This window comes from Opisthocomus hoazin, chromosome 18 (genome assembly GCF_030867145.1).
Source record: "Opisthocomus hoazin isolate bOpiHoa1 chromosome 18, bOpiHoa1.hap1, whole genome shotgun sequence".
Taxonomy (NCBI): domain Eukaryota; kingdom Metazoa; phylum Chordata; class Aves; order Opisthocomiformes; family Opisthocomidae; genus Opisthocomus; species Opisthocomus hoazin.
The window spans coordinates 18927328-18983658 of record NC_134431.1 but is presented as its reverse complement, the minus strand read 5'-3'; the positions used below and the strand labels follow the sequence as shown (position 1 = coordinate 18983658).

The 56331-nt window shown below is 55.3% G+C and overlaps 4 protein-coding genes across 7 annotated transcripts; 1 reads left to right on the top strand and 3 right to left on the bottom strand.

The window, feature by feature from the left end:
* Positions 1-436: 436 nt before the first annotated feature.
* On the bottom strand, positions 437-21090 carry ASXL1 (ASXL transcriptional regulator 1). 2 transcript variants are annotated; one of them, XM_075438334.1, is made up of 12 exons: positions 20969-21090; positions 13670-13752; positions 10737-10845; positions 9508-9628; positions 9336-9433; positions 8888-8981; positions 8448-8600; positions 7756-7919; positions 7566-7662; positions 6977-7082; positions 5905-6520; positions 437-5176 (listed from the first exon to the last, which is right to left on the bottom strand). In XM_075438334.1, the coding sequence occupies exons 1-12, from the start codon at positions 21026-21028 to the stop codon at positions 2243-2245; spliced, it is 4635 nt and encodes a 1544-aa protein (XP_075294449.1). In that variant the 5' UTR covers positions 21029-21090; the 3' UTR covers positions 437-2242. The 2 variants fall into 2 exon arrangements, with proteins under 2 accessions (XP_075294449.1, XP_075294450.1); XM_075438335.1 differs by having other exon boundaries at positions 8469-8600.
* A 920-nt stretch (positions 21091-22010) lies between these two features.
* KIF3B (kinesin family member 3B) lies at positions 22011-35197 on the bottom strand. Of its 2 annotated transcripts, none has more exons than XM_075438344.1 (9): positions 35151-35197; positions 29136-30574; positions 28446-28547; positions 27655-27777; positions 27425-27543; positions 27082-27195; positions 26301-26406; positions 25913-26091; positions 22011-25658 (listed from the first exon to the last, which is right to left on the bottom strand). In XM_075438344.1, the coding sequence occupies exons 2-9, from the start codon at positions 30516-30518 to the stop codon at positions 25565-25567; spliced, it is 2220 nt and encodes a 739-aa protein (XP_075294459.1). In that variant the 5' UTR covers positions 30519-30574; positions 35151-35197; the 3' UTR covers positions 22011-25564. The 2 variants fall into 2 exon arrangements, with proteins under 2 accessions (XP_075294459.1, XP_075294460.1); XM_075438345.1 differs by lacking the exon at positions 35151-35197 and adding an exon at positions 34682-34740.
* A 671-nt stretch (positions 35198-35868) lies between these two features.
* Positions 35869-40567, bottom strand: POFUT1 (protein O-fucosyltransferase 1). Its single transcript, XM_075438367.1, has 7 exons — positions 40366-40567; positions 40122-40243; positions 39359-39541; positions 38640-38752; positions 37748-37940; positions 37270-37512; positions 35869-36846 (listed from the first exon to the last, which is right to left on the bottom strand). Exons 1-7 carry the CDS (start codon positions 40529-40531, stop codon positions 36658-36660), a joined length of 1209 nt encoding a protein of 402 aa, XP_075294482.1. The 5' UTR covers positions 40532-40567; the 3' UTR covers positions 35869-36657.
* A 56-nt stretch (positions 40568-40623) lies between these two features.
* On the top strand, positions 40624-50829 carry PLAGL2 (PLAG1 like zinc finger 2). Of its 2 annotated transcripts, none has more exons than XM_075438354.1 (4): positions 40624-40687; positions 44194-44303; positions 45762-46157; positions 47040-50829. In XM_075438354.1, exons 3-4 carry the CDS (start codon positions 45895-45897, stop codon positions 48259-48261), a joined length of 1485 nt encoding a protein of 494 aa, XP_075294469.1. In that variant the 5' UTR covers positions 40624-40687; positions 44194-44303; positions 45762-45894; the 3' UTR covers positions 48262-50829. The 2 variants fall into 2 exon arrangements, with proteins under 2 accessions (XP_075294469.1, XP_075294470.1); XM_075438355.1 differs by lacking the exon at positions 40624-40687 and adding an exon at positions 41164-41193.
* Positions 50830-56331: the final 5502 nt, after the last annotated feature.

Here is a 56331-nt window from a genome sequence, read left to right as displayed (position 1 = left end):
AGGCGGGGCTGGAATATCTCCAGAGAAGGAGACTCCACAGCCTCCCTGGGCAGCCTGGGCCAGGGCTCCGTCACCCTCAGAGGGAAGAAGTTCTTGCAAGACCAGAACAGAGACACCTAACGTAGCAATGCACGTCATTCTTTTACAACACGCTTACTACCTAGAGAAGAGAGACCGGAGGCGTCAGCAAACCAACCTCACAGGTAGTTCCAGAGAACAGGGTAACTGGCACCGCGCTGCCACGCTCCTTAGGAAACCCTTCCAGATGCAGATGCTCCACAGCTGGCTGAGACGGCAACACGGAGCCGTGGAGCAGCAGCAGCAGCTCTGGAACACTCCCAGCTAGAAACGCGGAGAGGAAAGGCAACGCTGCCTGGGAGAGCACCGGGGAGGATCTCAGAACAGGAGGACGGAAGCCACAAACGAGGTTTTACAGAGTGTTTATTTTTCCAATACCACAAGGGACGTACACGAGCAGGCCCCCCCGCAGGGCTCCGCAAACCAGACCAGTCCAACCTGTACACTACGGCGGCCCCCGCGGAGGCAGAGCCAGGCCCCCCGGCTCCGCTCCCCATCTTTGGTCAGCAGGTTGCGCCCCGGGCTGCGGGCGCTGCTCCCGCTCTCGGTCCCACAGCGCGTCAAGGAGAAACCATTTCAGAGACTGAACTTGTCGCATCCCTCAGGCTTGCATCTCAAACAGGGACTTGTACGGTTAAAAAAAAAAAAAGTGCATGGTCCAGGGAGGTAGGATAGAGCTAGAAAAGGGAGAAGAACAGAAAATAACAATAACCCCCCTACAATTCTTGCTGCTGCTGCTTACAGACACCAGCAGAGCTCTCCCCCCCCGCAGCGATTCGCTCTCGGTAAGCAATGGCTCCGCGGAGCGAGAGCCGCGTCTCTGCTCTCCGTCTCTGGCTGCACAAGGACGGTCGCAGCGCCCAGCCCCGCCGCGGGAGCTCGGGTGCAGCCACACCGGGCACACGGGGGACGCGCAGCACGCGCTGCGGCCAAGCCCCCGGCTCATCCCGGAGCCCCCCGGCCCCACACGGGCACAGAGGGAGGGAGGGAGGGAGGCTGTTGGAAGCCAGAGGCACCGCTGCCCGTTGAGCCTCACGCTAAGCAAGACGGCGTGCAGCGGCTCTGCCGACAGCTGCAGATTAATAACTAACACCACTTGAATGCAATACTGCTGCCGAGTCTGAAAACCCAAGGGGAACAAAAAAAGCACCCTTGCTGCTCTATGTACATTCCACCCATTTACAGAGTTGGCCGGTACTGTGTACAACATATAAATACATGATCGAACAGATGCATAGAGGATACTTACAGGAGCCAAAGAACTCACTTTATACATCCAAGAATGAAAATATAAAAAAAAAAGGAATAAACACTGCTTGAACTGTCAGGTGCTCGTCACACAGATGCGCAGCTAGACGCTCGCACGCGGTCGCGGTCGTCGTGGCAAGGTCCTCGCCGCGGGGCTGCGGCGCAGAGCTCGCTGCCCACACCCCCGAGCTGCTCCGCGAGTCCGGGGTGGCTGGGCCGAGCGCGGCAGTCACAGCGGCTGGGCCGAGAGCGCAGCCCGGGCAGCGCCGTCCCGCGGGCCAGCAGAAGGCAGGCGCCTGTTTTATTTCCCTCGTCTCCTCGCGTGCTCCATCCAGCGCCAGGGCAGCTGCGCGTGGCGTGGCAGCCAGCGGCACGGTGCGTTACCGGGCTCAGGGCTCTGCTGCAGCATCCCAACGCCGCGCAGGACCGGCACCGCAGAGCAGCTCTTCGTGGGCGCCGCACAGCCGGACTTCCCAGGCAAAGCAGGAACGGAGATGGCGGAAGGGGAGAGTGGAAGACTATAGGGCCTCACCTGGCGCAGCCCTGAAGTAGAAAACACCCTGTTCCAGTTCCTTTGGATGGCAAGATTTCCTCGACGGAGGGTCCACGGGCTGCCACAGCAAACTGCCTCTCGCTCGGGCGGGAGCCTGGGCACGGCACCGCAGCACCACCAGCGTTTCCACGACAGCGCGAAGCCGAAGGGTCGGCACGGCCCCCGGCGTCAGGGTGTGACCGCCAGCAAGAACGGGTTTTGCACTGGAGGTCTCAGTGGGAAGGCAAGTCAACTTTCCTCACCAGAAGGAGTGTAACGGCATCTCTACTATAAACAGAGTAGTATTTTGTGTACAGGTTTCGGGAGCAGTCGTTATCAAAATACAGACACTGAATATACGCTCTGTCCCATGGCCACGATTTATTATCTCACCACAAGGCACAATACACAAAGCTTAGAGGGCCCTATACAGTCATCGTGACAAAACGCCCCGCAGCCTTTGCACATGATCATGGCCTTCAGGCTGCACGAGCACTGGAATGCCATCTCGTCGACGCCGCTGCCGTCGGCAAACATCTGCACAGAAAGCGACGCGCTACGGCTTGCAGCGAAGTTCGCTTTGTGGCTTAGCTGCATCACGCTTCCAGCAAGGCTTCTGGGAAAAGCTGGAGCGTTGGATGAATAATTAAAGCTGGTGGAATTCAGCTGCAGCTTAGAAAGCTTCCCATAAAATGCTTGCTTGATATTGAGCTGGGAGGGTATGGAAGAAGGCTCCAGCGGGTGACTCTGTCCTTTCCCCGCTTCCCTTGAAAGCTTGAAAAATGGCAAGTCCATGACGAGCGGAACGCTTCGGAAATGCTCCGTCAGCTCCCCGGGGCTCCGTGCCGCGTCCTTCCGGTTCTCCGCGTCGCTCTCGGCGGGGCTGCCGCACGCCAGCGCCTTCTCGGCTTTAATTCCTCCCGGGGCGTCGGCGCGCTGCTTCGAAGGCCACTCGTCCCTGGCCGCGGGCAGCCCCTCTCCCGCCGCCCGGCTCTTGTCCAGAGGAGTCTGCGTGCTGGGGGACAAGGCTCCCACCGCCGGGACTTGGTCCAAAGCCCTGGAGTGATGCAGTCTGACGCCGGGGCTGCAAGGAAAACCAGAACCAAAGAGTTTCTTGCCTTGAACTCCAACATAATTTTTATTGACCGATGTACCCCCTGTCTGATTCGGACCAAGAGAAGTCACAGCTGGAGATAAAAACCGAGGCTCCGTAGAGGCGTTCAGCTTCTCCGGACTTTTTGTGGTGATGACACTTGTCAACGGGCTGTGCTGTGGCACCCGATGGACCTTGGGCATCTCCCTCTGCTCCTCAAAGCTACAGGAAGAAAATGTTCTTTCCCGAGGGCCCGTATCGTCAGGCTTCCCAGAGGCACTTGCCACGTGCGCCGGTTGGTCTTGGCAGCTTAAAGCCGAGCCAGCTTTGGGATGTGTCTCTGGAATAGACTGATCCTCCGCATCCTCTGCTCCAGGCAGCGCCGCCCCCGACCCGCACTTCTCCTGGGGATCGACGGACGATCTCATCGGCTGGAAGTCATCACTCCTGCTCAGGGCACTCGTCTTCATTCCTACATCTGGAGAAGATTCTCTGCCAAAACAGCAACCGCTACCTCCCTCCATCTGCAGGGAGAGGCTTTCTGACTGCTGGTCAGGCAGCGGCTGTGTAAGTTCCAGCTTGATGGTGGTGTGAGATACTGGGAGAACGTCTTCCAGGGGAAGGTTCCCCTTCAGCAGCTGCATCACCAAAGGGTTGTTGGTCTCCACAGAGGAGAGAGGCCGAGCAGAGCCTGTCGGCCGCTCGCCCTTCTGCGGCAACGGTGCGCGCGCTGCTCCCCATCTCTGGGGCGGAGGCGCAGGGCTCGTCGCTGCGACAGCAGGGAAGTCCACAACACAGGCCAGGCTGGCTGTTTCCACAGAGGGTTCTGATCTAACCCCACCACGTCTCTCGGTGCTGCTGGGAGAGGAGGAGTCTTTCCCAGCCCCCTCCCTGCAGCCGACACTTCTGAAACACATACCCATCTCCGCGTTCTCATCAGCTCCGTCCCCTTCACAATCTGAAGCTGTGTCTGTCGTTTCACTGTATGTGCTCTGTCTTTCGTCGTCTCCGTTTGGCTTCAGCTCCTGAGGCTCTCTCAGGGGCTGATGGGCGTTTTCTGCTCCTGTTCCGGGGCACCTCTCCCTCAGCTGCAGAAGTCTCTCAGAGGTATCTATCCTATTCTCAGAAACAAAGTCGTCGTCTAGGGAAGGCTTCACCGGAGACTCTGCACTCTGCTCTTCACGACTCGGCCTGCCATCGCTCTCCTTCTCTGCCTGTGGGTGTGGAAGGTGACACAGCGCAGGGCCTGCCTTCTCCACTCCAGCAGTCGCTGCTCTGGAGTTACCACCATCAGCGGCGCGTTTTTCCACAAACGTTTCAGAGCCATTAAATCTAAATCTAGACACCATTTCTGACTCATGGCACTCTTTACCGCCTGATGACAAGTCTGGTAGAAGAGCAGGACAACTGGAGGAGTTTTCCTTCCCGACTGAAGGATGATCCACCTGTACAGCGGGAGCTCGAACATCTCTGAGCTCTGACACCACCTCACCTGCTGCCGAAGGACTGGTCACAGCTCCCTGCACCTGAGAACGAGACAGACCGTTTACTGGAGGAACCACGCACTTCAGCTTCGTGCTTTGCCTCTCCTGTGATGCAAGACAAGATGGTGTTTCGGTCCTTGGGTCACAAAGGAGCTGCTCAGGGCTCTCCTCCTGCCTCTCAGAAGTGGCATTGTCTAAGGGTGATCCAGTCGAAGCACCACAGGACTGCCTTCCAGGTGAACCATCACCAGGCTGAGCCTCCCCGGAGCTAGGGCCTGCCGTGCGTTCCAGATCACCGCTTCCCTCGCTCTTGGAGGAAAAGGGGTCTTGCTCTGAAGAGAGGAAGGAATTCCTGTTCGCCTCCTGAGCAGCCACCTCAGAGCTTCCCTTTTCTCCATTCAGATGGAGAGACGACAGTAATTGTGCTCGTTGTAGATCTGACGAACGCTTTCCACGAGTTCTCTTTGCTCTCCTGCGCCCTGCGTGGCTGCTGGATTCTCCTCCGCCACCTCCTTCGTCGGTGCTTCTCCCTCCGCCCGGGCCACCCCCACCGCCGATGGCGGCTGTGGCAGCTTCTCGCTGGGCTCGGGCTTGCAGAGCACGGGCTTTAATGTCTGCGAGGGTTCTGGCCCCAGTCCTGCCCCGGCTGGAGGGCTCCGTGTTGGGGATGATCCTGGGGCATATCTGGTAAGCGGGCTGACCTTTAACCACCCAGGGTGGTTTAATACGTGAAAGTTGAATCTGAAAGAAAGAGAAAAGCAATTAGTTCTAGCACTTCACCGTTTTCAGTGAAATGCATTTTATTAGCATCTGTTCATCACAGTTCTTATCACAACAATTCAGCAAAAATTTGAAATTCCAACTGAAAAATGAATTTTGACAGAGAGGCAGCGTGCTCCTGGTAACCCCTGCGTATGTGCTCTGTCACGTGCGATGCAAAGCTCAGTTCGCATTAGCATCATCTTACCAGAGCCAGCAGACAAATACGGAATGAGTGATTTGCATTCCGATCTTCAGAAACCAAAACGGTCTCCGCTACATCAGGATGCCTACCCTGAAGCTAACACCACGGATACCTCTAGTCAAGACGGGGGAAGTCAGCAGGAATACAACGATTCTGCCCAGGGGAAAGGAACTGAGAAACTGCTCAGGGTAAGAACACGATCTGAAGGTCTCCTCTGCAGCAAGCCACTGAGTTTCAGGAAAGCAATTTCTGTATCCACAGAAATGCAAACTAACAGAGTAAGTCAAGGTTACGCTGTGCGCTGCGCAAAGACCTTGGAATGATTTTCCATTCTTTGCCTGTCTAAATAAGATAGTAAACTGTGGTAATCAGAGGTACTCAGCCAGCTCTGCCAGTGAAACCCGTCCACTCCTTCAGATGACAACACTTGACATTTTAATCGTGTTTTGATGCTACTGAGCATGACAGCCCTGAGACACCAAGCAGCTATAATTCTCTTTCCTACCCGGATGGGTGGGACTTTTGGCTCCTCTTTAGTAGGCTGTGGCTTTTCTGGGTGAACACTTTCAATTGTGTTACGAAAGGACTGACGATCTTCAAGCCGGGGCTTCTTTTCGGGGAAGGATGCAGAGGCAGCCTCCTCAAAGCGCTTCCTCTTCTGGTCCTTGGACTCCCGAGCAGAGTTCTCCTGGGGCAAACTGGGAATTCTGTTTGCAGCTGCCAACGACAGATCTTCCGATTTAGTGTGTAATCTGGAAGTCTCTGGAGAGAGGTGCAGTTCTGAGCTCTCTGGCTTCAGTGCTGCAGCCGAAGGGCTCGTCAGATCATCCTTCTTCAGGTCTGTCTCAGGCTTTGTCTCTTTCTGCAGAGAGGAGTCTGGTCCCGCAGCAGCGGTCTCTTTGGAAGTCTCCGTTTGCTCAGGTTCACGCAGTTTGTACAGGCTCCTCCTGGCTCTGCATCGCAGGTCGGCCCGGGAGCGTTTCTTGAAGTGCCCATCTCTCTGCCGGGTGGAAGGACCGCGCGGCAGTCTGCCTTCTCCTTTAACAGTCAGTCCTGTCCTGTTCTCAGCGTCTTCTTGCACCAAATTCTGCTCCTGGGATTCTTCTTGGGTCAAGCCCAACCTATGAAGCAAACACAAAAACTAGCTAAAAGCTAAAGCCCATCCTAATTTAAGCATTTCATCTTTTACTTATAGCTGTACTGCCACCGCCACACACAGTAACACACCAGTTACAAGGCAGAGACTCATCGCACCCTCACGAAGTCAGTCGGCCACGAGACAACCTACACATTTGCTATCCCACATTACTACCACAGAGAATGAGGAAAAATAAGATGTGAAGATTTGTGATGGAAAACGAGGAATATTAACTTGTCTTGGAAACAAAATAGATGGGCTACAAAATTCTGCTGTGACCCAGCCAATTCCACTAGGGACTGCCCTGGAGGAACAGTTGGAGTGATTCACCCACAACCTCCATTTCTGCTGAATCTTCTCGGGTATCTGCACGCAGAAACACACTCTGCCACCTGCACAAACACAGATACAACAGGACAGACTAGGTGAAACTTCTCACTTTTGTCCATAGTAGTCCTCAAAGAACTTCTCTTTCCATTGCTCCACTCTCTTTTCCTTTTCCATCTCCTGCCGAATTCGAACTTGCATCTCATGGGTGAATTCACCTACATGGAAGCAAGAGACTGAAATTCAGTTCCAAACAAAACCGATTCTGCAAATGCAACCTTCTGTGTTTTAACAGTATAGTAGCTAAATATACAAAGGACAGATTTGCTGGCATCGCCCTGCTCTCCAGCCTACCACGGATCCACATGCTGCCTGCAACTCCACAGGGGCAGTGGCTGCACAGTCTCAAGCAAGCCTGAAAAAAATTGTGTTTCCCAGACAGAGGCCACCACCAAAGGCAAGATGAGTCTAGCACTCCTTGACACTTCCACCACTTTGTTCTGAAGGTCCCACGGCACCAAAGGAAAACACGTCTTTGATTTTAAACACAAAAAATGTAAGAAAGAAGAAAAGTCTGGGGCAACACAGCCAGAGTCCCAGCAAAGCTGGTCTAAATTCCCATTAACTGTAAAAGAAAAACAAACAAAAGCCCATAAAATGAATACCTATTCTCCAGCCACCTAGGAAAGGGAACAACTCACCATCAGCTAGGCGTTCTCTCCAGCTCTGAGCAGCGTGGGTGAAGAATTCGTTATTCAGAGCACTGCCACTGAGACGCATCAGCCCGTCAGCCCCAACCTGACGGACAAACAGAAAACGCTTGCTCCAGCCGTTCCGCGGGCAAGAGGCAGCGCAGTGAAGGGGAAAGACCCCAGCGCTGCACCCTCGTACCTGTCGGTCGACTTCTGGAAGGAGGTAGAGAAGCTGCTGCTGGAAATGCGACGGGAGTGCATTGAAGGTTCTGGAGTTGATCAGAGCTCGCAGGTTTGTATTGACAAGGATGGAGCCCGGTGTTTCAAAGTCAATATCCTCACCCCGGTTTCGTTTCATTTGCCCTGTAGTTTAAGGACAGACAAATAAAATAAAGGGTTTTGTACAAAATTATTTCAGCATCATGGGCAAGAAATTCATGTCAAGCCACCACAGCAAAAGGAGCAAGATCACAGAATCACAGAATCACAGAATAGTAGGGGTTGGAAGGGACCTCTGTGGGTCATCTAGTCCAACCCTCCTGCTGAAGCAGGGTCACCTACAGCAGGCTGCACAGGATAGAGGAGGAAAGACGGTAGTACTGAAGTCTGAAGAAAGACTCTCTCAAACACGCTAATTAATAGACATGTATCTGGAATTGTGACATGAGGTCACATTTCTGTCACGTTCAGGTACAATTCTCAACGCTGCTCTTCAGAGCAGACAAACTTTTAGACAACTGTCTCACTAATGTTCAGGGGACAACGTCTGGCTCGCAAGCCGTGAGACCGTCACATGCCTTCTGCAGGGAGAGAACCTCAGATACAGCCGGACTTCAACACGGCCCGCTTTTACGGTCAATTATTCTTCCCCCTTTCATCGCAAGCACCTACCAGCTGGGGGCTTTCGGATACCTCTCAGAAGCTGCGGAGGATCCCTGTTTATTTCTGTTCTGCTACGCAAGGTGGCTTTGCACAGAGCCAAAGAGCTGCTGCTGCTGCTGGATGTGCTGCTGCTCTCCCCATCGGCATGCCTTCCTGTGAAGCCTAAAAACAAAATGATTTCTTAAAAATATGCAAAGAAGAGCAGAAGCCCAACTTGGAGAGTGGTTTTAGCATAAAAGAAGCGTCTGCTAATAACAGATCCACTGTTACAGGGTATTGCCCAGATACCAACTCTTTTGATGGAGATAAACACACGCACAGCTCGATGGCATCCATTCTCATGAAGCATTAAAGAAATCCTCAGGCAAACTTACAGATAACGAGGGACGACTGACCAAGAGCTGTCCGTGCAGTCACTAGGAAACCCCCACAACAAAAGCAGTGCTCACCAGAGGCAGACTCCATGTGGGCCCCGTTTACTTTCAGCGGTGTTAAGACAACACGTGGCAGCATTACCCCGGTCTTTTTCTTTTGTTTGGTTGTCTGCGGTCCAGCAAGAAACCAAAAACAGAAGAAAGAAACACAGACATTAGGGAGGGGTAAAACAATCTTCTAAGCAGCACGTTTCCCAGTTAAAGAATTACCTGGCTCCTCGGCAGATCTTCAGGTGTCCTTATACATAATAATTTAATTACTCGCGACTGGCAGGGAATTCAAAATGACCTTCCTGTAGGTGATCGCTCCCCACCCCGTGAACTCCCCACCTCAGGAGACAGCCCCGTAGCTCCGAGGCACCTGTGCACAACTAGTCCCTGCCATGCTCGCCCGGCTGTCACGCCGTGAGGAAAGCTCCCCTTGAGAGGCTCCGTGCTTCCCAGCAGCCCCTCTTTTTCCTACCTGGGAGGCGGTTCTGTAGCTGTCCCGCGTAGCAGCGGGTCCCTTGCTCTGAGACTCGGTGGAACAGGAGGCGTTGGATGAGGTTTCATCCAGAGACACTGAAAGAGATGGGCACTCAGTCAGGCGCCGGAGCAGATCCCGTAGTTTAGGATTAACGTCATTAGACACTTACCATCGTTATCACCACTCACAGTGCTTGCTTCATTGGACTCGCAACTTTCTGCGTCTGCTGTATCCTCCAGCTCCTCCCCTTCTGGCACCGACAGATTCCGAGACCACTGCAGGGCATCCTTCTACACGGGCAAACAGAACCGGGGTGGCCACAGTCCTCCCTCCCCCCCGCCACCACTTCATCCACCGGAACAGACCGTTTAGTGGGTATAGTTTTTAGGCTTAGTTTTTTGCATCTTCCTTATTGTAATCCTTGATGCAGAAAGGTATTTTCAGGTATATTTGGGCTCATAGTGGAACAGAAGTCATCTAAACTGCTAGCGCACTTCATAGACACCTCCTAGACGAGTAACTCAAACGCACCCAAAATAGGCACGGTTAACGATTTGTCGCCATTTTCTGCAAGCCAGCAGTTTCTCTAAAAAAGAAGTATCTCACTCCTCCCATGAAAGAATAGGTAGCATCAGAGCAGCCAACTACTAAGACAGTAAGCTTAGGAGATGTATTTACTACTTGTATAATCAAAGCCATTTCAACACCATCTATTTTCCAGCAAAATACGGCAACTCAACAAAATTTCCTACCAGCTGAAAAAAAGAATCAAGTGAAATAGCCGAGATATCTGTTGTCTATCAACTTGATACTTACCAGGGAATCCAACAGTATAAAACAATGCAAAAGAAAAGCCTAAGACCAGAAACATTTTCAACATTTAAGACTACTGGGACAATAAACTAAAAATAAAAAACGTTCCAGAGAGATCTCAAGATCTGAGGAAAACGGTGATGCTAAATATACACAGAACACACAGAACACAAAACCACCAACCAGAAGGGTGAATATACATTTTCTTATCAAGATTTTACTTGTAGCTACACGCTGTTGGACCAATTTAGTGTTTTGGTTGGCTGTGTTCCCTCCTGGCTGGCAGAAAGGAGTGAATGGCACTGTGTCGGTAAGCAGCCACCTGAGTCGGACACCAAGTAGTGGAATAAGAGGATTGACCTTGCTTGTGCAATGCAAGAAATAACAGGGTTTTTTAAAAGGAATTTTTCATATATGACTGAAGATAGCTGAAAGGTACAAGCTCTAACAAAATAATGAATTCCAGACACTCCTTCACATGACCGTCTCACACGCAGCACACTCCGCTCATCTGATGCTCGGCGACAGCTCAACACGCAGCTACGCGTAACGCGCAGAACCCGCACCTCGGCCCTCGGCACTTACCTTGAGCGTGAACAGGCTGATGCGTCCAGGCAGCTTATAGAAGAGCCCGTCACCTCCCCTGGAGTTGGAGTGGAGCATGGCGTTGAGGCAGGCCAGCGGAGAAGTGCCACTGAAACAGAGGCGGAACACCGTCAGTTTTAGGAAACGGCCTCATCGAGAGAACAGCCTGAAAGGTCTGTTTGAACAGGCACGGCGCAGCTGCCCGAGGGGAACGGAGGTGACGCTCAGCAGCCTCACGGGACGGGCACTTCAGCCAGAGCAGCATTACCGCTTCCCTCCGTGACCTCCGCATCAGCCTCACCACACGGCAGCGCGGCGGAGAACAGGAAACGTGATGCCCAGTTACTCTCAGCCATTTTGAGATGCTTCTGATTTTCATTACCTGCTTCCTCCCTCTCTCTGCTTGAAACTCTCAGAGTCGGACTGATTTTACAACCCTCCCTGATTTACTCAGCAGTAGAAAGATGTAAACAAAACCAGCACAAACTGCACACGTGCGTGTTTCTGGCACGCCCTCCCTGACCTGTCGCAGACAAAACCGCTCCAGCACAGTTAGATCCAAAAGGTCTGAGGCGCTGCTCTGTCGCGTCCCACGTAACTCCCCGGTGAAAGCCACCATCCCACGCTCACACCGATGGGAACTTCTGGGCCACGTAATCTCGCGTTTTCCGACACGTCACACATGTACAGGCAGAAAGTTACTTGGAAGAGACATTAAAGCAGTATCGATTTCATTATTATTAAAAGCGAAACTGAAAACTGGATTGAGACAAAATATTTCAAAGAAAGTCATTCTCAGATTGAAAACTTAGAACATTTTCTGTTTCCATCCCGAATGTGTTTGTTTTTTTGGACGGTTCTTCATAAGCCTTGGCAACAGAATTCCCCTGTATCACTTCTAGATGCTACCAAAAAAATTTCCAGCCTTCTGCCCTGTGAGACGGTGTTTTCCCTTCTGTGTTTGAGACACTCCGAGCACACTAACCAGCCGCAGAGCGTGCTTGCTCAGAATGGCAAAATAAATCGTTTTCCCCAAATTCAGGAAAAACCAAACCATTAAAACTCCCCCAGGAGCTAGAGCTCAGCAACAGTGCTGGGCCCCAGCACCAGCCACGCCGGACCATAACTGCCACCCGTCAGGAACACGGCCCTCCCAGCCACGCAGAGAGAACCCCGCACCGGGGAACGCCGGCTCAGCGTCGATTCAAAGGCAGAAAGGTCCCGAGACACCGAGCCGTTTCCTTCAGGAAACGGAGTTTCAGGAAGGGCTGCTACACAAACACCAGCGAAGCCCGCGGCGCAGTCAGCTAGGCAGGATCACTGCCTTCATTCTGTGAGCAACTACGCCCCGAAGAAAAGAGTCTTCTCTTAAAGCGGTGCATTTATGGCCAGGGAAGGGAAAGCAGATATCACGAGGGAAGAACACCCACCTCTGAAGCAACCTCTCTGGGGTTTAACTTGACACAAGCTCCAAAGTCTGGTCTGTGAGAGGCCACTCGTCAAAACTGGGAGAGCACCAAGAGAATTTACGTGTGTGAAAAGAGACCTGCTGGGACCTTTAGCAGGGCACAGCCTAAGCACGCAGATCTTCCACTGCCTGCTCAAGTGACAGGACTGATGTAAGAAAGGTGCAGAGTACTGATTGCACAAAGCTATATGAAGGTTGGACTAGATGACCCACAGAGGTCCCTTCCAACCCCTACTATTCTGTGATTCTGTGATTAAAGGCCTGTCTGAGCTCGACCCCGAGCAGTGACACCACCGCCCGTACCCACACCAGCGCAGATCTCCTCCCCAAGGGTCGCCAGTGGCAGGTGGGCGTTCGACAGCCCCGATATCGATGCAGCAACACGCGCCAGGACCGTCCCTCTCCAAACACAGCACCTCCGCATGCATCACCGCTTCTCACTATTGAGACCACCCCAGTTGTTGCCTTGTTTCAGACACAAATCAGGGGCAGGAACAAGCTAACATTTTGAGTTGCTGAGTGCCAGAAGAAACTGGTTTACCTTCTGTGGCTGGGTAAAGCAGAGGTTCAGGGAAGGCAAACGCCATGGTGGAACACAGTCCACAGCGTCAAGGTGAGGGAGCAGCAAGACTAGAAACGGCCCACGCATCTGGATTCCCCAGCAGTCAACGGGCAGCACCCCAAAGCCCTGCTGCTTCTGTCCCTGGCAGGCAAACTTCCTTCTTCTTGCCATGCAGCACGAACCGAGGCATCTGGACTATCACGGTTACCTACTTTCTTTGACCTGCAAGACCCTCTGTATTTCTCTTCTACTATGGTCACAGAAACACATGGACGTTCCAGGAACTTAACCAAGAAAACCTGTCTCCCGCTCCTGCCGCTCCTCAGGCTCCACACCAGGTTCTCTTCCATGTGAAACCCAGGCTGAGATGGGCATCTCCCCTGTACGACGTCAAAAGCCCCAGCAGTGCGAGCTGTGCTATCACGGGGCTCAAAAGTCTGAGCAGAAGCCACTATAGTCATATAAAGAAGACTTTTTTTGAGTCTCCTAAAACACGTCTGCTCTAGAAAGGAAGCATCAGAGGAGACAAAATGTAAGGTGTTCTCAAACTACAGAGACACAATAGCAGAAACTACGGGGAGCTACTCAGGAGAGACCCACACGAGTAAGCAGCTAAGCACAAGACAAGGCAGGAGTCTGATCTGCACGAGGCATTTATCTTCCAACAGGTGGACGAAGGGGACTCCGTATGTTATCAAAAAAATCCAAGAACAGCTTCCAGGTATTGTCAAAGGAAAAAAAACCACCTGTATCTTAACGTCTATACTGTCACCTGCAATTACCATGCTGGAAGGAGAAAAGTGGGCTGGAGCTGAGGCAGAATTGCACGGAGCAACACAAGCCTTCGTACACAGCCTCCCCCATGCTCCTCGCTACGTTTGAGCCAAGATCATCAATACTAACCTCATTTCCTTTAGTCCTTCAGCCTCTATGACCTGCAGAATCTGTTTTGGGGTCATAGGAGCATCAGAGTAATTTTCCAGCACCTGAAAAGACAGAAAGAACACGTGTCATTACAGAATTTGCTCCTCCGTTCACAGAACTGCTCCACCAGCTGTGGTTCGGATCCAGCAACGCCTCTTAAACCCTCACTCATCTGCAGAAGACACGCGCTGAAAATTTCAGGCTACCTCAAGATTCAATCATGGTAAACATCACAAAAAGGTTATCTTAATCTGGTCCCTAACGAACTGAAATACAAACATGAAGGAGAGAAAAAAGCAGCAGAATTTGGCCACACACCGGCTTCCCACCCGCACGCTGCCTAGCAAGTTGTAGCGATGGAAAACGTTCTCCCCGCCAGATACCTTCCCACCTCGCTACAAAGCAACCAGTATTTTTCTGGCAATAAAACTATTACTGTACAACTGTATAATTTGGTTGTGTGCCTTCCTTGGATTACCGCATTCATTTCATCTCCATTCCCCCTCAAGGAGGGTTCCGCAGGTAAGAGTCACAATTCTTGTCAGAGAAGGACAGGATTCAGAAAAGGACAGCAATAACGGTAAAGGATGTGGAAAAAAATGACGGGTAGAGACACTAAAAAGATTTGGATTGCTTGCCTTTGAAAGAAAATGAGTGAAGTCAGATATTAAAAAGGCAATAAAATAAATAACAACTCATCCTTCAACATCCAGTCTGAAGAACAGAACCACCACGTGTATGCAAAGAAATAAAAAGGCTATTACTATTTTTTTTTTATATATAAAAAAAAAGCCTGTGGAACTTACTGCTCCCAAATGCCTGGAAGCAAGGACTCGGGGATTCAAACAGAGGACTGGACATTTCTGTGGATAAGACGATTACCCACATAAACAGGAAACAACCAACAAAACTAAGCTGTGGGAGACGCGAACCACGATGCGCCTTTGGGAGCAGATTGCCCCCCACTGCACCTTCCCCGGAGCAGACAGCGCTGCTCTCCCAGCGCCGAAGGCAGAGGACCCAGCCGGGCCCCGGCTCCGACCGGGCGAAAAGGCTGCGACAGAGGCACAGGGCACGGCCCCAGACACCCAAGGAAAGCAGCACCGGGTATTTACTCGGGAACTTTGTGATCGTAACTGTGGTCTCAGTTCCCCGAACGCCCTGGCCGCAGTGATGCACAGCCCTGCTTTCGTTTCTCACCGTGCCCCAAGCAGCCAACGCCGCGACGCTGTCTTTCAGTTTGACTTGTGCGAGGAGCTGGGAGGAACCCAGACGGCCCCTTCATATCAGCAGCACCTAGCACTGAGTCACTGCCGCAGCGGGGCACGGCACAGGGCCCGCAGCCTGCTCCCGGGCCTGACGAACCGGACATTGGCAAAATGAACGTCCTGCAGGGCACCATGTGCCTCCCCGCACCATCTCCGACCTCCACAAGTGAAGACAAACCCAACCTGGGTCACTGCAGCTCTGCGCTCCAACGACTTTTTGTGATGAAAGATGAGGAGCTACTGGAGAGAGTTCAGCGGAGGGCTGCGAGGATGAGGAGGGGACTGGAGCATCTCTGCTACGAGGAGAGGCTGAGGGAGCTGGGCTTGTTCAGCCTGGAGAAGAGAAGGCTGCGAGGGGACCTTAGAAATGCCTCTCAATATGTGCAGGGTGAGGGTCAGGAGGACGGGGCCAGACGCTTTCCAGTGGTGCCCAGCGACAGGACAAGGGGCAACGGGCACAAACTGAAGCAGAGGAAGCTCCAGCTGAACCCGAGGAAGAACTTCTTCCCTCTGAGGGTGACGGAGCCCTGGCCCAGGCTGCCCAGGGAGGCTGTGGAGTCTCCTTCTCTGGAGATATTCCAGCCCCGCCTGGCCGCGGTGCTGTGCCCCCTGCTCTGGGTGACCCTGCTTGGGCAGGGGGCTGGGCTGGGGGACCCACAGAGGGCCCTGCCAACCCCTGCCGTGCTGGGAGTCTGTGAAAGGAATTTCTTAAATCATATCCACCCAAAACGTATTTTTCAGATGCTTGAAGACAAGCATCAGTGGTGCCAACCTGGTAGGGGATGGACACTGGAGAACTGCGTAACCCGAGACAGAACACAACGAAAACACCACGAGTGTAAAGAGCAGCTCGGAGAAAGCGACCGGCTGCCTCCGGAGCGAGGGAACAATCTTGATTCCCGGTCTCTATTGCTCCATCACACTTTTTCCTTTGCTAATCAAAAAGCCTCCGTAGGTCACAGAATCACAGAATAGTAGGGGTTGGCAGGGCCCTCTGTGGGTCATCTAGTCCAACCCCCCTGCCGAAGCAGGGTCACCCAGAGCAGGCTGCACAGGACCTTATCCAGGTGGGTCTGGAATATCTCCAGAGAAGGAGACTCCACAGCCTCCCTGGGCAGCCTGGGCCAGGGCTCCGGCACCCTCAGAGGGAAGAAGTTCTTCCTCCTGTTCAGCTGGAGCTTCCTCTGCTTCAGTTTGTGCCCGTTGCCCCTTGTCCTGTCCCGACGTTTCCGTGCCTTCCTCGTGAACCATCCCCCCGTCGCGCGCAGGAGCGGGCGGCTGAGAAAGGGGAACACAAAATGGAACACGCCTGTTCTGAGACACGAGGAAATTCTTCACAGCTGCCAAAACCTCTCTCGAGTGAGAGACAGAGCAAGCAAAACACGCAGCCGAAAACTGAGCGTGAATGAGCATTTACATAAAGATAAAAGAATCTCTGCGCAGGGGAACAATTTCCAATCAGCAGCTCTATCAGCTGTGCAGACTGCTTCATGGCAGCGCTGGGGGGAGACCCCGCCGCCCTCCCCGCCGAAGCACGCGCCCGCCATCCCTCCCCACCCTCACACCGCCCGCACCGACAGCTTCGACAGCGTCGGCTCGTCCCTGCCCCAGCAAGAGGGTTCTTCCCCTCCGCCGTCTGTAGTGCTGACAGTCAAGGGTTCCTCTGTCCCTAATTAAGGAGGTTTACAGAATCACAGAATCACAGAATAGTAGGGGTTGGAAGGGCCCTCTGTGGGTCACCCAGCCCAACCCCCTGCCCAAGCAGGGTCACCCAGAGCAGGCTGCACAGCACCGCGGCCAGGCGGGTCTTGAATATCTCCAGAGAAGGAGACTCCACAGCCTCCCTGGGCAGCCTGGGCCAGGGCTCCGGCACCCTCAGAGGGAAGAAGTTCTTCCTCATGTTCAGACGGAACTTCCTGTGCCTCAGTTTGTGCCCATTGCCCCTTGTCCTGTCGCTGGGCACCACTGAAAAGAGCTTGGCCCCATCCTCCTGACCCCCACCCTGCAGATATTTGTAGGCATTTATAAGGTCCCCTCGCAGCCTTCTCTTCTCCAGGCTGAACAAGCCCAGTTCCCTCAACCTCTCCTCGTAGGGCAGATGCTCCAGTCCCCTCACCATCCTCGTAGCCCTCCGCTGGACTCTCTCCAGTAGCTCTTCATCTTTCTTGAACTGGGGAGCCCAGAACTGGACACAGTACTCCAGATGAGGCCTCACCAGGGCAGTGTAGAGGGGAAGGAGAACCTCCCTTGTCCTGCTGCCCACACTCTTCTTGATGCACCCCAGGATCCCATTGGCTTTCTTGGCAGCCAGGGCACACTGCTGGCTCATGGTTAACCTGTCGTCCACCAGGACACCCAGGTCCCTCTCCGCAGAGCTGCTCTCCAGCAGGGCCGCCCCAGCCTGTACTGGTGCATGAGGTTGTTCCTCCCCAGGTGCAGGACCCTGCCCTTGCCCTTGTTGAACCTCATCAGGTTCCTCTCTGCCCAGCTTTCCAGCCTGTCCAGGTCTCGCTGAATGGCAGCACAGCCTGCTGGTGTATCTACCACACCTCCCAGTTTGGTGTCATCAGCAGACTTGCTGAGGGTACATTCTAACTCTTCATCCAGGTCGTTGATGAAGAAGTTAAACAAGACTGGGCCCAGTACTGACCCCTGAGGGACACCACTTGTCACCAGCCTCCAACTAGACTCAGCGTTTACATCACTCCCCCAATTAATTTAGTAGACATCCAGCTCTGACAGCACTTGTTGAGTAGTCCCGCGGCTCTGGGTGTTCAAATCAACCTTTAAGGGCTTCTTTTCTGGCACGTGCGTAGCATTAGCTCTGCGGGAGCAGCAGCATCGAAAAGCACTCGTGCCCACGACTCTGCGAACCACCGAGAGGAACACAAAACAGCGCGCGTCAGAAAGGAAAATTAAAAGCACTTTGACAGGGAGCACGTGTAAGACCAGTGTTAAATAAAGATCTATTTTTAGTGGATTTACAATCGGTCCTGCAAGCTGGAAGTGCAGCTACGTGATGGTATAGGTCCCTGCGTGGACAACCGAGCCCAGACCGTTCTGTTCCTGGTTCACCGATGGCTCTGGGCTGCTGCCGGGCTCAGACGTCCCCTGTCCCCCTGCGCCCAAGGGCCTGGCCACAGGACAGGGGAGAGGGGCTGTGCGGGGAGACCCCCTTCCCACCCCACAGGGAGGGAGAGGAGGTGCCTTAGGAGACAGCTCTGCTGCGTTGGGCTGCCCACAAACATGGCGGGGGTCACCCGGTAGAGCCCGACTGAGGTGCGAGGTGACCCAGCGCGGCCTCCACCGCGAGGTCACCCACCAGCGGCGCGACGGCTCACGGGACGGGATCTCAACGAGCAACGCGACGAAGCACGAGACCACCAGCCTCCCGCAGTGACCTTCTGTGGGGGGCAGCTCGGGTCCTCGCCCAGTTCTTCAGGCCGAGTCACACGGGCCTGAAATACTGCGATTTACACACAAAAGACGACGCAAGCTGCTGGCAGACAGACGCCTGCCTGGTTAGGTCTCCTCTTGGCAATGCAGGGTCCTGCACCTGGGGAGGAACAACCCCAGGCACCAGTACAGGCTTGGGATGGACCTGCTGGAGAGCAGCTCTGCGGAGAGGGACCTGGGTGTCCTGGTGGACGACAGGGTGACCATGAGCCAGCAGCGTGCCCTGGCTGCCAAGAAAGCCAATGGGATCCTGGGGTGCATCAAGAAGAGTGTGGGCAGCAGGACGAGGGAGGTTCTCCTTCCCCTCTACACTGCCCTGGTGAGGCCCCATCTGCAGTGCTGGGTCCAGTTCTGGGCTCCCCAGGTCAAGAAAGGTGAGGAGCTACTGGAGAGAGTCCAGCGCAGGGCTACGAGGATGATGAGGGGACTGGAGCATCTCTCCTACGAGGAGAGGCTGAGGGAGCTGGGCTTGTTCAGCCTGGAGAAGAGAAGGCTGAGAGGGGACCTTAGAAATGCCCATAAATATCTGCAGGGTGGGGGTCAGGAGGACGGGGCCAGACTCTTTCCAGTGGTGCCCAGCGACAGGACAAGGGGCAACGGGCACAAACTGGAGCAGAGGAAGCTCCAGCTGAACCCGAGGAAGAACTTCTTCCCTCTGAGGGTGACGGAGCCCTGGCCCAGGCTGCCCAGGGAGGCTGTGGAGTCTCCTTCTCTGGAGATATTCCAGCCCCGCCTGGCCGCGGTGCTGTGCAGCCTGCTCTGGGTGACCCTGCTTGGGCAGGGGGCTGGGCTGGGGGACCCCAGAGGTCCCTGCCAACCCCTACTATTCTGTGATTCTGTGATTGGCAAGCAGGAAGAAAACGCTCTGGCAGCCAAGCAAACCTCACGCAGAAGGAGCACCGAGACTGAAATGCCCTCAGTCCCAGACACGGGTCCCGGCTGGACTCACCCACACCGCTCCTCCTGGACGCCCGCGTGCGCCAGCGCGTAACCCGGCCAGGCAAAGCCAACATAAACGCACGGGAGAACAAGGAACCCAACGCCCTCACGCCCTGCGGATCCCTCTCCGTGGAGGTCCGTAAGCTACTCGGCACGGGCGCCCACATCGTGACGGGCCGAGAGCCGCTGACAGGGCGACGGGCAGGGAGCCGCGGGGATCCGTCCGATCACCCCTCGCTCCGCACACCGGCACCCCTGCGCCTGCCCAGGTCCCGGGGCAGCGGCAGCCAGCGGTGACCCCTCCAGAAACACAGCCCCGACCTGCTCACGCTCGCTACCAGAATACACTGGTATTTATAATTTACAGTTATAAATCGCATTTAAGACAGAGACGACTTCAGCGCCTCGCGGAGAGAGACGACCCTTCTCCCACCGCGCCCGCTGAGCGCCCGCAGACCGGTGCGGAGTTAGGTTTGCAAGTTTGTGCCTCCAACAAAGTGATTCCCGCAGACAGACGGACAGACAGACCACGGCACAGCCGCAGCGACATCCCCTGAAACCAGAAGCGACAAAGTAAGGCCGTGGAGGGGGTGATGGTGACCCCGGGGTGCAGCCTGCACACCAGCCCCGCACACAGCTGGGTTTCACAGAATCCCAGAATGGTCGGGGTTGGCAGGGACCTCTGGGGTCACCCAGCCCAACCCCCTGCCCAAGCAGGGTCACCCAGAGCAGGCTGCACAGCACCGCGGCCAGGCGGGGCTGGAATATCTCCAGAGAAGGAGACTCCACAGCCTCCCTGGGCAGCCTGGGCCAGGGCTCCGTCACCCTCAGAGGGAAGAAGTTCTTCCTCGGGTTCAGCTGGAGCTTCCTCTGCTCCAGTTTGTGCCCGTTGCCCCTTGTCCTGTCGCTGGGCACCACTGGAAAGAGTCTGGCCCCATCCTCCTGACACCCACCCTGCAGATATTTAGAGGCATTTCTAAGGTCCCCTCTCAGCCTTCTCTTCTCCAGGCTGAACAAGCCCAGCTCCCTCAGCCTCTCCTCGTAGCAGAGATGCTCCAGTCCCCTCCTCATCCTCGCAGCCCTGCGCTGGACTCTCTCCAGTAGCTCCTCATCTTTCTTGAACTGGGGAGCCCAGCACTGGACACAGCACTGCAGATGGGGCCTCCCCAGAGCAGAGCAGAGGGGGAGGAGAACCTCCCTCGCCCTGCTGCCCACACTCCTCTTGCCGGAGGGCTCAGCCATGGAGGCTCCGGCCGGGCCCGGCGGCTCCGCGTCCTCCCCCGGGGGGGGGGGGGCTGAGCTCAGCAGAGGGACCCACTCCCGCGGCCTGGCGGGGGGGGTGAGGCGGGCCCGGGGACCCCCGGCGGCGGGCGGCTCGGCCCAGAGCCCCCTCGGGCTGCGCTCGCACCGCCCCGGGCCCCCCTCCCCGCCCCACCCCGGGGTTCATCTCTTCCCCGGCCGCGGGACCGAGCGGGCACCGGCGCCCCCTCCCCCCGCCCAGCCCCGGCCGCCGGGGTCGCGTGTGCCCCCCTCCCCCCCGTTACTCGAGGGGCGGCCCCGGGCGGGAGAGGCCCCCCAGGCCCGGCCGAGCCCCGCGCCCCGCCCCCCCCCTCACCAGGCGGGCGGCCTCGGCCCACGTGCGCTCCTTCTTCCTCCGCTGCTTCATCTCCCTCATCCTCCTCCTCCTCCTCCCGCGCGGGGCAGCGGCGCGGCGGGCGCGGACCGTTAGGCGCGCGGGCGGCGGGCGGGCGGCGGCGGGGGCGGGGCGGGGCGCGCGCGGCCGGGCGGGCGGGCGGGCGGCGGGCGCGCGGGGCGGGGCGGGCGGGGCGCGAGGCGGGGGCGGCTCCGGGCGCTACGGGAGGAGGCGGCGGCGGCGGCGGCTCGGGCCCGACATAACAACGGGGTCAAAGGGCTGGGAGCGGAGGGGGGGAGGGCGGGGCTCGGCGACGGTGGCCGCGGCGGGACACGGCGGGACCCGCGCGCCGCGACCGAAGGGGCGGGGCCGGGCGCGCGGCGGGCCTCGGGCCCCGTTTGAAGGAAAACAAACCGCAAGGGATGCCGGGAGTTGTAGTCCTCGCGGCCGCCTCCGCCGCGGCGCCGCTTCCGCCCGTGGACTACAGCTCCCGGCGGGCGCTGCCCGCGCCGCACGGCATGCCGGGAGCCGCGGCCGCCGCGGCACTCGCCTCATGGCGGCCGCGCTTCTTCACGCGGGCCGGGGCTGGAGAGGCGGCACCAGCCGGGGCGGGAGGCGGCTCGGCCCTGGCAGAGCGGGCTCCGGCAGGTCGGAGGGGCCCGCGGCTGACCCTCTGCCGCCGGCTGCTGCGAGGAGTGAGGATGTCGGCCCCGCCGCGGCCTGTCCGGGCGGCCCGAGGCTGCTCCCCCCCGCGGAGCCGGCTTCGCGGCGGGTGGAGGTCGCCGGTGTCCGGCCGCCGCCGGCGGGCTGCCCCTGCGCGCCCGTCACCGCTCCCTGCGGCGGGGGCAGCGGGGCCGCCCCGAGGCGCTGCCTCCTGCCCGCGCTTTACCGCCTGCTAGTCACGTAGCTCGCCCTGAGGCGATTTTTTTCTTTTTTTGGAAGAAAAAGAACATCGGGCATTGTGAAACGTGAAGTCCCTGAACCCTGCCATCCCTTTAGAGATCAGGAATGAAAAATGGGCACGTTTTGATAGATGCAATAAATCTTACTGACTTTATTACATATGGCGCCTTAGGATCACTTTACATTCCTAGACAAGAGAGATGATACCAATAAATACAGGCTGTAAAACTATGGACAGAACTATGGACAGGTTCTTTGCCTACAGATCACCTCAGAGCAGGCGGAGATGGGCGCATCTCCCGGGAGCCGAGCCCTCACGCGGGCAGCGGTGCCGGCAGGGAGAGCCTCGGGCATGCCGCCTCGAGAGCGACGGGGGCTGGAGACGGCAAAAGCGCCCGGACCCGGGGAGTTCAACCCCCGGGGCCGCGCAGACAGCACCGCTGCTCTCATTTTGGCTCCGTCTCCAACTGCGGCTTCCGCAGGTTGCCTTTTTCCAATTCGTGTTCTAACACGGCGGGAACAGACCCCGGGGAGTCGCACTGAACCGTTCAAAGCCCGGTGCACGTTCACCGCCGCGGAGAGGACAGATCCCGGTTCACAGGCGCCTCGCTGAAACTCTCCGCGTTGCGCGAAGGCAGACTTCCTACACCTAAACCCAACACCGCCCGCAGGTCTGATCTGATCTGTGTAACGCACCGAGGGGCCGTGACAGAGGTATGGGTTTTAGAAGATTCAAGCAGCATGCAAATATTTTTAAAAAAGGCGCTAGACCTATGTTAAGGATTTTAAGAAAGTGCTTTCGTTCCTATGCTTCAGTGTCACGCGGTGCTTGCTCCCAAGAGCCAGGGGCCGACTTCTGCTGCACGTCACTTTTTAAAACAAGATCCCATTATACAGATCAGAGCAGAGATGAGAAGGGTGTTGAACATTCCTATGGAGAAACTCCGACGCGCACGCTGTCCGAGGGCCTCTCCCAGGAGGCAGCAGGACTTCCTGCCTTTGGCCGCTAACCCGCAGGAAGCCCCGACGGTTCACATCGCACCCAGAGAGGGGCAAACTCGGCAGGAATGCTTCTTAAAAACTCCAACCCAGAGCTCAGTATGTTTTGTACAGCTTACGACAATGTATTTTACCTTAGTATCAGTGCCACTCTGAGCATCTGGTCGAGGGTAAGTCCATCGGAATGAGACTGTAAAAGCTTCTGTAACAATCTGAGATTGCCCACGAATACGCTAACGCCATCTCCAGCCACAGCTCCAAGTCAAATACAATGACTAAATATGCAGTTTTATTCTTTGTCCACCCTATTGAATTTCTTTCACCTTGCTAATGAATTTCTACAGAATTAAAAGCAGAGCCTTTCTGCCATATTAACCAGCTAGTTTATCAACACTAAAACGAGAACGGTTTGGGTTTGCACCGCGCCTTCCACGGTGCCAGCCCTGCCACAAGAGGAGTTTCCAGCGTGGGAGTCTGTTAATGCAGAATTCCCTACGGAACGGGGCAACTGAGGAAGTGTGCGCATGTGCGGACACAGAGGTGTCTGTGTAGGCATTATTCACATAAAACATACGTGTACATAGGTATGTACATATAGGCAGTTACATATTTTATCGCCGTTTTAGACCCCCGGCCTTGTTTCACTTCACTTCTCTGAGCACTGACACCATACAATCATCTTTTAAAATGTCCAAGTACAGAAGATTATGTGCTAGAGAGGAGGAGGAGAGGGGAGAGAAGGTGACATTATATTATGCAACAAGAGCCAACTAAAAGGCTCTCTGTACATGAGCAGTGCTTTATAAAAAGGAAGATTATGCCAGGTCTCCATGTTCAGGTTGAAAGAAATTTGTTGGATGCCAGCTCTCTCAAGTATAGGCAAACTCCCCTCTCCTCCACCAAAACTAATATATATATATATATATATATATGTATATACTAATCTTGTGGTCCAGAGAAGCGCTCCATGAGCGAAGGCAGCCGAGTCGGCGCTGAACCGGGCAGCTGGGCAGCTGGCTTACCAAGGCACCGTGCCCGCAGGATGCAGAGGTGAGCCGTGCCCAGTGCTCCGTCCCTCCTGCTCGTGGGGCTCAGACACAACGGAGTTCTCCAGCCTGGGTGAAGCCGCTCCGCAGATACGTAGCGAGCGCACAAGGCAGAGTCCACGCATCAGAGCATTCCTAGAAGCAGGCAAGCCCTCATACACTCACACTTGTCAGTCTGGAGGAAGTCACCGGTGAGGGAGAGGGAACAGGCAAGAACATTCATAGGACGACAGCCAACAGCAACCAGAAAAAGTAACATCCCAAGCCTCAATGTACGGTGAACTAAAACTTACGAACGAGCTGTGAGACACTAGACAAGGACACCTCACTCTGTCCTCAGCGTGGCAGTTCCACCTCCCTCTGCCCTGCCACGCGAGCCTGCAGCATCACGGGAACCTGCTTTAGCCACAGGGCAGCTTTGCAAAGAGACCGTCGAAAGCAGGAGCTCTTCCTCCCTTGTTTTCAAAGTAAAACCCCCGGAACTCACGCCAGATTCCACTACCCAGACCCGGCTGCACGTGCTTTCACTCCCAGCGGGCGCTGCATGGGCAGGCGCAAAGGGAAAGCTTCTAGCATGGAGCAGGTGGGGCACAGAAGGCGCCGAAGCTCCTCAGACAGCGAGGGAAGGGACAAGAAGAGAGCACTCAAAGGCAGCTCCACGCTACGGTGCTCCACCCTCTGCCCAGCTTCCAGGGAGAGCAGAGTCGGCCCCGGGAGCTTGCCTGGAGACAGCTCGGAGCCACCACTACCTTTCCCGTGAAGAGTGGGCGATGTGAGAAAACGGCCGCACGCCGCCCCACAGTTTAAAGACTTCGTACGGACACTGGTTTGGAATGCCAGGGGTGAAGGTGGAAGCAAGAGAGAGGAAGAAAGTTGTGGAGCTGGCACTGGTATGCAGATGTATCCTGTGACAGGGCGGTTCCCGTGGGTAGGGGTGAGGTCTGTAGGAGGTCAGGTTAGAGGAACTCTAACTTAGGCCTGTAAACAAGGAAAGGACTTCAGTTTCTATTGCTTCCTTTCTAGAGAGCACAAAGTTGCTTTCAAGACCCCTTTTTTGTCCTGCAGTTCTAAAGGGAGGCACATGCCGACATCCTGCCTGTTCAGACCAACTTCTTAACCCCAAATGGTGATGCCAGTCTTTCAAGCAGGAAGAGGAAAAACTATGCACCTAGTCAAGTGTGAACAGATCCTCTGCTTGTTAACCTCATCTCGTTCTCACTACGGAGCTCTGGAGCGGTGGTTCTGTTGAGACGACTTTCAACTCTGTCTTCGCATTGCCCAACGGCAAAAAAGCCCCGTGCAGCCGAAGGGCTAGTGCGGAAGGACAGACGGTGATGCTGCGAGGTGATCCCCACGCTTCCCACTGCTTCTAACACACTTCAATGTACCTCATGCATTTCTCATTTCCTAACTAAAATCTGTTTCCCACGGAGGCCAAATGCTGAATTTCAAGCAGGTATCTTCCTGTGGCTCGGCGCACCCGGACTGGCACAAGTCAGTTACACAGCAAAGAGGCCACCTCCAGGGGAGAGGGGCTGGAGTCTGGCTGGCAGTTCTCTCTGCAGGTTTTTACTTGTCTCTGCTCTCGGAAGGCAAAGGCTGTTTGCACCCCGGAGAGGAGCTGCTGGTTTTACTTCGGAACCAGCCCTCGGGACTGCGGGTAGAGCTGAGAACTGTGGGTGCCTGCTGAAGAGGGTCCCCCTGATTTTCTTCCAGTTTTAGGCCTGAAGAAGCAAAAATGAAAAAATAACCAAAAAGCCCCGACAGTGTCACCTATTACTCATTAAAATTAATCTTCCAAAAGCTGAATTTACTTGCTAATCAGTCTCAGCCTTCTCTTCTGTCCCCTGTCCCTCTCTTTCTCTCTCTGCTTTGCAGCCAAGCTTCTCTAAACTCTACTGACGAGAAGTGCTGACAGCCAGCAACTGTCCTTGTCCCTCTGCTGTTGGCTAGGCTGCTTGCTGAAACTCCCACTCACCTGGGTTTTGATTTTTTGTTTGAAGTGCTCTCAAAGATTGAAGCGTCCACCTGTATCTCTTCTTCCTCCTGCAGAGCCGCTTCTAGAGCCGCCTGAACTTTGGGAGCAATGGCTGGACCTTCATAGTCTCTCGTTGTTCGGCTGGGCATGTCAAGTTCCAGCAATACGATGTTCTCTGCCTGAGACAGCAGAAGCAGAATCAAAGTCTGCATGTTTTCATACAAATTGTTTCTTTTCCCTCCAGAAGCTTATTCTGAAGAACTTCATAAATGTATGCAGGACACCATAAAAATTTGCATCCCATTGATAACCTAACAATCCTCCGAAACCACCATTCCCCTGATCAGGAGGGTGAACACGTGAAGGCTGTGACCACATCTGGGCTTACCCTGTACCGAGCCTCTGGACGGACCATCATCGACGCCCTGGCGTGCTGGCTCAGCGGCCTTTTGTATCCTACAGCAGATACCGGTCTTTTCATCATCTGCTGGTTACTAGAGAAAAATGGATACTCACGTCTATTATACACCAAAACCAAAGACTCCTCTTGGAGTTTAGGAGCTAAAACGTCTGCAAATTCCACACCGAAATATGTTTCAAGAGAGCAGAAGCTACCCAGGCTGCATGTGCAGGAAGAGCCCTCTCATCAGGGACAAGAAGATAAGACAGTTATCCCACGTCACCCGTTCCCTGCACAAAGGGGAGGGTTTACACACGTTTTTACTCTACAGACCACAGATGCACTCAGCTGCACCCAACTTTCTAAACTTGCTGTAGAGAACTTTCTGTAGAGCGTCAGGATCTAGCCACAGCTCTCATAATAATTTGAGAGCTTTCCTATCTAAAACAGCAAAGAAATATGATAGGAATTTACGGCTATTTTAACGGTGAATGCACTGTTACATGTATTTTATACATCATTATTGGGCTCATCTAGAAGAAAGAGCCTAACCTTCCAAGAATTCTCCTAACTGTCTACTCCTATTTTATTCAACCTACTAAGAGGAATAAAATTTTTTATTTTATGGTGCAGCAAGAAGCTACGAACTCTAGAGGACCACTTCAAATCCCCAGTTCAATCCCTCTTTCAGGGTACCTTGCTCTTGACAGCTAGAGGGTTTCCTATGACCTATAATTCCATCCCAGGAAAAGATTCGAAGTACACTCACTCCAGACGGGTTATTGGATGCAGTTTCCACTGGTCTTCCTCTTCATCAAAGAATGACCTGTTCATGATCTTATTCTTTTCTTCCAAGGGAATAAAATTTTCAATAATCAGGTGCCTACATGCCACCACAAAAATGAGAAATACACAGGAAACATAATTAGCTGATGCTTTTCTCCACTGCTCCTCTCCTGCTGACTTAATACCGCCCTGGAAAAGCAGGAACGTTTTAGTTCTCTTATTTAAATCTTGTTCCACAAGCATGTGCAAGGCAGACCTTCCAGTCCCCACACAAAGCAACCACCCCTGTTACAGTTAATAGCAGGCAATGAAGTGAGGGGACTTACTTCAGCTTTAGTTCCCTGGTAAGTTCATTCTGGGTCTGTTCCAGCTCCTGGCGCTCCTTGATGTGCTCTTCTTGGAGATCATGGATCTCTGCCTTCACAGCTTGCAGCTTGGAGAACAACTGGAACAGACAACAAGAGCCGAAGTCATAATGTGCCCACGATCCTTTCACTTTCCCACACAAGCTGATTTTAATCCTAACCCACGAGACGTGGAATCATTGTCTTTTTACCTTTTTGAGTTTTTTGGTCTTTATGTCCACCTCTTGCTGAAGAGAACTATAGGTCTCCTTCAGCTCTAGAGTTTCCTCGTCTCGACTTTCCATCTGTTGCTGGATTTCTCGCTCCCGACGTTTCTGCAGAACATGGCATACAATATTAAAGACCACAACCATGCTGCCGCCTCCAGGCTGACGTACATGAAACCACCGCTCAGGGCGTTTTTACCTCCCTGCGTTCCAGGGCTTTTGCTTCTCTTTCTAGTTCTTCCTATCTCTTGCCTTAGAAATACCAGAAGCATTAAATCTTCTTTGTCCTTATTTTGCTATTAAAACCAGATCATGTGAATAAGGGCTCGAGCTTCAGTTAAAGAAATCAAGGGTCATGTTTAGATTCTTTTCTTCTTATCAATTCGTACAAGTCATGGCACTTACAGAAACACCAACAGAAAATGCGTAACAGAAAATGAACTTTTAGCACACAGTAAACACCCCCCCCTCGAGCTAATGGCTGATCTGTCACTCCCGGAGGTCTTCCAATTACTTCCTCACTTACAGACAGCTCCAATCAAGAGAGGACATAAATCTTTAATGTGAAAAGCTGGGAGAAAACTATTCTAAACCTTCTTTACATACTTCATACAATGGTGAGCCCTTCCCCCTTCTTTTGAGATTAATGATTGCCATTAAACCAATTTTAGGATTAAGCCTGGGAAAATTTTCTTAGGGTTTCTCCTGATACAATGTTTTAGAAAAGCTCTGCAGCTAGGCTTTCCACACAAACTAACAAACATTCTTCCGTGTACCTGTTCTGCAATTTCCTGTCGTTTCTGTTCCAGGATTTTCTGCTGTTCGTTCGTGTGATCCACAATATTTTTCCCTCCCACCAGAAGCTTGCTTTCCATTGCCTGAAAGGAAAAACCACGGTGAGAAGTTTCTCTCAGTGACCACAGAATGCAACTTCCTCTCCTACGGACACAACCTCTTCAGGGCAGCGCCCTTATTTAACGTTCTCTTTCAAGTCACCTGCTGCAAGAATCACTATTTCTTAAAATTCCTACAAAGCTGCGGGATTAACGAAACGGTAACTCGCTGGGAATTGTGCCTTGCTGCAAGGTGTGAACGAAGCTGGAGACCCACGACGCGTGCTCTCCTGTAAAGAACTTGTTCGTGATCTGTGACAGAGCGAAGCACTTTTTGTGCCACAGCTTGTGAAGAGACGTATGGTCACATTTTATTGTGCTGATGATTGCTTCAGGTCCTAAAAGATCAGCACATAAGAACGATGAAACAACTCATGAATATTGAAGTATGTAACTAATGGTGGAAATTTCAACTTCTGTCTAGAAATACTTTATTTTAAAATCTTCCAATCTAAACACAAATCACTATCCTGGAAATTTTTGGTGAAATATCTTTAAGATTTGGGAAACCCTCTTTTCTCCCCACAGCCTAAATAAATTGCTTTCAAAAAGTAGGACAAGGAAGGACTCTACCTTGATTTTAGCACTCAACATTTCTGTTGCTTCCTTCTCTCGCCTCAGGTCCTCCATTTTCTTCTCCTTCTCTTTCAGCAGTCTCATCTTTTCTTCTGCGACCAAACTGTGATCCTCAACTATCGCTTTCTTCTCAATTTCCAGCTTTTCTTGTTGCTCCCTCCAATAGTCGTCTTTGTCATCTCCCTCATCCTCACCCTCTTCAGTGTCCTCCTCCTCTTCCCCACCATCTCTCCTCCTTTCCCTCCTCTTTCTCTTGCCAACAGACCGTTTTTCCAACTGTGCCTTGAGTCGAGCGATCTCTTCCTGGAATTCTCGCAGCAGAGCATCCTTAGGATCCTCATTCACTCGTGGCTTGTTCTTGATGTTTTTGGCACGGTTGGCGTATCTCAGTGTTGTCAGAGTCTCCTCCACGTTGTAAGAGGCAGGGCCTATATTGGCCACCATCACAGTTTTGGCATTGCCACCTAATGAGTCTTGAAGTAACCTCGTCAGCTTTGAGTCCCGGTATGGAATGTGCGTGCTTTTGCCGTCTACTAGGGCAGAGATAACGTTGCCCAAAGCTGAGAGAGAGAGATTGATTTTCGTAGCTTCCTTTAACCTTTCCCCCTGCGCTCCGGTCTTCGCTTGCCGCTCGCTGCCTGCAAGGTCAACCAGGTTGAGTTTCCCCACACGGATGTGATTCTCTCCATCGAGTCCTAACTCGCTGCATTCGATGGTGATCACAAAAATGGCATGAGATCGAGAGCTGTGCTCGTTCATGTTGGTGGCACCGACTGAGCGATTTTGGTTTCCCACGTTCATGACGTGCTCTATCTCTTTGACGCTTTTCGTAACAAAGGAGGACAAGTCCTTAACATACACACCTGTATCCGGCCTCTCCTTCAACTCCAGCCGCCTGGACTGATCCTTCGATAACAAGTCTCTGATTTCTTCTTGGTATATTTCCAAGTAAGAAGCTCTAACTAGGTATTGCTGATTTTGAGACCTAGAGATGTGGGTGAAGATGTGATCGAATGAATTGGGGATGACCCCTCTTTTTTCAGGATCACCACGCACCCCTTCCATCGTATACGTTTTCCCTGTCCCGGTCTGCCCGTAGGCAAAGATTGTCCCGTTAAACCCCTGCAGAACAGAGTCCACGAGAGGCCTGAAGGTCTCATCGTAGAGCTCAACCTGCTTGGAATTCCAGTCATACACAGCATCGAAGGTGAAAGTTTTAGGCAGTTCATGAGACGTCCCGCGTGGATTCTTCACCGAGACCTGCCCTAACTTGACATCCACGTTAACAACTTTCTCGTACGAAGCTGTCTTCTCCTTGCTATTCATCGGCCGGCATCGCACCACCACCCTGACAGACTCAGAGCTCTTCAGCTTCGACATGACAGCAGCTCTGTGGCTGGCGCGCTCTGATCGATGGAGGAGCCCGTGCTAGAAACCTGAAACAGAAACAAAGCAGGAATAGGTGAAGGCAGTTTTCTGCAGATGACAATTTTTCACAAAGCCAAAGATTCAACCTATCTACTCGAGCAGCATTCTGCATTCATTAAGTTGTGAGGGACTTTGAAGAATAAAAATAATGTACAACATGAAAACTTTAAAAAGGCCTGAGCCGAGACAGCATTATTTTAGCAAAGCCTGTCCAACAATCAGTATCATTTGCACAAGCTCTGCTGCAAAAAATCTTCGTCACATCTTTAGAGTTAATAGAGACCCTTCTCTTGACTTTTAAAAATAATCATAATGCTTTTTAAACCACTTATGAAAATAATATAATACTTTGCCATGGATTCCCTTTGCAGTCAGCCTTTTTGTTTTAAATCTCGTGCTTCGGAAACGCAGTTCCGGCTTGCTCTCTCCGCACTGCTCAGGCTCTTGAAAGGGAATCGGTCAGGTGCTTTGGTGAAGAGCTCCAGCTGCCTACCAACGCTCCAGAGAGACCGTAAATGATAAATACAGTATTTTCAGAGCTGCCTCTCCTTACGCCTCCCGTGTATCGACAAAACCTTCCCATTTTTATCAGACATTCACACTGCAGTCCCCTCTCGTGTGGTGTGACGCGATGTGTCATCAGGACCATCCGGCCACAACAGGTTTACAGCTGATGCCTGGGTTTTCTTCAGCGGTTCCCTGGAATGCCGCCCAAATGCTTTTTTCCTCTCGCGCGTTACACTTTAAAGTCCCTTTCTAGAAGGCTCCTTACAGAACAATAGATCTTTAATTGGGCTGCAGCAGCTGCGAGGACTGAAGATAAAACCATTAAATGGTTTGTCCATTTCCAGGCATCACACCCCCTGGATACTCTGCATCTCCAGACTGGGGGAACTGGTGTCACCGTTCCTTTTGCTCAAGAATCAAGTGCAAATATTTGTTACAGAAAAGTCTGCTCCCAGTCTCGCACTCTAGCTCGCTACAAAGGAAATCATTACAGCCACAAGCATAGCACAGCCTTCCGACGCTTGCAAATGCAGCAAAACAAACCCGTCATGTGCAGTGAACTGCCCGGGTGAGGCGAGCTCCCGAACCAGCGGGCAGCGACACGGAGCGTGTCCACCACCCCGCCGCCCCAGGCAAGGGTGCGAGCTGCCACACCCCGGAAAATTAAGGCCCTTTGCACCCCGACATCCAAAGCTGCTCCTGCTCCCGCGCTCGCCCCGGAGCACCCCAGCGAAGCGTGGCCGCTCCTCCCGACGCCAGACGGCCGCTCTCGGCATGCCCGCAGCCCCAGAACTCCTCGCCTCTGTTCTGCTTCCAGACTGCCCGGTCAGGGCTGATCTCGCGCTTGTATTTTTTGCACCAGTATCGTCAGCACACTGAAAACGGAGAGCAGCGTTCCCCGCTCGCGTCCAGCGGGGAGCTGAAGGGAAAGGGGTAACGGTGGAGTGATCTGCATTATGCCTCGTCCAGCGCTCAAGTGACCAGAGGACATCAGGGTGCGAAGCGGACATCTGCCAGCGCTGGCCCTCCTCAGGCTTTTGAGGGTGCGTTTAAGCTCCTTTCATAGCACTTCTCATAAAAATTTCCTAAGCACTCGCTCCTTCGAGCCCGCCCTCCTCCTCCTGCAAGGCGATGGCTCCCTGTGAAAGGACCCTGCCAGCCAACATCAGCGTCCTCCTCAGCGAGAGCTCGCGCGTCTGCTTTCAGGGGAAGCTGGAGCAACCATATTTGCTTTAGGTGTATCGAGCACAACTGCTCACACAGATCTATGCCACTATTTTTATTTTGGCAATACACTTTTACCAGGATTTCCCATAAAAGCCAGCCCTGCCCAAGCACAGTGACCGACCAAAACACCCTCCACACGCCTGCTCCGGTGCTCCCACTGGATCGGGTTTACAAGATTCAGCATCCATCTAAACCGACGTTGCACAAGCCCAGTTCACCCATCCCAGTCCTTCGCGACGCGGGGCGGAGAGGAAGCAACGCGCTGTTGCCTCGCCCCGTCGCTAGCACGATGAGCTGCCATTTAACCCGCGACAAAAACACGGTGTTACTGCTAAGCGACAGCCTGACATGGAGGATCTGAACGGCGCAGCTTGTGGAATGCCGTCTGATTTCTAATAAACTCTCTTTTTTTTTTTTTTTTTTTTTTTAAAAATATCTTTCAGGAAAAGCTCCGAGATCCTTCTGCCAGCTGGAACTGAATGTGAAACTACCACGTGCTGGAAGGCCCAGGTAGCGCTGGCTCACGTTCAGTCTGGCCCAAGGGCGTTCTCGCTGTTCCCCTACGAGCTGGATCTGCAGCAACCCTCGAACAAGGGGACAGGGAACTTCAGGAGCAGAGCGAGAAGACTGAGAAAGGAAGCAGAACATTTCCAGCCCCAAATCCAGACTGTCAATCTGCATTACAAGTAATAACACAAGAATAATAAATAAACAAGTTTAAGAATTGTACGGAAACTTCAGCATGGCTTTCAGAACTTGCTTGGTTTTGTGAGGGGAAGCTCCTTGTCCTCGCTGTTCCCGTGAAAGCAGGCGGTGCCTAGCAGGAGGAAGATGAGGGACGTGCGCTGAGTTGACCAAACTGGACAATCATCCAGAAGCAGCACTTCACAACCTGCACAGGGAATTCTGGATTGCTGCTGGATAAAAACATTTCCCTCCCAGCTGACAACTCCAGACAAAGATGGCCTCGCTGCCCGACCCACCAGGAACACGTAGGCTAGAACGCCAACGGAGAGAGAACACGTGGACCGGGGACAAGCCTTGCAGAGTCACAGAAAGCAGCTCTCCCTCTGCTCACCATGGGCAGCTGTGTATGCAGACCCACACTTCTCCTTCCACATCTGCTGGAGATATTCCTCTAGTTCAAGTTCACAAGAGACAACTTTTTTTCAGGCACGCTCACGTAACAACCGATGCTGCATTTATCAGCCCTGCTACAGCGAATACTCAAATTGGGCACGAATTCTGAGAAGCACGGCCTTGATTTATTCTGTACAATTAACATCCAAAATACTATTTTGATGAGAAGTGCCGCTTCGGAAGTGATGCTGACTAACATTAAATGGGTGGAATTAAGTGAGTCTTCACAGAGACGGCGACTTCACTGCCCTCCGTGCGCTCACCAGCAAGTCAGAAGCGAAACACCCAGCACGTCCCCTCTGCGACTGAGCAAAAACTACGCTGCCTATTTGCTGTTCCTCCGGGCACATCTCACCAGTGCGAGCTTGATAATCTTTTGGCACTTCCCCCCACCTCACTTCAAGTCTCTTTTTATAGTCCCAGATGACTAACTTTACCCCTGACCTGGGCTATTTTCATAACAACCTATTGTGAATCATCTCTGATTATTTTAGCTACTGCTGTGAAGTTCACTGGAAGCACAACTTCCAGTTTCTTCTCAGATTTACCCCAGTGTGGTACTGAAAAATAAAACCAAGCAGTTGGCAGTGGTTGTATTCCCCAGAAACTCCGCGGCAACGCCTGAGCTGCCCGGAGCGGCCAGCTATGGCCAGGGGCACGGGGAAGGCACCGTGACATCAGCCCAGCGTAAAGCGACCTGGGCCAGGTCCCCAAGAGCCCGGTCAAGGTCGAGACGAGCGCATTGGCGGGCGTGCTGCAGGCCAGGAGGGGAGGGCGGGCGGCAATCCAAGCATTTGCGCTTATCTCAGTCAACACAAGGTTGTGCCTGGTATAACGAGCGATGCCACAGCCTGAAGGTGAGCCCAGGTAACCACGGAATCCCAGCATGGCAGGGACCTCTGGGGTCACCCAGCCCAACCCCCTGCCCAAGCAGGGTCACCCAGAGCAGGCTGCACAGCACCGTGTCCAGGTGGGGCTGGAATATCTCCAGAGAAGGAGACTCCACAGCCTCCCTGGGCAGCCTGGGCCAGGGCTCCGTCACCCTCAGAGGGAAGAAGTTCTTCCTCGGGTTCAGCTGGAGCTTCCTCTGCTCCAGCTTCTCCTCAGAACCCTTCGGGAGCCAGGACCCGCGAGCCCGCCCGGCCGTGCCCAGGGAACGCTCTGCTCTTCCCGGGCACGCATCGCTAACCCACCTGCCCGGGGCAGGCCCGGGGCCGCTCTGCTTCCCGGCGGGAGTTTACCGGGCTGGGGAGGCTCCTCCCGGTGCGCTCCTGCGGTTCCGATCCTCCCAGCGCTGCCGCGGCCGTGAGGCCTCGGCCGAACCGCGGGTGCCTCGCCCTGCCCCGTGAGCCAGCCGCCGCCCTGCCCTCCCCGCGGCCTCCTGCTGCCGGGGCTCGGCGCCCCCAGGGCCCTCACGGCCGCCGCCTCGGCCCGCGCCGCCACGGTGCCGCGGGGGAGGCTGCGGGATCCCGCCAGGTCACCGCGGGACGGAGCGCGGCAGGGAACGGCTCCGGGGGCGGCCTCGCCAGGCAGGGCCGGCCAGGGCCGGCCAGGGCCCGCCGCCCCCCCGCTCGCTGCCCCGGCCGTGCCCGTGCCCACGCGTGCCAACGGGGCTGTCCCCCCCGCGGCGGCTCCTCGGGCCGGGCCACACACGCGCGGGTGCCGGGGGGCGGCGGGACCCACACAGAGGCCGGACCGGGCCGGACTCACCTGCGCCGTCACCATGGAGCCGCGCGGCCGCCTCCTCCCGCCGCGCCCCTGACGCACTTCCTTAGCAACGCGCGCTCCCGCCCCCACGCCGGCGCTTCCCTAGCGACCGGCCCCGGGGCGCCGCCTCGCGCCGCAGCCGGGACAAAGCGGCCGCGCGCGCCCCGCCCCGCCCCGCCCGCGCCGGGTTTCGCCCCAGCGCCGCTGCCGCCCGGCCCCGCCCCCTGCCGCCCGGCCCCGCCCCCTGCCGCCCGGCCCCGCCCCCTGCCCCGCTTCCCACCGGAGGAGCACAGCCCCAGGCCGCTATTGTCACTAAAACGGCTTTATTGTTACAAAAACGGGTTTATTGTCACCAAAACGGGTTTAGTGTTACAAAAACGGCCCCTCCAACCCCCCCCGCATTTCGCGACCCCCCCCCCCCAGCCTGGAGCAGTGAGGTCTGGGCTGGCGTTTTGGGGCAAAACCACGGGAAATTGTAAGTCCCGGCAGCAGCCCGAGGCCTCGGCCAAACCGCGGCCCCCCCGCCGGGGGTAGGGGTGCTCCCGGCCCTACACTGGGCCGAACTGGGCTCTGGGCAGCCATTCCACCACCCCCACCACCACTTCCCAGTTACCCCCCCGGGAAGGGCCCCTGCAGCCCCAGGCTCTGCTCTCAGAGCGGCACAAACTGGGCGAAAGCCAGGAACCCCCACCCCAGACCCAGGCACGACCCCCACCCCCCGCCTGCTGCCACAGCCTCCGCTCGACACCAGCTTCGCCCCAGCACCGACCTCCGCCTGCCCCCACCGGCTCCAGCGCCGCAAGCTCCGAGGCTCCGACGCCAGGTGGGCTCCAACGCCGGGCAGACCCCCAAGGGTCTCTCATCTCCCACCAGACCCCCGCAGGCGCCCCCTCCCCGGTTCCACTCAGGGACGGGAGGAACCGGCGGCGGTGCAACCCCTCCTGACGGCGGATGGAAACCGAGGCACCGAGGTGATGTCGGCCCAGGAAGGCGACAGCGGCACTCGGTACAGCCCCGAGCTCTTTTCCAGCCCCGAGCCCTACCTGGCACTGCCTTTCCAGGGACCGGGACAGCCCTGACAACGCTTGGCACTTTGAAAGAACTTCGGGTCAGTTTTGGACGAGAAGCTGCTCAGCCCCAGGTAAAATTTAAACCTAACGGGAAAAAAAAAAAAATGGGGAAGAGGAAACCTGAGCAGCTGCCTCACGGCGATTGCTGGTGAACCCCGAAGAGGGAGAATGGAGAGCTATGCAAACTACATCTTACAAACTACCCACAGTGTACATTTCCCTATAAACTACACGATTCAAAAACCTCTTCTCTGCCCGACCTCACGCTGGGAAGGGAGGAGAAGCCGGACAGAACAGCCTGGCAGCGGCTGCGAGGCGCGTCGAGGGCCAGAGCGGGTCTGCAGCAGCCTGGCAGCGTGCTCGGCGGGCGAAGGCTGCGAGCCCGCGCGGTCCCTCGGCCCTCAGAGCCCTGAGGACTGCGGCGCCTGTTCCTCTCCTGGTCAGAATTCATCCCGTAGCCGTGGCGGGTGGTCCATGCCAAAAAACGAGGAGGGTTTTCCATGCACGTCGCGCTCTCTCTTCACGAAGGCGGTAAACGAAGAGACACAGTTCCCGATGAAGTGATCGGACTGGCCGAGGATGTACAGATCGACCTGCGGCACCTCGGGCTGCAAGCTCACCACCTTGACCTGCAGAGACACAAGGAGAGCGGATGAACCCAGCCGTCTGCCACCACCCAGACGCACGGCATGATACCAGAGATGGGGATGGACAGCACACAGAGAGCGGCCGCTGTCTTCAGCCGCCCTGCAGCTCCTTCCCGAGCAGACACACGTCAGAACAGTTCTGAGCATCACGGGGCTCACTCAATGGAAGCCTTTATCAAGGAGAAATTCACCACCGTGCAGCATAATGCTCTTCAACCTCTAGGAAACGATGAGTTTTATGGTGTAATTTTTATGGTTATGAGCAAAATTCCCTGCAAAATGCCAATCTCTGTAAACAACACACTACCCAGCTGCCTGCCTGCTGCCCGCAGCAGCAACGGGCCAGAACCCAAGGACGGTTCTTACTCCAGCCCTGCTGCCCGAACGGGTTTCTGGCAGACTTACCTTTCCTTGGAAGAGCTGCTGGATTTCCGCTGTGTAGGGCTCGGAATCGGTAGCGATATAAACGGATTTAGCTTCTGTCTTTTCCACCCAGAGCTCGAGAGCGCGCTTGATCTCCCTGAGGTCCGGCAGGCACATCTCCACGGTGAGAGGCGGCGCCGCGCCTCGGTCGTAGCCCACGCACTGAGGTGAGGCCATGAAGTGCGGCCCGGCCGTCCCGTCCTTCAACATCTTGCAAGCGTTTTTCTGTCGGAAGAAGCCAGAATCCCACGTTTGAACGGCAACAGCGAGAGACAGCGCTGCCGCGTCCCCCGCCTCTCCGCCAGGCTGTGACGCTGCTGGCACAGGGGGACCCCAACGGCATCGCTGCCTCGCAGAGAGCCACCGGACGCCGGCGGGCCCGGGCTGCCGACCCAGCCCAGCGTCTCCTCAGGCAGCTTCTCCCGCGGGCGCGAGGCACCGGCCTCGCCAGGAGCCGTACCCAGTCCGAGCCGATCCGCAGGTGAATTCCCACGTAGGGCCTGACCAGCAGAGACTGAATATAGGCTTCTCCCTTCCTCACCATCTCATCGGACCACACCATGTACTTGTGGAGGGGCCGGTGCTCCTCTAGGACCGGAAACTGGGCCGGAGCTCCAGGTAAGGCGACTACAGGGTGCTCAGATGGTGAAAATCTACGGAAAACAACCCAGCAGACCAAAACATACGATCACCTTGCGTGCAGCATCCTGCACAAAGCCTGCTGCGCGTGAGTGTCGTGACGGTCAGAACGGAAACCGTGAACACCCTGACACGCGCAGCAGCCGCCGCTCCAGATTCACCCGAGGAACCGTAGCCGTTTTGCCACGTGAACAGAGCCCTGAAGCAGAGCTCGGGTACTGCGTTTTACCTCAGACCGGGCAACAACCGAGCTCGGATCGCTCGACAGGCGGCAGAGTCTCGCCCGCACAGCAACGAGCGCTCACGCCTTCACCCCAGACTGGAGCCATTCTGTCACCCAGGCTCACCGACGTGACTAACGCCGCTCACAGCTCTGAAAACACGAGGCAGCCAGCGAAACAGAGCTCACGATCAGCGACTGAGAACCACGCTCTTTTGAAGATTAATTACATGCGTAGCCAGTAAATACTGCAGCTAAGTATTACTGGCTCAGAAACCCATCAGTCTGACAGAGCTCACACCTCATACTGCCCACGGGAAGAGCACGCTCAGTGAATATTTAATGGAAAAGCATTCAGATTTTTAGTTCCATTGCTACCTAACCGCTGCAGTCTCTCCCCCAGACTGCAAAGGCTTTACACAGCGACCAGCACAACTCTTCTCGTGAGTCACTCTAAACGCAGCACGCCAGCACTCTTCCGCCGTCTCGCTACCTTTGGATCCAGTGGTCCTTGTACGCAGGACTGAAGGAAATTCCCTTGAAGAGCTCAGACCTATCGAAATCCACCTGGAACTGATCCCAGAAGGGACCAAACGGGTTTCCATCCTGTAAAGGAAAGGCAAGCGTTCACCAGGTGCGTACGCAGAGCCTGGAGGGCAGACCGAGATGCCGGGGTGCCAAGAGGAAGCGTTTTCCTGTCCCAGGAGGAAAGGGGAGGGAGTACAACAGCCTGGTCACCACGGGTCAGCCCCACAGGAAGGAGAGAGGGAAACACATCCAAGAAAGTTAACTGAGAACTGATGCAAAGAGAGAGAACAAGAACGCCACAGCTCTCAACTGTATCTGAAAGAGGTTGCTTTAAACCCAGCTGGACAACTACACCCTGGATGCAAAACGGGCAGAGACCAGTGGGCTTTGTTGCTACAGATCCGTTCTCCTTATGGCCACGACCAAGTCTGACGTGATAAAACCCGCTCACACAAACCATCCTCCCGACGCCCGGGGATCTGCGGACAACGAACAGCACGAAGGCGCAGCAAGGCACGCAGGGGCGCGGTGGCAGGAAGGCCACCGAGAGGAACGCCGTGCGGAGGGACATGGGGTGGGCAGCTCTGAGGTCTGCAGATCAGCGGCGCCCCGAACGAGCCCGTCGCTCCCTCTGGAGCAGCGGCAGCACGGCGCTGCGCCGGCGGGGACGCGGGAGGAACTCACCTTCATGGGACAGGTGCTTTTGTCGGCGCTCCTCTGAGCCGCCGCTTCGAAGCAGTAAGCCACCCGCTTGCCGGGCGGCCAGTGGACAGGCGCCAGCTTCTCCATGAAGTCCTCCAGGCTGATAACGCGGTGGTACCGCAGCAGCGGCTCCAGCCTGAAGTGCTCCGAGTAGGGGACGTGCAGCTGGGGACGACAGCGCCCGCCTCGCCTCAGTCACGGGGCCGCAGCAGACAGAGCCCCAGGGCACCGAGCCTCCCCCCGTCGCCCCGGGGGCCCACAGCCTCCCCTCACCCCACCAGCCCCGGGGGTCTGAAGCCTCCTCCCCCAGCCCCCGGAGCCCCACCCCTGCCCCCGGGGCCCTGAAGCCTCCCCCTGCCGCCCCCAGCCCCATAGGGCCCAAAGCCTCCTCCCAGCACCCCCAGCCCCGGGTGCCCCAAAGCCTCCTCGGGCCCAAACCCTTCCCCTGATGCCCCCAACCCCGGGAGTCAGAAGCCTCCCCCCGCCCCCAGGGGCCCGAAGCCTCCCCCCCCAGCCCCCGGAGCTTCCCGGGGCCCCAAAGCCTCCTCCCGCCGCCCCCAGCCCCCGGGCCCGAAGCCTCCCCCGGCCCCCAGAGCCCCCCTCCCCCAGGGGGCCGAAGTCTCCTCCCCCAGCCCCCGGGACCCCGAAGCCTCCCTCCCTCCACCGGGGCCCCGAAGCCTCCCCCCCGCGGCGGAGGCCGCAGCCCTGCCCGCCGCCCCCTCCCCGCCCGGCCCCGGGGCCTCACGTTGGTGTAGGGCGGTCGGTGGTGCCGGTACTCGATCCACGGCGGCACGGCCAGGGTCCGGTTGAGGGCGCGGGCGAAGGCCAGGGCTCCCAGGAAGTGCTCAGCCTGGTTCCCGAAGCGGCCTGCGCAGCGGGGAGAGAGCGGGGCTCAGCCGGGGGGGCCTGCACCGGGGCCTCCGCTGGGGCCTGCACCGGGGCCTGTACCGGGGCCTGCACCGGGGCCTCCGCCGGCGGGAGGGCCTCACCCATGCATGGGCAGTAGAGCAGGTACCCGGCCGCGTCCCAGGCCGGCCCCGCGCGGCCTCCCGCGGCCATCACCGCCAGGAGGAGGAGGACGAAGAAGACAACGCCCGGCGGCCCCTCCATGGCGGCTCGGCCGAGACCCCCCGCGAAGCCGCCCCATCCCGTCATGCCCCGCGGCCGCGCCGGAACGGCCTCGCTCTCGCGGGAAACGTCACCGCGCCCGAGGCGGAAGTGGGAGAGCGACGTCACTCCCAGAATGCCCCGCGCAATGGGGCCGCCGGGGCCTGGGCCAGAGCCGCGCTTGGCGGGGCCCGGGGGAACGGGGTGAGTGCGGAGCGGGGGGGCACCGGAGGAAGGCGGGGGGGAGGCGGCGGGGTCCCCTCAGGCGAGGGGGGAGGTGGGAGGTGGGACAGGAGGAGGAGGGGGAGGAGAAGGCGTAGGGCCCGCCTCTCCCCCTCCCCTCAGGGCTGCGCCATGGTAACGGGGGGGGGGAGGGGGGGCTGCCGTTTCCCTCCCGTTTCCAACGGCGGAGCTGCCCCGGGGGTGGAAGGGGGGGGCCCGAGTTGCCCCCTCGGGCAACTCGGGCCCCCCCCTTCCACCCCCGGGGCAGCTCCGCCGTTTGCAAGGCCGCACTCTGTCCTGAGGGGTTTTGCAATCCAAAATCTGTGAGGGATCAAGCGGGGGAAACTCATGGCTGAGGCTTGAGCAGCTCGACTAGAGACCTGAGCCTGCGAGGACGTGGAAACCGGCGGACCTAGGAACGGCCGAAGGCACTCGCTGCATGAAAATAGTGGTTTTTCGTAGGGGAAATCGGGGAGTCGTAATGACACGTGAGTGGGTGTTTGTGGCTGTAGGAAAACTGTCAAAAAAAGGGTCAATGCGAGATGCGTAGGGAGGGAGGAGAGTGATTGCTGCACCCAGGTGTGGCGTTGGCAAGGCCGGCACTGCACGGTTAGGGCTGGTACCCACTTCTCCTCTCTTATAACTAAAAAACCCGGTACTGGCAAACGGCAGAGGATGGACAAGCTGGAGAGGTGGGCCTGTGTGAACCTCATGAGGTTCAACACGGCCAAGCGCAAGGTCCTACACCTGGGTCGGGATAATCCCCGCTATCAATACAGGCTGGGGGATGAAAGGATCGAGAGCAGCCCTGCTGAGAGGGACCTGGGGGTACTGATAGACGAAAGGCTGGACACGAGCCGGCAATGTGCGCTGGCAGCCCAGAGGGCCAACCGTGTCCTGGGCTGCATCAGGAGAAGCGTGGCCAGCAGGTCGAGAGAGGTGATTCTGCCCCTCTACTCTGCTCTGGTGAGACCTCACCTGGAGTCCTGCGTTCAGCTCTGGAGCCCTCAGCACAAGAAGGACGTGGAGCTGTTGGAGCGGGTCCAAAGGAGGGCTACAAAAATGATCCGAGGGCTGGAGCACCTCTGCTATGAGGACAGGCTGAGAGAGTTGGGCTTGTTCAGCCTGGAGAAGAGAAGGCTGCGGGGAGACCTGATTGCAGCCTTTCAGTACTTAAAGGGAGCCTATAGGAAAGATGGGGATGATCTTTTTAGTAGAGACAACAGTGACAGGACGAGGGGTAATGGTTTTAAACTAAAACAGGGTGGGTTTAGGCTGGATATAAGGAAGAAATTCTTTACAATGAGGGTGGTGAAACACTGGAACGGGTTGCCCAGAGAGGTGGTGGAGGCCCCATCCCTGGAAACATTCAAGACCAGGTTGGACAGGGCTCTGAGCAACCTGATCTCGTTAGTGGTGTCCCTGCTCGCTGCGGGGGGGTTGGACTAGATGACCTCTAGGGGTCCCTTCTGACCCAAAACTTTCTATGATTCTATGCAGAGAAGTCACAAAGCGATCCGAGGCCCTGAAGCAGAGCCTTGCAGTCAGGGGTGGGAGCTGGGCTTGGCTAGAACACCGTAAGGAGAAGCGGGGGGGGGGGGGATTTTGTTGCGCTGTGTGGAGATTTTGGAAGATCTGCTCTGAGGGACGTTGCTGCGGCAGTTTGAGGTGTTATGGGCCCTGGTCGTCCTGTGGAAAGTCAGTAACGCGTGAGCGCGCCCGGTGCCAGGCCAGACGCTGCGGCTGGGATCGGTTTGCGGCACGACACCGGGCTGGGGCTGAGTGCCCGCCGTGGATTGCGGCCCCTGCTTTGTGCCACATCGCTGCTGCCTTCCGCCTGAGCAAGCTGCAGCTTTGACAACGTAAAATCACTCAGCAAGCCTGAGCGGGGGACTGGTCTGGCTGGGGGAGGGAAAATATAAAAAGAAGTTTCTTTTCATCTGGGTGAGTTCCTTCAGCCACACCAGCGAGCAGCTGGGAAACAGCCAGGCCAGGGCTGCGCAGCGGCGGGTGGTGGGGACTGAGGGACGCAGCAGTCTCTAGGACACCCTCTCTGTCCCTGTGGGAAGAACAGTGACAGTTCTGGAGCAGCTCGTGGGCAGAGGCCCGGCGGGACTCGGCGGGCAGAAGCCAGGGACGGCCACGCGCACTCCAGACACGAGAGATGCTGCCCTGTAGAAAAGAGAAGCGGCCGCTCCGTGACCCCGGGTGGGCCAGGCAGGCTGCCAGGCCCCGTCTCGCTGCCTCCCCGCCGCTGCGGACCCGCTCTGCCCGCAGCAGCACAGCTTTGCTGTTGGGCCGGTCAGAGGACTCATCCAGGCTCCTTTTCATTTTTTCCTGATTATTTTTAACCCAGGCAGTTCCCCGATCTGGTTCCCAGCCTAGCTCACGAGGTTTTCCCGCCCAGCCGAGGAACGGTGCTCCGTGTCACCGGGGCCACTCCGAGGGGCAGAAGCGCCGTGTCATTGAACCGTGCTTTGGGAAGGGTTACACACCGGGACAGGCTGTCAGAGCGGGTGGTGGACTCTATCGCCGGGACTTGCTGTGAAGCCCGAGAGATTTTCTGTGCTGTGCACCAGCTCAGGCGTACCTCGGTGTCTTCCACGCAACGACAAGCGGCTGGAACCTCACACATCGCATGCGACCCATCAGCTGATAGGAGCTCTGCTAGCTTGAGTTTGCCCAGACAAACCCGATGACCGTAGTAATGAAATATTTGATACCCGTTGGCAGCCAGTGGGACTCAGACTCTCGGGTGGCTCGTATTGTTTTCCAGTTCTGTGTTCACCCCGCCAACGTCTTAACCTCTGTAGAACTGAAGCAGCGGAAGATTCATCTGGTGATGGGAGTTTTCTGTAGCCAACTTCTCTGAGATTTCTGGAGCTGCATAGGCTGGACTTGCTTTTCCAGGCCTAGTGCAAAGCTTCCCGTGATAACCAGGTTTCCCAGGGCTGGTGCAAGCGCCGTGGTGTACAGGGTGTCCTGTGAACAAGTGTAGGTGAAGTGTTTCCACACAGGGGTGACTGGTTCTCTCTGGTGGCTCCAGGGTTACGGTGAACAGTGAGCACATTGGAAACGTTCTTTGGGGAAATGTCACTAAGAAAACTAAGGGAGTTTTAACAAAATGTAAATATCTAGGTCACGCAGAGAGTTTTCTAGCCAAGCGTGAATTATGTTGTTAACCTTCCACGGCTGCTGTGTTTCACCGGTACTGTGCGAGACCCTCATCTTGCTTTCTCTTTCTAATTCCTCAGCTGCCAGAGTGTCCTAGGACATGTGTTTAGACTTAGAAACAGGCCCAGATAGGTAGAGTCCTTTTTCTTGTTAGACTATTATAATTTTAAAGGAAGGTTGATGACATTTTGCAATAATCAATTACAGAGATTACCGTATCTTAACTCATTCGTATTTGGGTTTCTGCTCTGAAGGCGATGGTTTCTGTGCCTTGCTATTAAAGACAGCAGAATTCAAACTCTGTCTTCTTGCAGGTAGCTTGGAAGCTGGCACAGATGGCTGAGCTTGTTCAGAGGGAGAGCAGCAACTACCTGGTGAAAGGGGCAGAGACTCCCGGCACGCGTGCACAGCTCTGAAGCAGGAGGTAGAGAACACTGCTCTTTTCCAGCACACACCTCATACCGAGGTGAAATAGTCACGGTCCTGGATGCCTGCAAGGGAAGGCTGCTCTGAACCGCAGGGCTCCGGCAGCCGGCGGGGCGGGAGCGGCCGGCACGCCACGCGGGCTGGTACCAAAGTGGCACCTCAGCAGTTCTGGTCCTTTATTGTCCTGCTCTGAGCCAGCACAAAACTGAATTCTGTTCTTAACGGACATTTCCAGACCTCACAGGGACGCGTTTTCTCGGAGTCGTCCCGTTTCCCAGTGTTTTCCTCCCTGGGGGAACCAGCCGTGGTGGTGTGAGCGCTGGAGCGGTTACGGGTATTGTTATTTCAGCTATTCATAACGTTCAGCCGTGCCCTTTCTTAACGGGGGCTGGTTAGTTCCCTCGCAGTTGCACATCCTGCCCACAACTGGCACTCGTGTTGATGTGCAGGCAGGAAGTTCCTCCCTCTGAAGCAATCATGGAGTGAGAAAGAGCTTGAGGGTTTGATGCTATTTTAAGAATAGTTTCTCAGGCAGCTAGATTCAGTGAAAGAGATGTTTTCTGAGGTTTTATTTCAGCTAACCGTTGGCAGAACCATATAAAAATGTTGAACTTGACCAACGAGACCAACACAACTCAAGAACAACCTGCTAAGAGAGATTAGTATAGGTTTTCATCAACATGAAAGCCAGCAGAGCTTACAGGAGGTGAATTTTGTTGAGCAGGAAACAGTTTGAGCTTACATTGTCAATGGATAGAGCGTAAAAGAAAAACAATAAATTGCTCATTACTGTAGGAAACTTGCTAATCCAGAGAGGCAGAATCTGCCCCACAGTAGAAAAGTGAAAACACAGTGACTAATCACACCCTGAAGAGGAGCAGCCTCTGTTGCCTTCCTGCAAAAGGGGTAAAGTTGCTGATAATAGCAAGTTTTCTTCCCCAGCCGTGTTGACGCCTGGGTGGTAATTCAGATTGGCTTGCTAGGAGATGGTCTTACTAGCAGAGCGGATGAAAAAAATACAGGAGAACCTTAGTTTCTCTGGGAAGCTCTGGAAGGGAATTCCATGGGAGCAAAGATCGAGAGCAAGTGAGGACAGACTACGAAGAACATGAAAAAAGGGGATGAGAAGAGATCCACAAAACACAGGGGGAAAGGTGAGGTGTTTAGAGCTACAAAGAGACACCTGCCTACAATGTTTCAGGAGAAGATGCATGTAGTAGGTAACAGTGGCTCCTATTTGTTGCGAAAATGTGGTTCGGAAAAAGTCTTAACATCATTTTATTTAGGGAACAGGGGTTAAGGGAGAAAAGAACGAAACACATTCTGGAGACGGGAGCTGCCTGTGGCTGCGAGCAGGCAGCATCTTCACGTGTTTAGTGCTGGCTGCTGCTCACGTGTGTTTGCGTGAACGGGTGAAAGAGGCAGTGTCTTAACACCAACCTTTCTGTCATTTCAGATGAAGATGTTTTGCTGTTAAAGCAGTTTGATCACAGAGGGTTCCAGCTGAAAACCACAACGGGACAACACCACGGCAAGATGCCTGCAGGCTCGACTTCTGCTTGACATGGCCTTGTTCTACTAGACCTGCCATGACGGCATTTTTTCCCAGTGTTCCCAACTGGATTCAAGATGCAAAGCAGGAGGAGGAAGAGACAGGCTGGAAATTAGTCCCCAGACCAAGAGGTGAAGAGACCGAAAGTCAGGGAAAATGCCAGTGTGAAATATCGGAGGCCTCCTTCACGAACGTGGACAAGCTGAGAACTCACGCACTGTCTCACGCTGAGCAGAGGCCATACAACTGCCCGCAGCTGCACTGTGGCAAAGCCTTTGCTTCTAAGTACAAGCTGTATAGGTAGGTAACTGCCGGGTGCCTCTGCCAAACAGTGCTCCCCTACCAGAAGAGAGGGGAAAACCCCTGCGTCGTGTTTTTTTGCTTGAATTTCTGAGAAGGTGGAGGAGGGGGAATGCCCTTGTTACCTTGCGCACTCACTTGAGTCCCAGACGTTACCATACTTGGCTTCTCTTTAAGCACCTTCCAGACAACCTCAGATAATACTTTATCCTGAGCTCAAGGTGTTCTCTGTTTTACTAAGGAGGAAATTGAAGCAGAAAGTGAAGTTCACAGATTAAAAACCAAAATGAAAAGCAAGGATAACATTCACATTTCATAAGCCCTACCTCTGACTTTAATCACAGGAATATTTCTGTGGCAGCTATTGTTCTAGCATGAAGAAGTAGAGTTCCTGTTCATGTACTGAAATATAGCGTAGAATAATTAAACGATACGAGCGCTAGGAACTTGAAACCAGATGAGCCACAGAGAGCGTCAGATACCCAGGTGAAATCGGTCCGCAGTGGCTGTCAGCAGCCATTGCCACAGTCTGATGCCACCTGATGAAATGAAGCCGTCTCACCAGCAGACAAACATTTCTTGTCAGAAACTGCCAAGGTTTTCCTTGCCTTTGCCCCGTTTGACAGCCTCAGCAGAGAGCACAGGAGCCGAGTAGACAACGGAGGTGTACCTGTGTGGAGGGGATGCGTTCTAGGGAGGCCGGGCACTGCCGAGACAGACCCTGTGCCTGGAGAGTCCCTGCTGCCCAGGCTGTGGTGGTAAAATGCCAGCTGGGATTTTTGTGGTGTAAAGTGTAGAACACAAGGAAATTTTTGAAAAAGTAGCGTGCGTTCTCTTAGCGGCCGGCTGCTAGTCTAAACTTTCCTGCTTTTCTCCCAAAAGGCATATGGCCACGCACTCTGCTCAGAAGCCTCACCAGTGTATGTACTGCGAGAAGATGTTCCACCGCAAAGATCACCTTCGCAACCACCTCCAGACCCACGATCCCAACAAGGAGGCCCTGCACTGTCCCGAGTGTGGCAAGAACTACAACACGAAGCTCGGCTTCAGGCGACATCTGGCCATGCACGCAGCTGCCAGCGGCGATCTCAGCTGCAAGGTATGCCTCCAGACGTTCGAAAGCACCCAGGTCCTGCTGGAGCACCTCAAAGCTCATTCTAGGCGGGCTTCTGGTGGAGCGAAGGAAAAGAAGCATCCGTGTGACCACTGCGATAGGCGCTTCTACACCCGGAAAGACGTGCGGAGACACTTGGTGGTGCACACGGGGCGGAAGGACTTCTTGTGCCAGTACTGTGCTCAGAGGTTTGGGAGGAAAGATCATCTGACCAGGCACATGAAGAAAAGCCACTCCCAGGAACTGCTGAAGATTAAGACAGAGCCGGTTGACATGCTGGGTCTCCTAAGCTGCAGCTCAACTGTAGCAGTGAAAGAAGAGCTGAGTCCCGTCCTGTGTATGGCATCCAGAGACATGATAGGTGGCAAGAGCTTCCCTGGCATGTTGCCTGTGGGCATGTACAGCACGCACCTCCAGACCATGCCGAGCTCAGGGATGCCCCATTCTTTGGTTCCTAATTCTCTTCCCATGGGAATGAGCTATCCTCTGGAGTCGTCTTCTCCCATCTCCTCCCCGCCGCAACCTCCTCCAAAGTATCAGCTTGGATCTACCTCATATTTGCCTGAGAAAGTACCCAAAGTAGAGGTGGACAGCTTTTTGTCAGACTTCCCTGGCAGCCTGTCTCTCTCGTCTGGTGAGCCTCAGTCCTCTTCGCCTCAGCCACCCCCCCTGGATGAGGCTTTGCTTTCCAAGAGCCCTGCTAACCTTTCAGAGGCTCTCTGTGCTGCTAACGTGGACTTCTCTCATCTTCTTGGCTTCCTCCCCCTAAATCTTCCCCCTTGCAACCCACCTGGATCGTCAGGGGGGTTGGTTATGGGCTACTCGCAGGGGGAGACACAGCCACTGCTTACCACTTTGCAACACCAACCTCAAGAATCTCCCGGAGCTGGGGCCTCGCTGAACTTTGGGCCCCTTCATTCATTGCCCCCTGTCTTCACCTCCAGCTTGAGCACAACCACGCTGCCACGTTTCCACCAGGCATTCCAATAAGCTGAAAACAGCACTGGAGAACAGACCTTTCCGTCACCCTTTGGTGGAGAGCCTTAAAACGCACAACTCTTACTTCCCTTTGGGGTGTGAAAGCTTTGCAAAGCTGTTTCAGACAGGAGGTTTCTGATCTCCGGAGGGAGCACTTGTAGACTGGAACAGCAGATAGCCCCGTGCGAGTCCCAGTCCTGTACAGCGAAAAGATCTCAGCTAATAGACTGGATATATTTTATCTAATTTTTAATCTGTGAATCAGGAGCCGCGCTTAGCACTGACCTTCCCTGAGATCCCAGAGCTATGTTCCTCTTTGGGAAGGGACTGTCCCTGAGAAGGAGTTGAGACTCTTTCATCTTGGGCTAAACTTTCGAAGAGTCCAGCTTCCATTTCATGTTACCACACTGCAGTTCTGGCAAAACGGCCAACACCTCCACACGGAGAAGGAGGAGAAGTCAGGATACCCGCCCTGTGTGAAGCCAACGGGGAAGAGGCTGTGCTTCCCCACTACCTCTCATCCCATCACCGAATACAGCTTACTCCACCGAACGCAGCTTACTCCACGTCAGTGTTAAGCAACAAGACCGTTTACATGATGAATTCAGAGACTTCACCTCATTCTTCTTCGCGGAGCCGTTAGGTTAAACTCATTACAGTGAACATTGTTTACACAACACAAATCTGTTTCTGCCATTACAAAAATAGGAGGCACCAGAATACGCTGGGTTTATCTCTGGTGTAGCTAGAACACTGTTTACACAACGAAGTCAGGTTGCACTGATTTCTCTTCACTTACCATGTTCTTCCCCCATGGGGAAATACACTGCTTTCTGGGCCGCTTCAGCCTCCACCGCTGCAGGCAGCCGCTTCCTGCGTTTTCTCTCTGGCTATCCACGTGTCAAGGGGATGGAGCAGCGCTCACAGCTTCGCTTGGGCTTGTGGTGTGTGGATAGAGCCCTCTCAGATACCTCCCCCAGGCAAACAGATCTGGAAACCAAACCGCATGAAGAAGCCAGGTTAGGGGCCGGGGGCCGGCAGCGTTGAGTACTGCCATACCCGGCGTGGCCGAGCCCAGGCTGCAGGCCCCCGCTCCGCAGGTTCCCTTGCGATGAGGAGCAGAGTACGAGTCTCTAGGTTGTTTTACCACAGCAGTTCCGCGAGGTCAGTACCCGTTTGGCTTATCCATGAAGCAGTCTCAAGAGAGACGTTTTTACCTCCATCCTAGGGTGATAACATCCAGGAATCGGGAGGGAAAATTGGCCCCAGCTTCATGTACACTCCATCAGTGTATTTGAAGCATTTTCCCCAACACTAATAGTTCTCACAAACATGCTGAGGGTTTGGGCCTGCAGTCACCCTTTCACGTCAGATTTGGTTCCACTGGCCTTTTAGTTCTCCTTCTCGAGCCTTGTCTCCTGAAGTTAAAGTCCTGCTTCCCCTGCTCGCTGCCTCACCTCTTAAGCTCCTCCGCGGACTGGCTCGCTGCTGAGGGCAGGAGGGTTACACTGGGACGCGGCAGCCAGCTGCTGGTGTCGTTCAGCATCTGTAGCACCCTCGGCGCTCATCTTCCTCGGCCCTTGTGCTGCGGTGGGTAACGTACGGAGGTCGACCTCGCTGTAGGTTGGTGCGTGTTTGTGAATACAGACACGCGGCTCTTCATACCTCAGCGTGGAGGAACCATCGTAGGGCAACAGAAACCAGGAAATCAGGCAATATTGTTCTCCATAAATTAAAAAACACAAAGTCTACCTCTGCTCTGTTACCGCAGCTCCTTCAGCGAAGCCCGATTCGCAGCTCCTCCAGCGCAGCCCGGGGCTGCCCTCCCTCAGCTCCCCGAGTGCAGCCGTCGCAGTCCGCGCATACTGCGCTCTGCTGAGCCCCGCGTCCCACCGCGGGACATCGGCCGTGCCTCGTTTGTTCATAGGCTTGTCCCCCGTCCGTTTTACTCAAGAATTTTATTTTTAATTTAGCTTAGTAAGTCTTCCCAGAGTGACTGTTTAGCGATCCATTGATTCTCCAAAACCTAGATCATTGTTTTAGGTTAGCCAGCCATGCTGCAAACCATACTTTTGTATCAAAATGTAATATAAGATTTATTTACCTCAGCAATATCCTGTGGCAATGATCTCCCCGAGTTAAATGCAGTACTTCCTTTTCTCCACTGTAAAATGTTGCCTTTCGAAGTTCAGCGAGTGCCTTCTTGTTCTCTAACGTAGAGAAGGTAAACGGGGCGCTTCAGCTGGGCTCCGTTTACCGACGTTGAATACCTCAGGCCTGTCCTACTGCTCTGCTCTTGGCAAATTAAAGAGTGTCACACTGTTATCAATGATATGCAAGCCTTATCCCTGCCTTCAGTTGAGAGGAAATTTTTTTTTTTTTAGAGAAATAAATGGTCAGAACCGATCTCTTACTGCGAGTGAGGGTTGTCAGGTTTGTGCAGTGCCATCGTACACCTTCCTCTGCGTCAGACCGTTCAGCTTTGTGCCTGCATTGTACTCCGAGCAGACGTCAGCACTGGAATTCCTTTAGCAGTGGTAGCTAAACTTAGAGCCAGGCGTCTTTTTTTCCTACCAGTAGTCTGTCAAAGAATAAACAGAATTCATTTTGCTATTATTTGCACGTGTGATTTGCTTTCCACAGCTCTTCTGTGCAGAATTGCCATGCCATTTGTCAATGAAAAAGTCTAAACCAGCACAGGGCGCGTTTTCAGAGGCCGCGCGCTGGAGCCGGTGCCGGGTGTTTGCACTGGGAAATGGATTCAAAGTTCCCGCTCCACAACAGGGTTTATAATCTGCAAGTATTTTATCAGCCAGTCTGAAACGTGAGGCTGCTGCCACTTGAAGTGCTAAGTGTGCCTTTCACAAAACACGGCATTTCCTGAAGCAGGTAGTGAGCAGCTTCTACCTGCTTGTAAGAAGAAACTTCGAGCATCTCGGCTACACCACTTGGGAATCCGGGCTCAGTGGGAAGTCTGCACCGAGCTCAGCGGACGTCAGCTTAGACGAGCTCCTGCCCACACGGCTGTGGGTCAGATCCAGGGGTGACCTTGCCAGGACGATTGCTGCGGCACAGCCTGGAGACCTCTTGTGTTGTGTCCGTGCAGGGCCTTGGTGGTGAGGGCACGGCGGCCGTTCTGTGCTGGGGGAAAAGCCTTCATCCCAGAAAGGGTTTGGCGCTTGGTTTGGGGTGTTTTTAATCCAAGGTTTAGGGACGGTTAAGTCAACACAGCTCTTTCTCCCCTAAGGCCTTCACCAGCGTAGGGCACAGGAGCCTGCGGGGAAGGGAGGTGGCCATGAAGCAGAGACGCAGAGCAGCAGTGTCGTGAGCACGGGGCCAGGCGCCGCAGTGGCACGCGGGCATCCTGTGGCCGATCACCGAGGACCACGCGTTAGGGGCTGCAGGTACAGGACACCGCGGCGACTCAGCCAGGACAAAGGCACAAGAAGTCATCTGGGGAGGCACGAAATGGTTGTGACGGCGCAGAGGAGGGTTTGAAGCAGCGTCTTCCAGGAGGCTCAGCGGAGAGAGGAGGCAGCAAGCGAGCCTGGGCTTTACACCCAGACAGGGCAGCGGAGCAGCGCGGGGGTTGCCGACACCGAGCGCCAGCTGCACGGACGCGAGACAACTGTCCGGACTGGCGCGATTCCCCCGTGGTGACGGACACTGGAGCAGTCTCCGACTCTCGTCCCACCGCCGGCGCGCCAGGCAGCCACCAAGGAGGGAGAGCATTTGAAGTGCGGCGTGAAGGAGCTCTTCCGTGGCAGAGCCCTGCGAGCCGCCCCGTGATGATGTCTGTGTGCCAGGCAGCTCCGTGTCGGAAAGGTGGCGTCTGGCTGAGCCCAGAGGAGCAACTACAGCCAATAATTGTTAGGAGGGTTTAGTTAGGTAAAGAGATATTTTGAAGTGTGGCTGACTTGGGGGGCATTCAGGACCAACAGGAACAGTGCAGGCAACTAAGACATAAAATCACAGAGCTGGAGTCTGTGGAAGGACAGGATGTGAACGTGCCAGCCGTGATAAATCAGAGCCTGGAGTCTCAGAAGGGCAAGGACAAAACACCCCACCAGAAATAGGAATGATTCCAGCTTCCTCGTTAGAAAATACAGCAGGCGAGCCATTTCGGTGGCAGCAGAGGGTGAACTCACCTAGCCAGGCCTGAGCTGTGCGACAGTCTGAAGGTCTTTATCCCCATGGGATGAGAGCTCGCTCAAAATCCATTTGCGTGAAGGAACAGCGTGTTAACTTGCATTTGCTGCCACCGAATTTCGCTTGACAGACCATCCCCGTACGGCGCTGTGACGGCCGCTGCGCAGCCCTCTCACAGTAGTGCCTGCTCTGTAGCCTCGGCGTTGGAAAATGGTGTCACGACAAGGGGAATCCCTTTCATCCCTCCGGTAGATTGATGATTTCAGGACTTTTGTTGGGAGCTCAGCTCTTTGTTCTCTGATTCCTTCCTTGCTGACAGGTGAATAGCAGCTGCTTGGCAGATTTCCCGCGGTTCACTGAAAAATCCCCGCTGCCTTTCTCTGCCATCGCGTCGCCTTTGCTATCTGGAAAGAATAACCCCGCAGAGGCATTTTCTACTGCCTGCAATTAAAATTTTTACAAAGAAATCTTCAAAGATGCACTCCCCATCACCCTACCTTCTTGCTTATCCTCTCTAATCCTGGTTACTCAGGCTCACAGAGTTCTCCCTCGGGTGCCTATTGGTAGCTAATTGCCTGCCCAAGCCCTGTAGATACTCTGCCACTGAAAAGCGAAGTGGAGGAATCCAAGTAGAACGGCTCCAACAGAACCACGTTGTTAAAACTTCACCCGTTTCCACCTTTATCCAAAATTTGCCTCTTTTTCGTAACTTATTTCTTGTATTTTTCCCAAATCTCAGAGACGGGAATCGCCATCTGAAGCTCTGACTGCAGCCCTGCCCGACACCTGCCTGCGAGGGGACGGCGGCTTGGGGCAGCCTGGTCTGCTGGACCGGGACTCGGGCAGCCGGGCTCTGTTCTCCCACCCATCGCCGGCACCGCTCACCCTTTCTGTGCCCACGCCCCTGTAACAGACCGCAGCAAACCCGAGCCTCGGGACCCGCGCCGTTACCGGTGACACAGCTTTCTTAGGGACCGCCATGTCCCGTCCCGCACGCGTCCCTGCTCCCGCCACGTCTGCGGTGCGAGCAGACTGCGCTCGGGCTCCGCTGGCCCTGCGCGCCGTCGATGCAGTGCCCTCCCTGCCCCGCTGCTCTCACCGCATCCTGGTGAGCAACGGGAGCCTGCAGGAATCCTTCCGCCGTCTCAGCCCTTCTGTAGCTCCAGGAAAGGGGTTTTCTCAGAGCCCTGCACCCGCAGCCGCCTCGGCGCGGTCTCACAGACCCCTGGCCGCTACCTGCTTCAGACTGCCGCAGAGACGGGGTGAGCGAAAACTGAACCGGTGATCAGAAAACGATACCCAGAGAACAGACCACATTCTGCTGCTGGCAGATCTACGCCGCGAGGCCAGCTCAGCTTTCCTGTCAGGAGCACCTCCTGTTTCTTACGAGCCCAGGCAGAGACCGAAGCATCTTCCTCGCTGTGCGCCTGCAGCTGCAGCCAGGTCTGCAGTCGTCCTTTCCACCAGTGCCTAAACACCAGCACGCACGAAGAATACGCGTGACAGGGAGGTAGCTCATCTGTGCTGGGAGATCACAGTGACAAGGGAAGGTAAAGGCAGTGCAAAAGATAAAGAATAAGGAATTTGGAATCCAAAAATCACTGTTGAATAGGTCAGCTCTTCAGTTAGGGGAACAATGCTCAACAGAAAAGCGTCTTGTTAAAAAACAACCATCCCTCATCCGAACAGCTATCATCTTCACCTTCATTCTCGCCATCTACTTCACATCCCGTGTCTTGCTTTGAAACTACGATGCGAGCGGAGAGCCGGCCCTGATGCAGGGCGTGCGGGGACAGCGCTGGGTGAAGCCTGCGGGACAGGGACAGCCACAGCCCATGGGTCTGGCTGGGTTGGCGCCCAGGGGCACCGAGCAGGTACCGGCACGCACGGCCCCTCTGCGGCTCGGCGCCTGAAGGCAGCACGTCAGCTGCTGCTCGCGGAAGGCACCAGCACCGCACCAGCAGGCCCTGCCTCAAAACGCTGCTGCCGCCGGGACGCGAGGCGCGCGTCGGAGCGGAGCTGCGCCGGGAGCGGGCAGATTCCGGAGCTCCTGCTGGGAGCTGTCGTAAGCTTGGGGCTCCCTCAGCCTCCACCGCTTTGTGGGTTTTCCCTCCTGCAGTGATCCCTAACATCTAGAAACTATTTTTAGAAAGGTGGCTTTGTAATATTTGGTACCAGTATTTTCCTTGAATGAGGACATTGGACAAAAAAACTAGAGCCGTCTGCCTTGGAGGGGCTCTGACAGCGGGGCGGTTGCAGGAGCGACGGCAGAGGGAACCCGTGGAAGCCGTGAAGGCTCAAGCCAGGAGCCACCAAGTGCTGGAGCTGCTGCTGGAGGAAAAGCTGCTGTGCAGCCACGAGAAGTGTCCTGGCCAGAGGGCAGAGTGCGACCCGGAGCCCACAAACATCCCACGGGAAGGGAAGGGCTTGGGATTTCCCCGGGAGCGACGGGAGACGCGATGCCTCTCCCAGGCTGCAGCTCACGTGGTCTCTGCTTGTGCCCTCGGCAGGCCCAGCGCTGACCTCCCGTCCTGCGGCTGCCAAAGCCAGAAGCTTCCCATTGTCAAAGTTCGACTGCTTTTCTAAAAACAAACTTTCCAGCACTTTCACACACAGTGAATAACCCCTTTTAATGGAGCATTTTGGGGGCTGTAAACAAGGTTTTTAAACTGTAAAAATACGAAGTGCCATTAGGAAACATACAGTTCATCACTGAAGTCAGCTCCTCCATTGTCTTGCGAAATGAGGTTCAGATTGGAAGCATTTTTTATAATGAAGTTGTTCATTAAAAGCATTTGAATTGTCTGCCCCAGGTGTCTTCTTGGAGAGGAATAGGGCTTTGGGTCGGTTCGTTTTAAAGTAAAGACAGAATCATAAATGCAAGTCAGAGACCCAGTTCCCTCCACGAATCCATGCAGACTTCTAAGTTTCTTCCAAGCAAAGAATCAGACCCCAAAAAGCGAGACAGCACCTTGCTGGGGACGCGGCGACAGCCGGCGCCGGGCTCTGCTCTCACGGGGAACAGCGTCCGCCAGGCAGAAGGCTCTGGTCACTTGATTTCACTCCAGTGACCAATTTCAGACGCGTACATCCCGCTCCCCCGCCCACACCACGCCGCACCTTCAGCTCCCGGGCCCGCACCTTGCGCAAAGGCAGCAGCACCAGAACCGAACCTCAGAGCTCAAGGCACGAGCGCCTGCCGACACCGACCACGGTTGGACAGCGGTGACAAACGGGCGAGGAGCCTCCTGCCCCCTCGGGAACATCTTGGAGCACGGTTTAGAAGCTGGCAGCCGTTTTCAGTGTTCTGGTGCTTTCCTGGGTAGCAGGCAGCTCTCCTCCTCAACGCAGGCCCTGGTGAGCCGCGCCGCTGCCTCGCGGTGCCTTCCCCCGGCGCAGAGGGCTGCAGCAGGACACGGCCGCACCAGCGTGGCTCCTCCACTCTGCCTCGAAATGAAAAACAAGCCCAGGGCAGATGGTCCTGCCAGGGGAGCTGGAGCCTTCCTTCGCCTTTTTCAGGGGAGAAGGGACCATTCCGCTGCGTTCCGAGTTCGGACTGAAGGCTTTGCCTGCTCCGGTCTCGGCAGCTGCTCAGGGTCGCAGACGTTCCGTGGCCCCTCACGCTGCCAGCGCGTCACCCATGACCCGCGCGCAGCCCGTGCTCCGCTGGGCACGACAGCACGAGGGAAGCGAATTCCCCGTCCCTCCCTCAGCCACCTTCGGCTGCTCTCCCACCAGACACCCCCAGCAGCACACAGGCACCGGGAAAGGCACCGAGCTGGGCGCTGAGGGCGAAGGTCCCGCTGCCCCAGCACCAGTGGACCCCCAGAGCACCGCACCGGCAGCTCCCTCGCCAACGCCGCGCTCCCCTCTGTTCTCTGAAGCGCGGTGCCTGCCCAACGCGCCCAGCCCGCCGGCCACGGGCCAGTCCTG

Bases quoted from the DNA above. Each gene is read 5' to 3' on its own strand.
- ASXL1 (XM_075438334.1), bottom strand. From the start codon at position 21,028: ATGAGGGAGATGAAGCAGCGGAGGAAGAAGGAGCGCACGTGGGCCGAG. The intron at 9,629-10,736 runs GTAAGTGCCGAG...TTGCCCGTGTAG, and splicing joins TCAGCCTGTTCACGCTCAAG to AAGGATGCCCTGCAGTGGTC. The intron at 7,083-7,565 runs GTGAGTTGTTCC...GCTTCCATGTAG, and splicing joins GAGAGAACGCCTAGCTGATG to GTGAATTCACCCATGAGATG.
- POFUT1 (XM_075438367.1), bottom strand. From the start codon at position 40,531: ATGACGGGATGGGGCGGCTTCGCGGGGGGTCTCGGCCGAGCCGCCATG. The intron at 38,753-39,358 runs GTGAGTTCCTCC...TTTCCTTTACAG, and splicing joins AAAGCACCTGTCCCATGAAG to GATGGAAACCCGTTTGGTCC. The intron at 36,847-37,269 runs GTAAGTCTGCCA...GTGTCTCTGCAG, and splicing joins AGCAGCTCTTCCAAGGAAAG to GTCAAGGTGGTGAGCTTGCA.
- KIF3B (XM_075438344.1), bottom strand. From the start codon at position 30,518: ATGTCGAAGCTGAAGAGCTCTGAGTCTGTCAGGGTGGTGGTGCGATGC. The intron at 27,778-28,445 runs GTACACGGAAGA...CATGTTCTGCAG, and splicing joins GACAGGAAATTGCAGAACAG to AAACGTCGGGAGCGAGAAAT. The intron at 26,092-26,300 runs GTAAGCCCAGAT...CTGCTGTCTCAG, and splicing joins GTCCAGAGGCTCGGTACAGG to GCAGAGAACATCGTATTGCT.
- PLAGL2 (XM_075438354.1), top strand. From the start codon at position 45,895: ATGACGGCATTTTTTCCCAGTGTTCCCAACTGGATTCAAGATGCAAAG. The intron at 46,158-47,039 runs GTAGGTAACTGC...TTCTCCCAAAAG, and splicing joins TCTAAGTACAAGCTGTATAG to GCATATGGCCACGCACTCTG.